This window comes from Jatropha curcas, chromosome 1, assembly GCF_041381405.1.
Source record: "Jatropha curcas cultivar XTBG-Jc1 chromosome 1, XTBG_Jcur_1.0, whole genome shotgun sequence".
Taxonomy (NCBI): domain Eukaryota; kingdom Viridiplantae; phylum Streptophyta; class Magnoliopsida; order Malpighiales; family Euphorbiaceae; genus Jatropha; species Jatropha curcas.
This window is the reverse complement of record NC_143151.1, coordinates 20,347,223-20,419,311: the sequence shown is the minus strand read 5'-3', so window position 1 is coordinate 20,419,311 and position 72,089 is coordinate 20,347,223. Positions and strand designations below refer to the sequence as shown.

Sequence of the window (72,089 nt, the reverse complement as noted above, 5' to 3'; positions counted from 1 at the left end):
GAATTCTTACAGAACCATGGGAAGAAAGAAGGATAAAGGGAAAGAAATTAAACAAGATTCCGGCTCCCCAACTAAAGCTCTTTCTGAGCACTCTGAAGACCTTAAAACCTTAAACACTAAAACCACTCCTCCTAAAGATCTTAAAAAATGGATTGAGGAACTTTCTCAATCTCCCGAAGTCATTAAAGCCCTGCAGGGTATGGCATCCTCTTCCACAGAGGACCCAGGTATGTCTTCTAAATCTAAAGCGATCGTATCCGCTCATGATACGGCTACTCTGTCTCAAACGGTAGACAGTAAAGAGTTATCAAATCCGTTGATGGCTGTGGATTTGCCAAAAATCCAATATAAATCTACTGGTAGTATACATAAATGGTTTGATAAAAATTTATTTGATTTTGAAATCGAAGTTGAGGATGGATATAATCATACCAATCCTTGGCAAATTATAAAAAACTATTATCCTGAGAATTGGTTTTTTATGCCTACAGACTTATCAAAACCTCAGGCTTATTATAATAATATATTATTAGATACTGATTCAGTAAACATCAAACATACTTTTGATAAAAATGGAATAATTTCTTATTCTTCTATAAAAATAAAACGCGTCATCCATCCTAAGGATTGGCCCGTACCTTCTTTAGTAACACCAGTAAAATTTAAAGGATTACATAAATATAATATGAGTTATAATTATTTTGATTATAAAAAAGCATGGGATACGATATTTTGTCTTCAAAATCCCACCACTACTCATTCATGGTTAATATATTTTGATCAAAATATACGCACTGATTTAAAAATCCCAAATTGGTTTAAACGATGGTGGCAATTTAAGGGAATTTCAGAGGAAATCATTCCTCATGATATCCTTTATTTGTATCAGTTCTTTAAAACCCATTATAAACCCAAACCCGAAGAAGTCCATATTCCTTCCTTGATGTATTATTGTATGACCTTCTTCACTCCATGGGTATATCAATGGTATTTTGATTATCAGTATGTTCCAGGAAGTCAAATTCCCATGATAGTAAAAAGACATAAAATAAAATGGTGGGGATCATTCAAGAATTCCACCACTGAACATAAAATTAGCCAATGGATCCGCAATAAATTATCCAGCCCATCTAAACCAGCTTTAACCTATGCCCATACATTAGCTATCCAGGATAACCCCCAGTTTGGTATCCAAAAAGCCCAATGTCAGGCCCGGTTAGCTGCAGCCAAAACACCAGAAGAATATAGATTGATCTGTCAAGAGATGTCTGAACAACTTTCAACCCGTTCAAATAAGCCCATAAAATCATCCACCAGTAAAGCCCAAAGTGCATCCTCCAGTAAATCTTCAAACACTACACACCATAAAAGCAAGGGTAAAATCATTTTACCATCATCCTCATCATCTAGTTCATCTAGTGACGAAAGTGATGATAGCGATATCATAAAAATCCGAAGCAAAGCAAGTCAAAAGCAAAAAGATAAAGGCAAGAAAGGCAAAGCTAAAGGAAAAAGAAAAGAAAAAATAAAAAGAAAAGCAAAGAAAAAGGACACGTTAACTTCTTCCTCCTCATCATGTTCCGACACATTGTAAAAGAGGCATTTGCAACAGTAAAAGTTAAGTCACCAAGTCATTTTCAAATAGTAAAAGCCAAGGCATCTCCAACAGTGAAAGCCAAAGCATCTCCAACAGTAAAGGCCAAGGCATCTTCCTCAGCCAGTGGCAGACAAGGAACTATTCATTAATAGTAAAGATTCGCCAATTTTCCTATTAAAAAGGGAGCCTCTCCCCTTGTGAAGGCATAAGTTTTAGTTTTAGTTATTACCTATAATCCCTCTCTCCTTCTGTGCTCCTAGTTCGAGTTGTAAGAGTTCAAGTTGGAGAAAGTCTAAAGTAAAATTGTTGTAAGTTTTAAATCTTGTATTTGTATTTTGTAATTAAATAAAGTTCGTATTTTATCTTAAACTGCTACGAATATAAGTCCGTGTTTACGGCACCTTTCTCTTCTCCCTCCACACTCTGACTTAATTCTGGGGATCCCAGGTTAAGGTTGCAGGAACCCTAAACCTCAATTAAAATAAATTAATTGAAATTGGTTGAGTTGATTGACAAAAATTATTTGGTAAATTGATTTTGTTTGTGATAAGTATGCTCTGTGGATGCAGCTTAGTCTGATCTTCCACATCAGAAAAATTGTTTAAATTGTATGTTGATTTTATATTTAATGAATTATATAAGTATTCATATAAATCCAATTAATCATAGCATTTTAGTTCATAGTTATAATTTATATTTAAATATTTGTGTATGTATCTATATAAATCCTAGCAATAATCTTTCTTTTCTTCATATTTATGACTTGTAAAGATTTGTTACATAAAGACTTGACTAGGATAAAGACTTGTTTGTTGTTTTGTTATAAAACTTAAAGACGTGTAAGAAGTCTTTGTTTTTGAATAAAGACTTAAAGACTTTTAGATTTAAAGATTCTTTATTATAAGACTTGACTATAAGACTTGACTATAAGTTTTAAATAAGAACTTGTTATTATTAAATTGATAATCGATCCTTATATCTTTTGTTGGTCCACAGAGCATACTTATATCAAATAACAATCAGTTTATAAGCAACAATCAAATCGCAAGAACAATTTTATATGGTTTAGGGTTCCTGCAACCTTGACCTGGGATCCCCAGAATCAAGTCAGATTGTGGAGGGAGGAGAGAAGAATGCCTTCAACAGGGCATTTAAGAAGTAGCAATTTATAAATAAAATATAAAACTTTATTTAATTACAAAATATAAATACAATTTATAAATTACAATTTACAAATCTAAATTCAAACTAGGTTTTACTTACTTGGAAGCTCTAACCTTGAATCCTTACAAAGAACGTTGGAAAGAGAGGAGAGAGATTTACTAACTAAGCTTTTAGGCTTAGGATTGCCTATAATTGGACAATGCGTTCACAAAGAGGAGAGGCTCTCTTTATATAAAATTTAGGAATCTTACTGTGTGCTTTTTACTGTTGATGAATAGTGACTTGTCTGCCACAGAATCTTTACTTTTTACTGTGGACGAATAGTGACTTGTCTGCCACAGAATCTTGACTTTTACTGTGGATGAACAGTGGGTTGTCTGCCACAGAATCTTTACTTTTACTGTTGATAATAGTAACCTGGCTTCTACTGTTGGAATAGTAGCTTGGCCTTTCCTGTGCTGAATAGTGGTTGACCTTTACTGTGTATAAATAGTCTTTGGTCTGCCATATGATCAGTTTGATGATGCGTTGTCGTTTTTACAAAAATAATGAGTTGAAGGAATTAGGTTCCTTCTGCCTTTTACAAGAAGATGAGGACAATGAGCTGTCCTTCTTTTTACTTTTCTTTTTATTATCACTTTTCTTTTCTTTTCATTTTTCTTTTATCTTTTGACTGTAATAATGGAATATCATCATGAATTGCACTATCACCATGTGAAGGTGATGATGATAATATAATTTTATCTTTTTATGCCAAATATTATTGAGACCATTTGGGCCTATTTTATTGGGCTTGACTAATATACCTATAATATACCCAGGGCGAAAAGAATGGCCAGCCCTATTCTTCGAGGATGGGTTTTATAATGACCTTTACAATGGGCCAAGGAATGATACTGGTGGATCATCCTTTAACCATAAGGATACAAATGGGTTGAAAACCATTACAGTATTTTACTAGTTAAATTGAATTGGATTTTTGGCAAATCCACAGCCATTAACGGATTTGATAACTCTTTACTGTCTACCGTTTGAGACAGAGTAGCCGTATCATAAGCGGATACGATCGCGTTTAAGTTTAGAAGTCATACCTGCGTATCTTCCGCTGAAGAAGATACTATATCATATAATATCTTTAGAAGGATTTTAGTGGATTGAGGATAAGTATCAATCCATTGTTTAATATCGCTAGAGAGGGATATTTTAGTGGTAAGGGATTTAGTAATAACCTCAATTTGCTCTGAAAGAGCTTTAATGGGTGAGTGTTTACTCCCAGTAGCTTTCCTTCTCTCCATTGTTCTTGTAAGGCTGCAAGGAAGATTTAAAGTAGGCAAGAGCAAAATATAGGAAAGTAGTTATAGATAGAGATATATAGTAAATTAAAAAATATGAATTTAAATTATGAAAATGATTTTAAGTATGATACGTGGCGTTGTTATACCAAGAGGACGACTAATTAAATAGTCCTTTGGACCAGTAGCCCGCACTTCTGGGTTTCCAGCCTATATATCAATACTGTTTACAAAAACAGTTACTGTTTAGATCGTACTTTAAAAATAAGTACTGTTTATCAAACAAGTATATACTACGGAATTTTACTAGAAATACAAAGATACTGTATAATACAAAAATATTTTATTCGGATGAACTGGTTGTTGAATCTAATTCATCAATTTGATTTTTACTTTTTGTAAATTCAGATTCTGAATTATCTGAATCAATATACAGTTTATAGATTTTATTCAAAACTTCTTTTTCCAAATTTAATGCATTTAATTTTTGATTGAATTTACAAAAGTTAGACGTATGTCCCTTCTTACCACATGTATAACATGTCAAATCGTTATGAGAAGTTTTATGATATTTTCTTTTATTAGAATCAAATTTGTCATTTTGATAAGATTTATCTTTATAATGTCGTTTAGAATTTTTATTAGGTTTATGTGATCTAGAACACTGGCCATCACATCTTGGAGGAGATGTTATGTCATAATCAAATTGTTTACAATAAGATCCTAATTCTCTTTCAGTTTTACGCATTTCATATTTTAAATTTCTTTGAAGTTTCAAATCATGACAGATTTGTAGACCTTCTTTATAAATTATACTAATTAATTGACCATATGTTAATTTCCTATAAGGTATAGGATTACCATGTTGCTGTTTAATAAAATTCCTAACTTTTTCTCCCAAAAAATAAGGTAATCCCGCCAAGAATTTTTCTTTCCAAAAATCTTGACTTGAATCTTCCCTTAACATTAATCGGGTGAGAAAGATGGTTTTATATTCTTGAAAATCACCTAATGTTCTACATTTAAGATTACTTAGTAATTCCGCATTTTTATCTTTTATGTGAGATGGATCTCCTATAAAATGTAATGAAATAGTAAGAATTAAAGATGACACTGCATCTTGTATTACATCACCATTTTCATCATATATAGGTTGCTCATCTTCATCAATTTTAATTGAATTTAGAATGTCTTCATGTTGTTTTTCAGTGAGATGATAATCCCACCATCCTTTAAGTTGGCCGGTAAAGCCAGCAATTAAGATTTCTGCTATAGTTTTATCAGATATAATTGACTGAGTTTTATAAGCATTTGCAGCCATTGTCATTTGTTGCAAAAGACTTAATATATTATATTCACTTAAACCATCTATGTTCCATTCATAGATTGTTGAAGCATTATATTTAAATTGACTGATAGTGTTCGGTTTATTAATTATACCTAAATCAGGTGCTCTATTTATTATTTCCCTATGATGATTTATTGGATTTATGTCAAATTGTTTTATATCTTCTGAGTTTTCGTCTTGTGATCCAGACTCAAAATCAGAATGTTCTTCTATAATGTTTATAGTTGGAGAAGCCTGAGGGGTGTCAGGAGCTACTAGTTGGGTAGTTGTTGAATGTATGTCAAGCTTATTTAATTGATTTTTTAATTGGTTTACAAATTCAAATTTACTAGACTGAGAAAGTTGATGACTTTTTATTGTTTCTTTACCTTTAACACTTTTATTTACAATTGGTTTTTCATTAATTAAATCTGTAGTACTTAATTTATTTTGTTTAATTAAAATTTTACAAAATTTAGATGTGTGTCCTATTTTACCACAATGATAACAAGTTATGATATTTGATTTTTTATACGAAATTTTCTTCGATTTTTTATTGCATTTACAAACTTTAGCTGTATGACCGTGTTTTCCACAAGTATAACAATTTAAATCTTTATACGATTTTTTAATTGATTTTTCCTTATGTTTTTTAGGAGATGTAGATGTTTGTGTGTGATCATTTTTACAAATTAATTGTGATTCGAGACATGTTACTGGATTTACACCTTTATCAGATTGATTTTCTTTAATTAAGTTATACCAATTAAAGAATTGTATTTCATTTTGCCTATTTAGTTTATAGTCTAAATATTCAGATTTTAATTCTTCAAAAGGATAAGTTTTGAGAATCTGCTTCATTTTAATTAAGTTTTTTATTTTAGATATTTCATTTAATAAATCTTTTTCAATATCTTTTTTAGTTAAAATATTGAGGTTTTTAGCAACTGTAGAAACATTTACTGTAGAGATCTTAAAACCATTTTTATCAGGAACAATTACTGTAGAAATCATCTTTTCATCAATAGCTTTATAATCATCCTTAGAAATTAATTCATTTCTATTAATAATCCTTTGAATTTTTGAAGATTCAAAATCATTCCATTTAAGACTATTAGCAGATCTACATAATAAAGGATCCATGTTCTAATACCAACAAGTTAGGGATCATCGCCTGGTTATACCCTTCACTGCCCAACAATCAACTCAAAAAGGGACTTACAACGGGTTCAGTAGGCATACCCAAACTTTTCCACGGTATTTCAGTCGGCTTCCTCTATCATAATAGATTTACTAACAGTGTTAAATGTTCAGGCTCTGATACCAACAAAAGCTATTAGGACCGTTTAACAAAAGAAATAGTTACTGTTTATTGTTTTTAATATGAAGAAACAGTTACTGTTTAAATCAAACAATCATACGAACATTTTTATAAGCAGTATTTCTGATGTGGAAGATCAGACTAAGCCGCATCCACAGAGCATACTTATATCAAATAACAATCAGTTTATAAGCAACAATCAAATCGCAAGAACAATTTTATATGGTTTAGGGTTCCTGCAACCTTGACCTGGGATCCCCAGAATCAAGTCAGATTGTGGAGGGAGGAGAGAAGAATGCCTTCAACAGGGCATTTAAGAAGTAGCAATTTATAAATAAAATATAAAACTTTATTTAATTACAAAATATAAATACAATTTATAAATTACAATTTACAAATCTAAATTCAAACTAGGTTTTACTTACTTGGAAGCTCTAACCTTGAATCCTTACAAAGAACGTTGGAAAGAGAGGAGAGAGATTTACTAACTAAGCTTTTAGGCTTAGGATTGCCTATAATTGGACAATGCGTTCACAAAGAGGAGATGCTCTCTTTATATAAAATTTAGGAATCTTACTGTGTGCTTTTTACTGTTGATGAATAGTGACTTGTCTGCCACAGAATCTTTACTTTTTACTGTGGACGAATAGTGACTTGTCTGCCACCGAATCTTGACTTTTACTGTGGATGAACAGTGGGTTGTCTGCCACAGAATCTTTACTTTTACTGTTGATAATAGTAACCTGGCTTCTACTGTTGGAATAGTAGCTTGGCCTTTCCTGTGCTGAATAGTGGTTGACCTTTACTGTGTATAAATAGTCTTTGGTCTGCCATATGATCAGTTTGATGATGCGTTGTCGTTTTTACAAAAATAATGAGTTGAAGGAATTAGGTTCCTTCTGCCTTTTACAAGAAGATGAGGACAATGAGCTGTCCTTCTTTTTACTTTTCTTTTTATTATCACTTTTCTTTTCTTTTCATTTTTCTTTTATCTTTTGACTGTAATAATGGAATATCATCATGAATTGCACTATCACCATGTGAAGGTGATGATGATAATATAATTTTATCTTTTTATGCCAAATATTATTGAGACCATTTGGGCCTATTTTATTGGGCTTGACTAATATACCTATAATATACCCAGGGCGAAAAGAATGGCCAGCCCTATTCTTCGAGGATGGGTTTTATAATGACCTTTACAATGGGCCAAGGAATGATACTGGTGGATCATCCTTTAACCATAAGGATACAAATGGGTTGAAAACCATTACAGTATTTTACTAGTTAAATTGAATTGGATTTTTGGCAAATCCACAGCCATTAACGGATTTGATAACTCTTTACTGTCTACCGTTTGAGACAGAGTAGCCGTATCATAAGCGGATACGATCGCGTTTAAGTTTAGAAGTCATACCTGCGTATCTTCCGCTGAAGAAGATACTATATCATATAATATCTTTAGAAGGATTTTAGTGGATTGAGGATAAGTATCAATCCATTGTTTAATATCGCTAGAGAGGGATATTTTAGTGGTAAGGGATTTAGTAATAACCTCAATTTGCTCTGAAAGAGCTTTAATGGGTGAGTGTTTACTCCCAGTAGCTTTCCTTCTCTCCATTGTTCTTGTAAGGCTGCAAGGAAGATTTAAAGTAGGCAAGAGCAAAATATAGGAAAGTAGTTATAGATAGAGATATATAGTAAATTAAAAAATATGAATTTAAATTATGAAAATGATTTTAAGTATGATACGTGGCGTTGTTATACCAAGAGGACGACTAATTAAATAGTCCTTTGGACCAGTAGCCCGCACTTCTGGGTTTCCAGCCTATATATCAATACTGTTTACAAAAACAGTTACTGTTTAGATCGTACTTTAAAAATAAGTACTGTTTATCAAACAAGTATATACTACGGAATTTTACTAGAAATACAAAGATACTGTATAATACAAAAATATTTTATTCGGATGAACTGGTTGTTGAATCTAATTCATCAATTTGATTTTTACTTTTTGTAAATTCAGATTCTGAATTATCTGAATCAATATACAGTTTATAGATTTTATTCAAAACTTCTTTTTCCAAATTTAATGCATTTAATTTTTGATTGAATTTACAAAAGTTAGACGTATGTCCCTTCTTACCACATGTATAACATGTCAAATCGTTATGAGAAGTTTTATGATATTTTCTTTTAGAATCAAATTTGTCATTTTGATAAGATTTATCTTTATAATGTCGTTTAGAATTTTTATTAGGTTTATGTGATCTAGAACACTGGCCATCACATCTTGGAGGAGATGTTATGTCATAATCAAATTGTTTACAATAAGATCCTAATTCTCTTTCAGTTTTACGCATTTCATATTTTAAATTTCTTTGAAGTTTCAAATCATGACAGATTTGTAGACCTTCTTTATAAATTATACTAATTAATTGACCATATGTTAATTTCCTATAAGGTATAGGATTACCATGTTGCTGTTTAATAAAATTCCTAACTTTTTCTCCCAAAAAATAAGGTAATCCCGCCAAGAATTTTTCTTTCCAAAAATCTTGACTTGAATCTTCCCTTAACATTAATCGGGTGAGAAAGATGGTTTTATATTCTTGAAAATCACCTAATGTTCTACATTTAAGATTACTTAGTAATTCCGCATTTTTATCTTTTATGTGAGATGGATCTCCTATAAAATGTAATGAAATAGTAAGAATTAAAGATGACACTGCATCTTGTATTACATCACCATTTTCATCATATATAGGTTGCTCATCTTCATCAATTTTAATTGAATTTAGAATGTCTTCATGTTGTTTTTCAGTGAGATGATAATCCCACCATCCTTTAAGTTGGCCGGTAAAGCCAGCAATTAAGATTTCTGCTATAGTTTTATCAGATATAATTGACTGAGTTTTATAAGCATTTGCAGCCATTGTCATTTGTTGCAAAAGACTTAATATATTATATTCACTTAAACCATCTATGTTCCATTCATAGATTGTTGAAGCATTATATTTAAATTGACTGATAGTGTTCGGTTTATTAATTATACCTAAATCAGGTGCTCTATTTATTATTTCCCTATGATGATTTATTGGATTTATGTCAAATTGTTTTATATCTTCTGAGTTTTCGTCTTGTGATCCAGACTCAAAATCAGAATGTTCTTCTATAATGTTTATAGTTGGAGAAGCCTGAGGGGTGTCAGGAGCTACTAGTTGGGTAGTTGTTGAATGTATGTCAAGCTTATTTAATTGATTTTTTAATTGGTTTACAAATTCAAATTTACTAGACTGAGAAAGTTGATGACTTTTTATTGTTTCTTTACCTTTAACACTTTTATTTACAATTGGTTTTTCATTAATTAAATCTGTAGTACTTAATTTATTTTGTTTAATTAAAATTTTACAAAATTTAGATGTGTGTCCTATTTTACCACAATGATAACAAGTTATGATATTTGATTTTTTATACGAAATTTTCTTCGATTTTTTATTGCATTTACAAACTTTAGCTGTATGACCGTGTTTTCCACAAGTATAACAATTTAAATCTTTATACGATTTTTTAATTGATTTTTCCTTATGTTTTTTAGGAGATGTAGATGTTTGTGTGTGATCATTTTTACAAATTAATTGTGATTCGAGACATGTTACTGGATTTACACCTTTATCAGATTGATTTTCTTTAATTAAGTTATACCAATTAAAGAATTGTATTTCATTTTGCCTATTTAGTTTATAGTCTAAATATTCAGATTTTAATTCTTCAAAAGGATAAGTTTTGAGAATCTGCTTCATTTTAATTAAGTTTTTTATTTTAGATATTTCATTTAATAAATCTTTTTCAATATCTTTTTTAGTTAAAATATTGAGGTTTTTAGCAACTGTAGAAACATTTACTGTAGAGATCTTAAAACCATTTTTATCAGGAACAATTACTGTAGAAATCATCTTTTCATCAATAGCTTTATAATCATCCTTAGAAATTAATTCATTTCTATTAATAATCCTTTGAATTTTTGAAGATTCAAAATCATTCCATTTAAGACTATTAGCAGATCTACATAATAAAGGATCCATGTTCTAATACCAACAAGTTAGGGATCATCGCCTGGTTATACCCTTCACTGCCCAACAATCAACTCAAAAAGGGACTTACAACGGGTTCAGTAGGCATACCCAAACTTTTCCACGGTATTTCAGTCGGCTTCCTCTATCATAATAGATTTACTAACAGTGTTAAATGTTCAGGCTCTGATACCAACAAAAGGTGTGCACATACACGACCAGTGTTGTTTTTCACAGGCACACTTAATCCGGTATAGGATCGTGACAACCTGCAGTACCTCAGAAACCACTTTTCACGCATGTTGCCTCTCGACAACTACAACCTGACTTACTGGGCCGCGTATACATGGCGCAGACACCCTGCAGGACATCCTGGAGGTAAGAGCCTATGTTTCGTCACAGTGTCACACAGTGAGAACCCTCCATGGATCTGGATGCTGGCTCAGTTAAGAAGCACCGGACTTATACCATAGTGGCTCTGATACCAACAAAAGATATAAGGATCGATTATCAATTTAATAATAACAAGTTCTTATTTAAAACTTATAGTCAAGTCTTATTGTCAAGTCTTATAATAAAGAATCTTTAAATCTAAAAGTCTTTAAGTCTTTATTCAAAAACAAAGACTTCTTACACGTCTTTAAGTTTTATAACAAAACAACAAACAAGTCTTTATCCTAGTCAAGTCTTTATGTAACAAATCTTTACAAGTCATAAATATGAAGAAAAGAAAGATTATTGCTAGGATTTATATAGATACATACACAAATATTTAAATATAAATTATAACTATGAACTAAAATGCTATGATTAATTGGATTTATATGAATACTTATATAATTCATTAAATATAAAATCAACATACAATTTAAACAATTTTTCTGATGTGGAAGATCAGACTAAGCTGCATCCACAGAGCATACTTATCACAAACAAAATCAATTTACCAAATAATTTTTGTCAATCAACTCAACCAATTTCAATTAATTTATTTTAATTGAGGTTTAGGGTTCCTGCAACCTTAACCTGGGATCCCCAGAATTAAGTCAGAGTGTGGAGGGAGAAGAGAAAGGTGCCGTAAACACGGACTTATATTCGTAGCAGTTTAAGATAAAATACGAACTTTATTTAATTACAAAATACAAATACAAGATTTAAAACTTACAACAATTTTACTTTAGACTTTCTCCAACTTGAACTCTTACAACTCGAACTAGGAGCACAGAAGGAGAGAGGGATTATAGGTAATAACTAAAACTAAAACTTATGCCTTCACAAGGGGAGAGGCTCCCTTTTTAATAGGAAAATTGGCGAATCTTTACTATTAATGAATAGTTCCTTGTCTGCCACTGGCTGAGGAAGATGCCTTGGCCTTTACTGTTGGAGATGCTTTGGCCTTTACTGTTGGAGATGCCTTGGCTTTTACTATTTGAAAATGACTTGGTGACTTAACTTTTACTGTTGCAAATGCCTCTTTTACAATGTGTCGGAACATGATGAGGAGGAAGAAGTTAACGTGTCCTTTTTCTTTGCTTTTCTTTTTATTTTTTCTTTTCTTTTTCCTTTAGCTTTGCCTTTCTTGCCTTTATCTTTTTGCTTTTGACTTGCTTTGCTTCGGATTTTTATGATATCGCTATCATCACTTTCGTCACTAGATGAACTAGATGATGAGGATGATGGTAAAATGATTTTACCCTTGCTTTTATGGTGTGTAGTGTTTGAAGATTTACTGGAGGATGCACTTTGGGCTTTACTGGTGGATGATTTTATGGGCTTATTTGAACGGGTTGAAAGTTGTTCAGACATCTCTTGACAGATCAATCTATATTCTTCTGGTGTTTTGGCTGCAGCTAACCGGGCCTGACATTGGGCTTTTTGGATACCAAACTGGGGGTTATCCTGGATAGCTAATGTATGGGCATAGGTTAAAGCTGGTTTAGATGGGCTGGATAATTTATTGCGGATCCATTGGCTAATTTTATGTTCAGTGGTGGAATTCTTGAATGATCCCCACCATTTTATTTTATGTCTTTTTACTATCATGGGAATTTGACTTCCTGGAACATACTGATAATCAAAATACCATTGATATACCCATGGAGTGAAGAAGGTCATACAATAATACATCAAGGAAGGAATATGGACTTCTTCGGGTTTGGGTTTATAATGGGTTTTAAAGAACTGATACAAATAAAGGATATCATGAGGAATGATTTCCTCTGAAATTCCCTTAAATTGCCACCATCGTTTAAACCAATTTGGGATTTTTAAATCAGTGCGTATATTTTGATCAAAATATATTAACCATGAATGAGTAGTGGTAGGATTTTGAAGACAAAATATCGTATCCCATGCTTTTTTATAATCAAAATAATTATAACTCATATTATATTTATGTAATCCTTTAAATTTTACTGGTGTTACTAAAGAAGGTACGGGCCAATCCTTAGGATGGATGACGCGTTTTATTTTTATAGAAGAATAAGAAATTATTCCATTTTTATCAAAAGTATGTTTGATGTTTACTGAATCAGTATCTAATAATATATTATTATAATAAGCCTGAGGTTTTGATAAGTCTGTAGGCATAAAAAACCAATTCTCAGGATAATAGTTTTTTATAATTTGCCAAGGATTGGTATGATTATATCCATCCTCAACTTCGATTTCAAAATCAAATAAATTTTTATCAAACCATTTATGTATACTACCAGTAGATTTATATTGGATTTTTGGCAAATCCACAGCCATCAACGGATTTGATAACTCTTTACTGTCTACCGTTTGAGACAGAGTAGCCGTATCATGAGCGGATACGATCGCTTTAGATTTAGAAGACATACCTGGGTCCTCTGTGGAAGAGGATGCCATACCCTGCAGGGCTTTAATGACTTCGGGAGATTGAGAAAGTTCCTCAATCCATTTTTTAAGATCTTTAGGAGGAGTGGTTTTAGTGTTTAAGGTTTTAAGGTCTTCAGAGTGCTCAGAAAGAGCTTTAGTTGGGGAGCCGGAATCTTGTTTAATTTCTTTCCCTTTATCCTTCTTTCTTCCCATGGTTCTGTAAGAATTCTCTAGTTAGAAAGTCTGGAATATTATTATCATTGCCTTTAATATATTCTATGTCAAATTCAAAAATACTTAAAAGTGCTTGCCATCGAGCAAAAATTTGTTTAGAGGCAAGGTTTTGGACATCTTTCTGCAGAACATCTTTTGCAGATTTACAATCAATACGAAGTAAAAATTTTTGATTTAAAAGATCAGATTGAAATTTATTTATGCAAATAACAATACTTAAAATTTCTTTTTTAATAGTAGAATAATTTAATTGAGTTGGAGTCCAATGACCTGAAGTATATTGGATGATCCTTTCTTTACCATTTACTTTTTGTTTTAAAATGCCTCCATAACCAATATTAGAAGCATCAGTTTCAACAATTTTAAAAGCATTAGGATCATGAATATATAAGTAAGGAATTTCTTTTACCAATGATTTTATCTTTTTTATTAATTGAGTATGCTGAGTTGTCCAAGGACCAGCATTTTTACAAAGTCTATTATGTAATGGTTTTATCATGCAATTTAAATTGGGATAAAAATCAATTACATAATTTAAACAACCAAGAAAACGTTGTAATTGGGGTTTATTAGTAATTTCATCAGGAAATTTTTCACCAAAAACAAGTGCTCTTTCTATAGGTTGAATCTTACCTTGTTCAATATAATGGCCTAAAAATCTAATTTTAGTTTTGAATAGATCCATCTTTGTTTTACTAAGTGCTAAACCATTTTGCCTAATTACCATACAAAAAGTTTTTAAGTGTTTAAAATGATCATCAATAGTTTGACTAAATATTAACACATCATCAATGTATACTATACAAAATTTACTATAGGGATTAAATATGTCATTCATGATCCTCTGAAATTCAGAAGGAGCATTTTTTAATCCAAAAGGCATTACATTCCATTCATATTGACCAAATGGAACTGTGAATGCTGTTTTATATCTGTCTTTAGGATCAATTTGAATCTGCCAATAACCAGATTTCATATCAAATTTACTAAAAATATTTGCATTGTATAATTTCTTTAATAGGTCTTTTTTATTAGGAATTGGATATCTGATCCATTTTAAAGCTGTATTTAATGGTTTATAATTTATTACTAGTCTTGGAACACCTCGTTCAATTTCAGCATTTTTATTGACATAAAAAGCTGCACATGACCAAGGACTTCTAGATTTACAAATTAATTTTTTATTTATTAAATCTTGAATTTCTATTTTACAATGCTCAATTAATTCAGGATTCATCTGAATTGGTCGAGCTTTAGTTTTAATAGTTTTTTCATCAAAATCTTTTTCATATGGTAAATCTACCATGTGTTGTTTACGATCCCAAAATGCACTTGGATGCTCAGCACATAGTTCTTTTTCCATTAATGTTTGGAGATTTTGAATTTTATGTTTAACAAGATCTCTGCCTAATTGAGTTTGAATTCTATTTAAATGGATATTGTTATTTAAATCTTTTATATTTTCTTCTTTTGATTTTATTAAAGAATTGATTTCTAATATTTTAACTGAATGAGCTTTTAACAAATTTAATTGTTTTGTTTTAGGTTTTTCTGTAAATTCTAATCTAGCTCGACTATTTCTTATTTTGAATTTAATACAATCTTCTTTTACTGAGTATGGTGTTATTAGGTTTATAAAAGGAGTACCTAAAATTACCATATAATTTATCTGAGGTGAAAGTAAAAATACTGTGTTTATTTCTAAGGCTTGATTTATGATTATTGCATCTGTTTTTCCTATAATTTCAAGTTTAGATTTGTTGGCTGTACTTAATTTTTCACTAGTTTTTAACCAATATCTTTTAGGAACTAGATCAGATTTTATACAGTTTAAATCTGCACCTGTGTCAAAGAGTGCAATTGCATCTATCACAAAATTATTTATTTGAATGTTTATTTTTACTAAATATTTTCGTGAAGTGATTTCTTGTAATAAATTGAGAAAATTACAATCTACATCTTCATCTAATTCATTTATTTTTAAATTATTATCTGGTTCGTCTTCTTCTGAAGAAGAACTGGAAATAAGTTGAGATTCTAATATTTTTATTTTTTTAGAATTCTGTTGAAATTGAAGTTTTAATTCATGAACTTCATTTTTTAAAGTTTTAATTTCATTGCGTAATTCTTTAGTAGATATGTCAATATTCTCTTTTTTCCCTTTATTTTTATTTAAAATAGTGGTTAAATCATAAGTATTAGGTTGAATTTTAGGAGTGATATCTGGTACTTCTTTTTCTTTATCAAAGCTTTGAATTAATTTTTTAAGAAGTTTTGCTTTAGTTTCTTGGTCTTCTATTGTATTTACTACTTGTAATAATGTACTTTGATCTTTACTAAGCATATTTATGGATTTGTCGGATGAACTGGAAAAACTTGTGGTAGTCCCTAATTCATCAATTTGATTTTCACTTTCATCAATTTGATTTTCACTTTCATCAATTTCAGATTCCGAAGAATCAGAATCAATATATAATTCATAAATTTTATTTAAAACATCATCTTCTAATTTTAATTCATGTAATATTTTATTAAATTTACAAAATTTAGATGTATGCCCTTTTTTTCCACAATTGTAACAAGTCAAATTTTTATAAGAAGTTTTAGTTGTAGATTTAGAAGGTCGTTTATCTAACCATTTGGCTCTGATACCAACAAAAGATATCTTTTGTTGGATTTAGTTGTAGATTTAGTTGTAGATTTAGGTATATATATATATATATATATATATATATATATATATATATATATATATATATATATATATATATATATATATTGATATACATTGGCTTATGAAGAATATATTAAAGGAAAAAAAATCTTACTAATTTTTTACTATTATTTAAATTATATGAAAATTATTATTGATTTATTTATTGGGATAATATTTTTAGTTCTTGAGGTTTTACAAAATTGAATTTTGAGTCATTGTAGTTTTGTCTATTAGGTATTTAGTCCCGGAGGTTATATTCCGTTCATTAAGAGATCACTCCATCCAAAATCTAGTCATTTTTCTGTTAAAAGTATGTATAAAGACAAACCCTTTCGTTTGAAGTGGAGGGAAAACTAAAGTCTCATACACACCTCATCTTCTTTCAAAAGAAATTGATTTTCTTTAAGTTTTCATGGAGGATTTCGCTTGATTCTTTGCAATTATTGTTTGGAAGCAGTAGATGTGTTAGTCTCGTTCTCCATTCTCATGAGATTAGGGGTTGTTAGAAGGATTCTAAGTAATTTTTAAAGATTTCTTCCATATTTCGTAAAGTTAGTTACTTTATTTGAAATTTTCTTTTCTCATGGTCGTTCTTTGCTTTAAGAAGAGTCGATTACACATTTTTGGTGCTCTGTTTTGATATCAATAGCGTATTTGTGATTTTAGGGTTAGTTGGGTTAGTAATTGAGTGATTGAACTGATGATATCATAAATTTCATCTCAGGAGAATATTATCATGCTTCCTCCATGGTATTTGATGCGGAACCCAAAAAAAATGAATTCCTAGAACCCCTAATCGAATGGATCGGATCAAAAATCAAGATGAATTCCCCTCTATGGCACCCCTCGTTTATGAAGAAATGGAAACACCAATAATCAAGAAAGAGAATTCGATAAACTCCACAACGAATTCATAAAAGTTTACCTCGTGCTTGATGCAATTAGAGGAAAGCAATTTCTCACAATCACTCTAAGCAAAGGGACATGCAAAGCATGAAAAATTTATGTAATTCAATTTGATCAAAAGCTAATTTGTTTACAAAGAAGACAATAGTATTTATACTAGGAACTAACATAATTAGGCTAGCCTAATACAAAAGACCCATTAACCAAAGCCCATACAAAGACAACAAAAGGCTAAACCAAATAACGCATTTCAAGAATAAAACACGTCCATCTCAAGCCCTAGCACAGCCAGGGCATGCTACTCAGCACGGGCGTGCTTCTCCTTAAACACTTGCCTCTAACAATATAAGAAGCCTAGGTGTGCCTTCAAGTTCCACACAACATTTGTTAAACGCTTGGTCATGAAGCTCTTGTGAAACTTGGTCTTGAACATATAAGGAAATGGCTGCCCCATATCGCTTAGCACGGCTCCATGTAATTGGCCCACTTGGAAGCGCCAACGGATCTCTTATGTTGTTCTCCATGCTTCCATTGATGAGTGGTGGCAAATCCGTATCATTCCCCCTTTCCTCAAAAAGATTTGTCGTCAAATTTGCATCCATGTCAAAAGGTGATAAATCAATAACATTAAAAGTAATGGAAACGCCATACTCACCTGGTAAGTCTGTCTTGTAGGCATTGTCGTTAACGAACTCCAAGGCTTGGAATGGACCATCTCCACGTACGTCAAGCTTAGTCTTCCGTTGGTTGGGAAACCTCTCCTTCCGAAAGTGCACCCAAACCCAATCTCTAGGCATAAACACTAGCTTCTTTCTTCCTTTATTCGCCTTGTCAGCATACTGTTTGTTTCTCTTTTCGATATTCGCTCGAGACTTCTCATGTAAAGACTTCACCAATTCAGCCTTTTTAGGACCATCTAAACTAGAAAGCTCATGTAAAGGTAAAGGAACAAGATCCGAAACAGTTAGTGGGTTAAATCTATAAACAAGTTCAAATGGAGTAAAACCTAAAGTAGAATGTATGCTACGGTTATATGCAAATTCAATATGGCAAACAATCTTCCCAAATTTTTAAATTTTTACCCACAATAGCACGAAGTAAAGTTCCTAAAGTTTTATTCACAACCTCAGTTTGTCCATCCGTTTGTGGGTGACAAGTAGTAGAATAAAGCAATTTAATACCTAGCTTACCCCATAAAACCCTCCAAAAATGTGAAAAGAACTTAGTATCCCTATCAGAAATGAAAGTTTGTGGTGCCCCATGTAATCGTACCACCTTTCTAAAGAATAAATCAGCAACATGAATGGTATCATCAGTTTTATGACAATGAATGAAATGAGCCATTTTGCTGAACCTATCAACCACTAAAAATATGTTGTCTCTACCACGCCTATTCCTAGGTAAACCAAGCACAAAATCCATAGAGATATCAACCCAAGGTGAACTAGGAACAGGTAAAGGCATATACAATCCATGAGGCATAGGCTTAGACTTGGCCTGTTTACAAGCAATGCAAGAATCACAAACTTTCTCTGCATCTTTACGCATATGAGGCCAATAAAAATGTTCATTCAGCATGTCATACGTCTTATGTACCCCAAAGTGTCCCATTAATCCCCCATAATGAGATTCAAGCACAAGCAAGTCACACATAGAACATTTTGGCACACAAAGTTTGTTGTCCCTAAACAAATATCTATTATGTCTATAAAATTTATCAAATGCTCCATGTTCGCATGCCAAATATACATCGCCAAAGTCAGAATCAGACACATACAAATCCTTAACATATTTAAATCCTAGTAATTTAGAACTAAGAGTAGTAATTAGAACATGTCTCCTTGACAATGCATCAGCAACAACATTTTCTTTGCTATGCTTGTATTTAATCACATAAGGGAATTGTTCAATACACTCAACCCACTTACCATGCCTCTTGTTAAGCTTACCTTGACCCTTCAAGTGCTTTAAGGCCTCGTGATCGGTATGAATGACGAACTCCTTAGGTAGTAAGTAGTGTTGCCATACGTTCAACGTTTTCACCAAGGCATACAGCTCCTTATCATAGGTTGAGTAATTGAGTTGTGCGCCATTCAACTTCTCACTAAAGTAGGCAATTGGCTTCTTCTCTTGCATCAGCACTGCTCTAATTCCTACACTAGAAGCATCACACTCAATTTCAAAAGTGTTCTCAAAATTAGGTAAAGAAAGTATAGGAGTAGATGTCAACTTCCCTTTGAGTGTGTCAAACACTTACTACTGTTCCTCTCCCCACTCAAACCTAACTTCCTTTTTGATTACCACTATGAGTGGTGCGACAATCGAAGATAAATCTTGTACAAACCATCTATAAAAGCTTGCCAACCCATGGAAACTTTGTACATCCGAAACTGATTTGGGCGTTGGCCATTCCTTAATAGTTTTCACTTTCTCCTCATCTACCTCAATACCCTACGCACTCACAACAAAACCAAGAAATGCAAGTCTATTTATACAAAATGTGTACTTTTTATGCTTACCATACAATTGGTCTGATCTTAAAGCTTGTAATACTAGCCTAACATGCTCAATATGATAATTAAGAGACTTGTTATAAACAAGTATATCATCAAAATACACAACCACAAGTTTCCCTAAGAAAGCTCTCAAAACATGGTTTATAATCCTCATAAATGTACTAGGTGCATTAGATAATCTAAAAGGCATTACTAACCACAAACCATACTTAGTTTTTAAAGCTGTTTTCCATTCATCAGCTGGTTGCATTCTAATTTTATGATAACCACTCATTAAGTCAATTTTAGTAAAGTAACTCGACCCACACAACTCATCTAACATGTCATCAAGTCTAGCGATAGGGTGTCTATGCTTTACCGTAATTTTGTTGACCGCCCTATAGTTAACGCACATTCACCATTTACCATCCTTCTTGGGTACTAAATGTACCGAAACAGCACAAGGGCTCATGCTCTCTCACACCAATCCTTTCTCCATAAGTTCATCAACTTGCCTTTGCAACTCCTTTGTCTCCATTGGATTGCTTCTGGAAAGACATCAGTGAACTCCTGTAACATAGAAACAAACACAGAAGGTAAACCATCAAGGTTAGTTTCAGTGTTAGAAAACAAAATCTCCTTGAACCTAAGAAGCAACACGGGTTGCCTCAAGGCAATAGCACACTTAACTTCTCTAGCTCTCGCATAAAAAGTGTGTTTCTTTCTCTCCCCTCTCGGTGTTTCACTCACCATTGGGCCATTAATTTGTTTGGTATCTTTTGCGACCTCTTTTTTTCCAACCTCACTCTTTACACTCGTTTTTCTCTCGAGCTCGAAGCCTCACTCCCATTATCCCTCAAAGTCGAAGCCTCTCTTTCTCTCTCAAGCATCTTCTTCTGATTTGCATACACTTCTTGAGGTGACAATGGAGCAAGAACCACCTTTTTACCCCGTGAACCAATGAGTACCGGTTGTAGAACCCATCATGTAGTACCCTTCTATCATATTGCCATTGCCTTCCCAACAATAAATGGCCTGCCTGCATTGGTACCACATCACACAAAATCTCATCTTTGTACCACCCAATAGAGAATGGCACAAGCACCTGTCGTGTCACCTTCACCTCCCTACAATCATTCAACCATTGTAATTTGTAAGGGTTAGGGTGTTTACGACATGCCAGATTCAGCTTATTCACCATACTTACACTAGCTACATTAGTGCAACTACCCCCATCAATAATAAGGATACACACTTTTCCACCAATCAAACATCTAGTGTGAAATATGTTCTCTCGCTGCTCAATACTCTCTTCCTTAACTTGCATATTCAAGGCATGTCTAAGAACTAGAGATTCTCCATGTTCAGCAAACAGCAAATTATGTGCATCCATATCCAAAATATCATTATCATCATGCAAATGTGGCATATCTTCATAATCACTACATTTAGACTCATAACTAATATTCCCATCATCCTTAGCAATCATAACCCTTTTATTAGGACATTGAGATGCAATATGCCCTTTCCCCAATCATTTAAAGCATTTAATCTCTCTAGAAGGGATTATAGGGTTAGAAGTACCTTTGTTACCCTTGAATGGAGATTGGGCAACCTCTTTACCTCTGGATGTTGATTCTATCCTTTGGGAATTATTACCTCTGACATCTCTTCTTTCACCTCCCTTGGACCATTTGGATCCCTAAGTATTATTAGAATACTTATTGGTGAACTTCGCCTTTTTTTGTCTTTCAATTTTCATTGCCATATCCACCATTTCCTCTATTGTATCATAGTGATACATCTCCAAAGCATCGGCAATCTCACTATTCAAACCTCTAAGGAACCAGGACATTGTAATTTCTTCAGCCTCCTCAATCTTGGCTCTAGCTATGCACATTTCCATTTCGTTGTAGTATACCTCCACACTTTTCCCCCCTTGCACCAATCTTGCTAATTTGTTGTGCAAGTCCCTAAAGTAATGGGCTGGGACAAATTTTTGGTGCATCAATTCCTTCATTACCTTCCATTGTGGCACAGGTCGCATTCCCTTCTTTCTTCTCTTTAACAACAGTTGTTCCCACCAGAACATAGCATATCCTTTAAACTCAACAGCTGCAAGGTGAGACTTCTTCTCCTCAGAGTAGTTATGGCACTCAAAAATTTGTTCAACCTTTCGTTCCCACTCAAGGTATTCTTCATCATTGTTGTTACCATAAAACTCTGGAATCTTCATTTTGATTAATCCCAAGTCGCATCAACTGTATTAACTTCAGGATTATCGACTTCCTCATCTTCAGGAGTTTGAAATCTAATTGGTGGAGTAGTATTTAGACCAACTCTTGTTGCATTGGAGCTTTAGGCGACTTTAATCTCCTGCAAATCCTCTCTCATATCTTAGAGGAAACTGTTATAATTTCAAAACTACCCTTGAATCGACTCCATAAAGAGATTCAATTGAGGGTCTAAATTTGACCTCCATCCTTACTAGTTTCTCTAGGCTTTCCTGTATTCATGGTTAATACTTAAAGCAAAAATCACAAAAGAAATAACGTTAAGGAAAAACATGTTGGCTCAAGGGTCGATTTGTAATCTCGGATTTTGATGATTAATACAAAAACGAATAAATTTAAAATTATGTTACTTGTGCTAATTTTATTCTTATGCAGAAATTCTTTGGAAAGAAAATCATACAAGGCAAATCCTACCTTGAGTGTGAAGATTTCGAAGACCTAGTAGCTAGGTATTTAGGAAACTTTGTAGGATAGAGAGAAAATCCATATATGAGCACAAAAATCCTTTTCTCTCTCAAAAATATTTTTTTTCGGAAAATTAGTTTTTCTTCAAAATAATTTATTTTCGAAAATATTCCTCCAAATCGAAAAGATTTATTTTCCTAAAACTAAGAGATTTCTTCTCTAATGTTTTTGGTAATAAAATCATTCACCTTTTCGGAAATATATTTTGCAAGATCTAAAGTGTTTTAAAGTTATTCTCTTACCTTAAAATTGAAGGAAAATCTCTTTCGGTTTTGGTAAGTACATCTTTCCGCAAATAGTTTCTCTCCAAAATAAATGCTGTCGAAAATCTTTTCTAAAGGAAAGTGAAAATCAGGTTTTATTCTCTTACCAAAAAGAGATAAAACAATTTTTGGTAACAAAGATTTTCACATCTTCTAAAATAAGGAAAGAAGATATTCTGATCTCTTTCCAAAAGATGACAGCTAATTTGTTTCCTATATCAAGGAACATTCACGCCTTAAACATTTGGTGAAGTAAGAGTATTTGTTTTAAGAGCACTCTCTCTCATTGAACGAATCCTTTTCTCTAAAAACCTACTCTACCCCCATTTTCTTTTCATCTCTATTCTTAACGTTTTCAATATTTGAAGTGAAAAGAATTTTTACAATTACTTTTGAAAAACAATTATGTGTTCTAATCGATCTTCTAATCTGATAAAATTGTTTTTCCTGTGCTTATATAGGCGTTTCTTTCTGTCTATTTAGAATTTGTATTCTATAGTAGATAGGCTCTTTATTTGTTAAACTTTTGTGTGTAATAGCTTAGGTTAGAAGCTATTGAGATAGAGGTTATCAAGCGACCTTCTCCATGTGTGGGATAGTAATGTCTTGAATCGAGTTTTCTGTACTCTACCAAAAACAGAAAGGGTTGAGGTTAACTAGAACCTTTGGAAAATCTAGTGGGACAAAAGGGTAGATCTAGGTTTTTGATCTATTGCCTTGTACTGTTGGTTTGTCTCTTACCCTTTAAAAGAGATAACTTAGTGGAGGATCTCAAGATGCGTCTTGGGGAGTGGATGTAGGCGAGTTAGTGCCGAACCACTATAACTCTCGGTGTTGATCTCTTTATTTCTAAAGTTTGGTTGATACTGTCTCTTTTACACTCTTGTTTAATTTTTAGAAACGCTGAAATTTTTAATAATTCAGATGTTCTAAAACGGCAATAAGTCTTATCTATTCTAAACATTAGAACTCAGGTATTCTAATAAAGTGAATATACAATGTTCTAACTGTTGTTCTATTTCCAGTATAATTCACTGTTTGGGTTTCTATTTAATGTTCTAAACTTTATGAGGATGTTCTAATCTTGATAGCTTTCCATCATAAAGTTACTCTTATTTTTGGTTAAGGCTCTGTGAAGAAGTTCTGAATTTTAATAACTATCTTTCATATAAGCTTTATATGATTCTGCAAACTTTATGAGGAAGTTCTGAGTTCGATAACTTTCCTTCATAAAGAAGCTCTGATATTGTACAAGTCAGTGTAAAGCTGTTCTAATCAATAGCTGCACTTTGCACATACTTTCTATATCTGAAATTAGAACATTGTGAGGAGATTCTAATCCATATTCTATTCTCACAAAGTTCTGTATGTTTTCCGCTGCACTTAGAATTCTAATTCATGTTTAGAATTTCTAAAATTTATTTCAGTTTTTAGAAAACCCAATTCACCCCCCCCTCTTGGGTTGTGCCATACTTATTCGGGACCCACAATCTGGTATCAGAGCCTTGGCTCTTGACTTACTGAAGCTTAACCGCTTAAGAGATAAGATCCCATGGCAACCCCACTTCCTCTTTGTTCTTTAGAAGGACAATCTGTTTCTAGACCTCCTTTGTTCAATGGCTCTAATTACTCTTACTGGAAAACTAGAATGGAGAATTTCATGAAATCAGTTAATATAAACTGCTGGAGGAATGTCATCACTGGTCCTCGTATTCCCATGAAAACTGTAGGAGATGAGCTAGTTAGAAAAACTGAAGAAGAATATACCGATGGTGACTGGAATGACATTGCTATAAATGCAAAAGCCATTAATATTCTTCATTGTGCTTTAGATGCAACTGAATATAACAAAGTGTCTGGATGTAAATCTGCAACAGAGGTATGGGAAAAACTTAAAGTAACCTATGAGGGTACAGACAGGGTAAAAGAATCCAGAATAAATATCCTTTGGAGAGAATACAAAATGTTTAGTATGAAAGAAGGAGAAACTATTGCAGAACTAAATTCTAGATTTACCAATATAGTTAATCCTTTGAGAACTCTCGGAAAGGAAATTTCAGAAGATGAGCTTGTTAAGAAAATCCTTAGAATTCTACCTAGAAAATGGGATTCCATAGGAACTGTTATGAATTACAAAGAGACTTCCGTCACTTATGATTATCTTATAGGAGCTCTTGTTTCAGAAGAAATGAAATCTTCCTTGACAATGGAAGATAAGAAAAAGAAAGGACTGGCTTTGAGGGTAGATTCTAGTGAAGAAAGTTCTTCTGATCTTAACAGTGATGGTTTAGCACTTGTTGCTAAAAGGTTTAAAAAGTTCTATCGAAAAGGTGGAAGGCCACAGAAAAAGTTTAATAAAAAGAACTTTCCATCTAAAAATAGTAACTAGCCTAAGAAAGAACCTTCTGAAGTGGTTTGTTATGAATGCAACAAACCTGGACATATCAAGCCAAATTGTCCTAAACTGAAAAAGAAGTCAACAAAAGAGAAGCTGAAGCAGGCTTTCGTAGCTGCCTGGAGTGATTCAGATGATTCTAATCCTGAAAGCCATGATGATCAAGAAGAAATTGCTAACATCTGTCTGATGGCTACTATCGACTCTGAATCTAAAGAAATCAGCACTTTGACTTCAACACAGAAAGCTGGAATCAACGAAACAAATGCAACGATCCATGAGAATGATGAAAGCACTGTAAGTATTTCTGAACCCGAATCAGAAAGTGATCTTCTAAATACTTACAATAATCTTTGCAATGAGTTTGAAAAACTTGTTAGAAAGCATAAAATTCTAAAGAAAGATTTCAGAAAATTAAAATCTGAAAGTAATCATTTAAAAGATGCTTTTTATCAAGAAGTTACATGCAAAGATCTTATTATAGAAATCAAAGATCTTAAAAGTTGTAATAATCGATTTTCTGAAAATCTGACACTTTTGAAGAAAAGTGCAAAAATCTGAATTCTGAAAATGAATCCTTGAAAACTGAGATTAGAATTCTAAAGTCAATTTCAGAATCTCTTTCTAAAGAGAAAACAAGTTCTAATAGCATTTCTAAACTGATTCGAGTTTCTAAACAGAAAAATGTTGTTTCTAATGTTGTGACTTTAGAACATCAAAGTTTCAACAAGAAGAAGAATCATAGTGCACCGTTACCACTAATCCTCCAGGACCCACTATGAGTTGGGTACCTAAATCTGCTTGATCTTTTCAGGTGTGCCTAAGGAACGAGCTGAAAACAGAGATGTGGTACATGGACAGCGCTTGCTCTAGGCATATGACTGGTGACAAAAAGAGGTTCACCAGATTAGAAAAGAAAAAGGGAGGTACGATAAGCTTTGGAGACAAAGCAAAAGGTAAGATCGTTGGTATTGGTGTGGTAGGTTCTAATCCTTCAATAGAAGATGTATCCTTAGTAGAAGGATTACATTATAACTTGTTAAGTGTGAGTCAGATCTGTGATAAAAATAGAAGAGTGATCTTTGAACCTTCTCATTGTGAAGTTCAGAATATGCATGATAATACAACCTTATTCACTGGAAAAAGGTTTGGAAATATATACCTAGTAGATCTCTCTGATATGCATAACCAGGATATATGTTTAGTTTCTATTGATAATTCTAGTTGGTTATGGCATAGAAGACTTGGACATGCAAGCATGCACCTTATTTCTAAACTGTCTAAGAAAGATTTGGTTCGTGGTTTGCCAAAGTTGAAATTTGAAAAAGATCACATTTGTGATGCTTGTCAAATGGGCAAACAAACCAGAACTTCTTTTAAATCTAAGGGCATGGTTTCTACTTCTAGACCTTTAGAATTGCTGCACCTTGATTTATTTGGTCTAATTACTCCTTCTAGTCTTGGAGGAAAATTCTATGCATGTGTTATTGTAGATGATTACTCAAGATTCACCTGGACACTCTTCCTTAGAAATAAGGATGAGTCATATGACATGTTTGTTCATCTGTGCAAGAAAATACAAAATGAGAAAGGATACAACATCATGGCAATTAGAAGTGATCATGGAGGAGAATTTGAAAATCAGAAATTCAATGCTTTTTGTAACGAGGCAGGAATCTTCCATAACTTCTCATCACCTAGAACACCTCAACAAAATGGAGTGGTGGAATGCAAGAATAGAACACTTCAAGAGATGGCCAGAACCATGCTAAGTGATTCTAAACTACCAAAGTATTTTTGGGCAGAAGCAGTCAACACTGCCTGTTATATTCTAAACAGGGCTTTGGTAAGATCTGAACTTAAAAAGACTCCATATGAGCTATACAAAGGTAAAAAACCAAATATTGGTTATTTTCATATTTTCGGGTGCAAATGCTTTATTTTAGATAACAAGAAAAATCATCTTGCTAAATTTGATGCTAAATCTTATGAAGGGATTTTTCTGGGATATTCTAATAATAGTAAAGCATATAGAGTATTTAATAAAAAGACTCTAGTTGTAGAAGAATCTATTTATGTTGTGTTTGATGAAACTGACTCTACTTCTAGAACATTAGAAAATGATGATGTTGTAGATTCTAATCCTGAGAAGCAGAATGAGCAATCAGAACAACTAGAACAGCTAGAAAGCGATCAGAACATTAATAATCAGGCTGAACCAGAATTAGAACATGAAGATCAGAACATAGTTGAAAGCCAAATGCCAGAAACAGAAAATGAAGATTCTCAATTACCAAAAGAATGGCGATTTCACAAATATCATCCCCAAGAAGACATAATGGATAATCCCTCAGAAAGGATGATGACTAGAGCTCAACTTAGAAGATATTTTGGTAATGTTGCTTTCGTTTCTCAATTAGAACCTAAAAACTTAGAAGATGCTCAAAATGATGAAAGTTGGATTCTTGCTATGCAAGAAGAGCTAAATCAATTTGAGATAAACCAAGTTTGGAAACTTGTTTCTAGACCTAAAAACCATTCTGTTATTGGAACAAAATGGGTGTTTAGAAATAAGCTTGATGAACAAGGTAATGTTGTGAGAAATAAAGCAAGATTAGTGGCTCAAGGGTACAATCAAGAAGAAGGCAATGATTTTGATGAAACCTTTGCTCCGGTTGCTAGACTTGAGGCCATTAGAATGCTTTGTGCATTTGCATGTTTTAAAAACTTCATGTTGTATCAAATGGATGTGAAAAGTGCTTTTCTAAACGGCTTTCTAAATGAAGAGGTGTATGTAGAACAACCTCCGGGCTTTGAAATTTTTGATAAACCTAATCATGTTTACAAACTTACTAAAGCTCTTTATGGTTTAAAGCAAGCTCCTAGAGCTTGGTATGAAAGATTGAGTAAGTTTCTATTAGAAAATGGTTTTTCAAGAGGAAAGGTTGATACAACACTATTTATTAAAAACAAAGCACATGATATTCTAGTTGTACAAATATATGTTGATGACATAATCTTTGGTTCTACTAACGACCTTCTTTATAAGGAATTTTCTAAGATTATGCAGGGTGAGTTCGAAATGAGTATGATGGGAGAATTAAATTTCTTCCTAGGGCTTCAAATCAAACAATGTGAGAATAGAATTTTCATTAATCAAGCAAAATATACTAGAGAGTTGTTGAAACGATTCAAAATGGAAAATGCCAAGGTATGTAGTACACCAATGAGTCCATCGTCAAAATTAGAAAAAGATGAAAAAGGCAAAGACGTGGATATCAAGCTGTTTAGAAGTATGATTGGTTCTTTGCTATATCTAACGGCAAGCAGACCAGACATACACTTTAGTGTTTGTCTATGTGCTAGATTTCAATCGTGTCCCAAAGAATCTCACTTAATTGCCGTGAAAAGAATATTAAGATATCTTTGTAGAACTTCTAATCTGGGTCTGTGGCATTCTAAAGATGATACATTTGATCTTGTTGGGTATAGTGATTCTGATTTTGCAGGAAGCAAAATAGATAGAAAAAGCACGTCTGGAACTTGTCAATTTCTCGCTAGCGCCCTTGTATCATGGTTTAGCAAGAAACAGACATCCGTTGCTCTTTCTACTGCAGAAGCAGAGTATGTTGCTGCTGGAAGTTGTGTTGCACAAGTTCTATGGATAAAACAACAGTTGGCAGACTATGGACTGAAATTAGAAACAGTGCCTATCAAATGTGACAACATAAGCGCCATCAATCTATCCAAGAATCCAATTCAGCATTCTAGAACCAAGCATATAGAATTCAGACATCACTTCATACGTGATCACGTACAAAAAGGTGATATCACGATTGAGTTCATTCCCACAGAAAAACAATTGGCAGATATCTTTACAAAACCTTTGAATGAAAGTCAATTCTGCTCAATTAGAAGAGAACTTGGTATGTTAGTTCTAAACTCGTAACTTTAGAACTCTGTAAGTATGTTCTAAACTGCTTTCTAATTTCGAGAATAGAAGATTTGCTTTGTTCTAATTTTTATTCTGTGTAAAAACTGATTTTTGTCTAAAAATGCACATTGTTCTGATATGACTTTCTAAAGTCATTTTCAGAATCTCACTTTAGACTAAAACAATTATTTTATTTTATTTTTTTTTTTGTGTGTCTTTAGTGCTTTGGCGGTTTTAGTGTTTTATTTTTGTTTTGTTTTATTTCCTTTATTTATTTTGTTTCTTGTGTCTTATTTGTCGGTTTGAATTCCATTTAAAAACTGTTCTTTATTTCCTTCTTCCGCCACTTAAGCGTCTCTATTTTGTGTTAACCGCTTAATATTCTCTTTATCTTCTCTTTGAAAACTGAAACCCTAAGTTGCTTTTGAGTTTCCGCAACAATGGCCGAATCTAGTTCAAACTCCTCATCTGACTCTCTTACCGAGCAAGAGCTTCAACTTCTAAAGAAGCTTTCAAAGAAGTATGAACAAAAAGAGATGAAGGAGAAAAAGGCAGAGGAGAAACCTAAGAAAAGAAAAGCGAAACGGGTACTTCACAAAAACAAACAGCGATAGCTCATGACAAAGGTAAGTCGGTTCTCTCAACTTATCCTATTATGCGTTCTTATGTGATAGACTGGAAGTTTTTTGGTGGTAGTGATTTTAATTTTAAGGAGCTCTTTGAGTTCCAAGGCTGGATGAGCTTTCTGTCCTTAAATGCACTTTGTTATGAGAGTTTAGTGAAGGAATTTTATGGCTCGTTGAAAGCTAGTGGAACAGAGGCAATCTCTGTGAAACTCCAGGGTGAGTTTAGAGAGTTTTCGTATGATGACCTTAGGAAAATTTTTGGTATTCCAAATGCTGGGTCTAGGGTGACCAAAATCAAAGATGTGACTAAGGTTAGCGACTATAGAAAGGAAGAGTTTGTGAGAAAAATTGTGAAGAGGTTGTCTGCAGATAAACAGGGCTCAATAGAATGCTCTAACCTAACAGAGAGCATGAAATGGTTGTACAAGATTATCGTTCATTACATCTATCCCAAGAGCGCCTCTCTAACATATGTGAATCAGGTAGAATTGTGTATAATGTGGCACATTGTTGAGAGAAAACCCCTCAACCTATGTCACATTATTTTTGATAAGCTGCAGAATAATCCCAAGAAGCTACCTTACGGGATGATTCTTACACCAGTTTTTGAATTTTTGAATATTAATTTGGATGAGCATGTTGGGAGTTTTGTTTCTAAGTTGGACAGCGGGTCCTTAAAGATGAAAGATGAGGAAGAAGAGAAAGAAAAGGAAGTAAAGGCAGAAAAGAAGGAGAAAATGAATGAAGAAAAAGAAAAAGAAAAAATTGAAAAACAAAAGAAAGTAAAAAGCGAAGCTGAAAAGAAGAAGGAAAAAGGAAAAGGGAAGTTGGAAGAAATAGTAAAAGAAGAAAGGAAATCAGAAGAGAAAGAAGAGGAAAAGAAGTCAGCAAAAAAGGCTGAAGAAGAAGAAGAAGAAGGAACACAAGAAGAGGAATTAGAAGAGGAAAGAAAAGAAGAAAAAGAAAAGGAAAGCACTGTAGAAAAAGAAGAAACAGAAAAAGAAAGTACTGTAGAGAAAGAGGAATCAGAAAGAGAAACAGGAAAGATAGAAGAGCCGGAGAAGACAGAAAAGGGGAAGAAAGTGGAAGAAGGCAGTGATACTAAAACTGAGAAGCTAGAGATTAGCGATGAAGAAAAGACCACTGAAGATAAAACAGAACAAGAGTCTGAGTTGCTATCTGCGCAAAGAAGCAGGGAAATCATGCTGGGGAGAATAGAAAAGGAACTCATAGAGGAGCACAACAAGGAAATTGATGAGGCAATACAATAGTCTCAAACTATCATTGAACAAAATTAGTCACTCATCAAAACCTTGGAGAAAATGAAGGATGTGAACACAAGGAAGCTAGCCACTCTCAGAGTGAAAGGGACAACCTACATCCCCTCCTCAGAAAAGCTAAAGAATGTGAAGCACACTGCAGGAAAGCACAGGACTCATGGAAAGAAGCCTCCACTACACCCTTCTTCTAAAAGGCCAGAGAGTCCTTCTGAGACTACTCCAGCTCAGACTTTAAGGAGTTCTAAGAGACTTAGAACTGCCTCTAAGCCTTTCTGATATGTTCTCTATATGTTGTGAACAATTTATTTTATTCTTTTTCGTAGGATTATTTGTTTTTGAACTGTTTATTTTCTTTATTTTTGTGATTTTGTCTAACCCTTTTTATATGATGACAAAAAGGGGGAGAACAGGTATTTTGGTGATATTTTGAACACTATTGGTACGTACTTGGCAACCAAAGTACTGATATATAGTGGTTATCTGTGTGCTAATATTTTCTAATTTGTATGTTTACAGATTATCTTTTTCTATATGGTCTATGTTAGTGAGCTACATGATAAGCTATGTGTTTTTAGAACTTAGCTAATTTGTATGTTTACAGATTATCTTTTTCTATATGGTCTATGTTAGTGAGCTACATGATAAGCTATGTGTTTTTAGAACTTAGATTCTTATTCTAACGACTGTTTTGCAGGTTGAACATAAGATTCTTTTTGTTCTATTTCTAAACATCAGCTTTTAGTCTTTTGCTCTGACCATATGATCTGTTTATTAGAACTTAGAATGTTTTATTTATCTCTGCTAGTTCTAATTTACATATGCTCTGATTATTAGAACTTAGAATATCTTGCCTATTTTTGCTAGTTCTAAAATCTGTTTTAAAACGGCCTCCCTAGTTCTAAATTTTCGTAAAACAGTTTTACTGCATCTATTCAGGGGGAGCAAAATACATGTTCTAATATGCTCTACTCTAAAAATCTTTTGGCATGATTAGAATTTATATGCATAAAATTCAGGGGGAGCACATGTTTTTATGCTTGCTAAATTTATTGGTTTTGTCATCATCCAAAAGGGGGAGATTGTTGGCTCAAGGGTCGATTTGTAATCTCGGATTTTGATGATTAATACAAAAACGAATAAATTTAAAATTATGTTACTTGTGCTAATTTTATTCTTATGCAGAAATTCTTTGGAAAGAAAATCATACAAGGCAAATCCTACCTTGAGTGTGAAGATTTCGAAGACCTAGTAGCTAGGTATTTAGGAAACTTTATAGGATAGAGAGAAAATCCATATATGAGCACAAAAATCCTTTTCTCTCTCAAAAAATATTTTTTTTCGGAAAATTAGTTTTTCTTCAAAATAATTTATTTTCGAAAATATTCATCCAAATCGAAAAGATTTATTTTCCTAAAACTAAAGAGATTTCTTCTCTAATGTTTTTGGTAATAAAATCATTCACCTTTTTGGAAATATATTTTGCAAGATCTAAAGTGTTTTAAAGTTATTCTCTTACCTTAAAAATGAAGGAAAATCTCTTTCGGTTTTGGTAAGTACATCTTTCCGCAAATAGTTTCTCTCCAAAATAAATGCTGTCGAAAATCTTTTCTAAAGGAAAGTGAAAATCGGGTTTTATTCTCTTACCAAAAAGAGATAAAACAATTTTTGGTAACAAAGATTTTCACATCTTCTAAAATAAGGAAAGAAGATATTCTGATCTCTTTCCAAAAGGTGACAGCTCCTTTGTTTCCTATATAAAGGAACATTCACGCCTTAAACATTTGGTGAAGTAAGAGTATTTGTTTTAAGAGCACTCTCTCTCATTGAACGAATCCTTTTCTCTCAAAACCTACTCTACCCCCATTTTCTTTTCATCTCTATTCTTAACGTTTTCAATATTTGAAGTGAAAAGAATTTTTACAATTACTTTTGAAAAACAATTCTGTGTTCTAATCGATCTTCTAATCTGATAAAATTGTTTTTCCTGTGCTTATATAGGCGTTTCTTTCTGTCTATTTAGAATTTGTATTCTATAGTAGATAGGCTCTTTATTTGTTAAACTTTTGTGTGTAATAGCTTAGGTTAGAAGCTATTGAGATAGAGGTTATCAAGCGACCTTCTCCATGTGTGGGATAGTAATGTCTTGAATCGAGTTTTCTGTACTCTACCAAAAACAGAAAGGGTTGAGGTTAACTAGAACCTTTGGAAAATCTAGTGGGACAAAAGGGTAGATCTAGGTTTTTGATCTATTGCCTTGTACTGTTGGTTTGTCTCTTACCCTTTAACAGAGATAACTTAGTGGAGGATCTCAAGATGCGTCTTGGGGAGTGGATGTAGGCGAGTTAGTGCCGAACCACTATAACTCTCGGTGTTGATCTCTTTATTTCTGAAGTTTGGTTGATACCGTCTCTTTTACACTCTTGTTTAATTTTTAGAAACGCTGAAATTGTTAATAATTCAAATGTTCTAAAACGACAATAACTCTTATCTATTCTAAACATTAGAACTCAGGTATTCTAATAAAGTAAATATACAATGTTCTAACTGTTGTTCTATTTCCAGTATAATTCACTGTTTGGGTTTCTATTTAATGTGCTAAACTTTATGAGGATGTTCTAATCTTGATAGCTTTCCATCATAAAGTTACTCTTATTTTTTGGTTAAGGCTCTGTGAAGAAGTTCTGAATTTTAATAACTATCTTTCACATAAGCTTTATATGATTCTGCAAACTTTATGAGGAAGTTCTGAGTTCGATAACTTTCCGTCATAAAGAAGCTCTGATATTGTACAAGTCAGTGTAAAGCTGTTCTAATCAATAGCTGCACTTTGCACAGACTTTCTATATCTGAAATTAGAACATTGTGAGGAGATTCTAATCCATATTCTATTCTCACAAAGTTCTGTATGTTTTCCGCTGCACTTAGAATTCTAATTCATGTTTAGAATTTCTAAAATTTATTTCAGTTTTTAGAAAACCCAATTCACCCCCCCTCTTGGGTTATGCCATACTTATTCGAGACCCACAAAACACACCCTCATGTGTTTACACTACTTTCAATTCCTCCAATTATACTTCAGAACTTCCAGGTCAACCAACCAATCTTAAAGAGCGTTTAGATCACAAGGAAATAACTCTTAACAAAGAAAAGTAAGCACAACTCTAGAAAGAAGACTAAAAAATGAGAATGGATAGTAGCACAAGAACAAAACAATGTACTGCTTGATTATCAATTAGAGTGTAGTAAACAAACAAATACACCCTAACAATATAAAACAAGCAAAGGAAGCACAAACAAGAATTAAGAAACTAGAATCAAAGAAGACGGGTACTGGATATAATAGATGAATTTAGTTCACCACAATGGAAACTAAATATGGACCTATGTAATTCTACGCAACAAAGTAAGCAATCAAAGAAAAACCCAAAAAAAAAAAAAAAAAAATCTTTTTTTAAAGGTCAGAGCCTAGCATGGGCGTGCTTGTATAGTTTGGTTCGAAAATGAGAGTCAGAGCCTAGCACAGGCGTGTTGTCCTTTATCCTCCCTTAACCCATAATTGTAACCCAATTTAGGTAGGTATAGTCTTTAACAAGGGACACATGAATAGTTTGAGTCCTAAATAGTCCCACAAAGGTGATTAATAACTTTTTAATTCTCAATAATTGCAACAATCAAATTTTTTTTAATGATTGGACAAACCTAAGGTCTTTCTCTCTCTCTCTCTCTCTCTCTCTCTTTTTTTAATTAGGCAAACCTAAGGTCTCAAATTTCCAAATTTTTTCCCTCTTTTAATTAAGAAAGCAAAACAAGAAGATTCAAGATGAAGAATTTGAATTACGAAGAAATCAAGAATAAGAAACTCAAACCCTAATACTAAGATACCAGAACATACCTTTAATCTTTGATTTGGCACTGATACCAAATGATGCGGAACCCAAAGGAAATGAATTCCTAGAACCCCTAATCGAGTGGATCGGATCAAAGATCAAGATGAATTCCCCTCTATGGCACCCCTCGTTTATGAAGAAATGGAACAACAATAATCGAGAAAGAGAATTAGATAAATGCCACAATGAATTGATAAGTTTACCTAGTTCTTGATGCAATTAGAGGAAATGAATTTCTCACAATCACTTTAAGCAAAGGGATATGCAAAGCATGAACAATTTATGTAATTCAATTTGATCAAAAGCTAATTTGTTTACAAATAAGACAATATTATATATACTAGGAACTAACATAATTGGGCTAGCCTAATACAAAAGACCCATTAACAAAAGCCCATACAAAGACAACAAAAGGCTAAACCAAATAACGCATTTCAAGAATAAAACGCGTCCATCTCAAGCCCTAGCACAACCAGGGCGTGCTTCTCCTTCAACACTTGCCTCCAACAATATAAGAAGCCTAGGTGTGCCTTCAAGTTCCACACAACACTTGTTAAACGTTTGGTCATGAAGCTCTTGTGAAACTTGGTCTTGAACATATGAGGAAATGGCTGCCCCATATCGCTTAGCACAGCTCCGTGTAATTGGCCCACTCGGAAGCAACAACGGATCTCTTATGTTATTCTCCATGCTTCCATTGATGAGTGGTGGCGGATCCGTATCAGTATTCGATCGAAGTTTTCTACCAAGGAGAATGGCGTACCATACATAATATCGATCCCGATAAAATTTCTTATGTTCTTCTGCTGCAATTGGTGTGCATGCTACACAAAGTTCAAACTGGAAATGTGGATATCATATGTGGATAGAATATGAAGATATAGAGTGATGACGGTGTCAGTTTTTTGCTGGAGCTGTTTAAGGACACCACAGTAGTCACATTACGCCTAGCTAACAGAAAATCTCCCTTCGAGTAGTTATGCCTAATGATTTTTGTGGTGAAGCTGATGACAATATTGGTCCTATGCTATTGGAGCATCATAATGAAGAAGTTTCTCAGCCTATTGTGGGTGATTTGTAACGCTAAGTGGGATCAACTGCTGATGCAGGACCTAGTCTTCTGATTTTTATGGAATCTTAGGTAGAAATGGAGGATGTTGGTGGATTAAGTCTACATAATACTGAAGTGGAAGCTGAGAATGTGGGTGGTGTTGTGGGTGAAGAAACACGAACTACTCAAGATGTAGTGACATAAAACGATGAAGTTGCGCATAATATAGGTTCCTTCATGCTAGAAATTCATGAAGAATCACAGAATGTAGATGATGGAATTGCAGAAAACCTTAGAGGTCCAGAAAACATAGTTGGTTTGAATCGATAAATTTTTGAATTAAGTGGTGGCAATGTTGATAACAGTTTAGGTGGGGAACAAAATGCAATTGGAGGGGGAGAGTAGAGGCAGTTTCTTAGAGGTTCACATGTTTGGGATAGGTCATATTGTGATGATAATCAGTTTGTTGAAATGGTGAACAAACTTAACAAAAAGAGAAGTAAAGGGAGATCTAGGGGATCAACAACTGCAACTGCACCTACAAGAAATATAAGAAATACTACACATTTTGAAGAGGTATAGAAGAAGAAATACATGTTTAGGGACAGGAATATCAATAAAATGACTCAAGTAGAAGTAGAAGAGGATGATAGAGCTTTGGAAGACAGTGATTTCGATGATGAAAACTATGTGTTTTCAGGAAGTGATGAAGATGATGATTAAATTTAAGGAGATATTGGACTAGAACTTGAGGAAATGCATGTTGAAGGTGAGGATGATATTTTAGAGGATGACTCTGATGATGCTCTCAGTGATGTTGGATGTTGATAATAAGGAATTTGTCTCAAAAAGTGAGGACGAAGATGAAGTAAGTGAAGTGATGAAGAGGAGGAGAAGGAGAAAACCAATTGATCCATTCAAGAAATCGTATGAACATATCTTTATCACACCTTAAGAGGATGTTGTTTATTTGAAGATTGGAGATATATGTCTCAATGTTGATACTTGCAGAGAAGCATTGAGGGATTATGTAGTGAGAGGTGGGTACTTGGTGAAGATGATCAAGAATGCAGTGTTAGAGTGACAGCTAAATGCAAGGTCGATGGCTGTCCCTTCAGGTTTCATGCCAGTGTTGCACCTCAATTAACTACTTTTGTTGTAAAACACTATAGATGGAGCATAATTGCGTAAGGCCCATTGGTAATATAAATCCTAATGCTAATACTAAATGCGTGAAGCAGGACCTGGCCGATCAATTGGCTACTAACCCAAACATAAGTTTTGAACTTATGCAAAGTGAACTGAGTAAAAAAATGGGGTATTGAGCTAGACTATTGGCAGTTGCACAAGGTTAGACATTTGGCAAGACAAAAGGCCGAAGGGTCTCATGAAGAGAGCTTTAACAACTTGGATCAATACATAGCAAATTTGCAAAGGTTTAATCCCAGATCTTTTGTGTAATTTGAATCAATGCCTAGGACAAATTCTGACCCTATACAGTTTAGTAGCATCTTTATTTTCTTTGAGCAATGAAATTGGGATTTTTAAAAGGGTGTAGGCCCTTCATTGGACTTGATGGAGCACACTTAAAAGGTCCTTTTGGAGGATGTTTCTTGAGTGCAGTTAGTGGAGATGGGAATAGGGGTGTTTTCCTGTTAGCTTTTGCAATTGTGCAATCTGAGTGTCTTGTAAGCTGGAATTTTTTCTTGGACTAATAATATCAATGCATTGGAGATGGAACTGAAGAGAAGCCCTGGACTATCGTGTCAAATCGACAAAAGGTGTATGTTTTAAATACATGTATCTTAAATATTTTTATCTTATATATTTGTGTGTGTTTTGCATTTCTTTAATTAAAATGCATTTCTTTAAAGTAAATATGAGATACCTTATATTGTGTATCATTTTATACTTTACTGAATTGTGTAATTACATTTCTTGGGGTTTAATAGAGGCTGTGAGATTGCACTTTCCTAGTGAACCTTAGAAATCAATTTCCTAGAGTTATGTTGAGAAAGGAATTGTGGATGGCTGAGAAAGCAACATATTCATATGAATTTAGGCAATTTATGGAAAACATTGAGAATAAACATGAAGGGAAACCAATAGCATGGTTGCTCAATATCCCCTTATCACATTGGTCCAGACATCCCTTTTGGCCAGAGGCAAAAAAAGTGATGATGTTACTAATAACATAACTGAGAGCTTTAATAGTTGGGTGGATACGTTGAGGAATAACCTATTATGACCCTCATTGATAGTATAAGAAAGAAATGTATGGTGAGGTTGCATAAGAGGTTATAAAGGGCATCTAGTTAGGAGGGGAGAATAATACCAACTTGTAGGGCAAATTTGAGTAAGATTATCAGGGAGAGCAGGCTCTGCAAGATGCTGCCAAGTAATTCAGATGAGTATGAAGTGACTGAAGGACCTGTTTCCTTTACTGTTGACTTAAATAAGAAAACTTGCACTTGTAATCGGTGGGAAATCTTTGGAGTGCCTTGCAGGCATGCTGTTGCAGTTGGCTATAAAAGAGCAAATATTGTGTGGGTCCCGTATGTGTATGGCACAACCCAAGAAGGGGGTGAATTGGGTTTTCTAAAAATATATATTTTAGAATTTAAAACAAAATATAGAATTCTAAGTGCAGCGGAAAAAATAGAAAACTTGTGGGAATAAATTATGGATTAGAACTTCCTCATAATGTTCTATAGAAAGACTATGCAAAGTGCAGCTATTAATTAGAACTACTTCACAATGTCTTATTCAATATTAGAACTTCTTTATGACGAAAAGCTATTGTATTTAGAACTTCCTCATAAAGTTTAGAAAATCATATAAGACTGTGAGAGAGACAATTACTGAAATTAGAACTGCTTCACAAAGCTTTGATCAAGTTTAGAAAACTGATTAGAAACCCAAGTAGTGAAATATACTGTAAATAGAAGAACAGTTTAGAACTTGGTATATTCACTTATCAGAATTTCAGAGTTCTAATATTCAGAGAAGATAAGACTTATTTCAGTTTTAGAACATCAAATTCATTAACACTTTTAGCATTTCTAAAATATAAACAGAAGTGTAAGTAAAGTAGCATCAAGCAAAACTTCAGAAATTAAAAAGATCAACACAGTGATTTATAGTGGTTCAGCACTAACTCACCTACATCCACTCCCTAAGACTCATCTTGAGATCCTCAACTATGTTATCTCTTTTCAAGGGTAAGAGACAAACCAATCAGTATAAGGCAATAGATCAAAACCTAGATCTACCCTTTATCCCACTAGATTTTTCACAGGTTCTAGTTAACCTCAACCCTTTCTGTTTTTGGCAGGGTACATAAACTCAATTCAAGACATTAGAATCTCTCTCACGAAGAAGGTTGCTTGATAACCTCTTTCACAATAGCTTCTAACCTAAGCTATTACACAATTGTTTATCAAATAAAGACCTGTCTACTAAAGATTACAGAATCTAAATAGACAGACAGAAATGCAAATATAAGCACAGGAAAAACAGTTTTTCAGATTAGAAAATTGTTTAGAACACAGAACTGTTTTTCAAAAGTAGTTATAAAAATTCTTTTCTCTTTAAAGATAAAAACGTGAAATGTAAATATGAAAGTAAAAATGGGGGTAGAGAGTAGATTTTGAGAGATAAAGAATGTGATCAATAGGTGAATACTCTTAAAACGAAAACTCTTTCTTTCCCATTGTTCAAAGAGTGAAAACTCTTTTTATAGAGAGATTTGTGACTCTCGCTTTTAGAAAATGGATATTTCATTTTGAAATCAGAATATTTGCTTTCCTTATTTAGAAGATACGACAATCTTAGTTACCAAAAATTTTTTTTATTCTTTTGGTAAGAAAATAGGAGACGATCTTCCTTTTAAATATGAAGATTTTCGAAAGCATTTTATTTGAGAAATGTTTTTCGAAAAGATTCTACTTACTAAAATGAAAGAATAAGATCTTCCTTCGTTTTAGGTAAGAGAATAAATTAAAATTCTTTAGATCTTCAAAGAGTATTTCCGAAAAAGAAAGCATACGATTCATTACCAAAATCGTTAGAGACATAATCTCTTTAATTTTAGGTAATTTAATCATTTCGATTTCTTTTAAAGGAATTTTGAAAACAAATTTTTGACAAAAGGATTTATTTTGAAGAAATTAATTTTCGAAAAATTTTGATGAGAGAAAAAATTACTTTTTTGTGCTTATAGATGAATTTTCTCTCTATCCTACAATTAAACCTAAAGACCTATCCACTAAGGTCTTCGGATGTCTTCACACATTATGGATTTTGTAGGACTTGCCTTGTTCGTTTGTTACTTTCCATAAGAATTCTGCATAAAATATTATTAGTACGAATAATATAATTTAAATTTATTTGTTTTGTTTTAATCATCAAAATTCTGATATTAGAACTTGAATCTTGAGCCAACATATTGAATATTATTGTCATGAATATTTTATTGTGGAGATGTATAAGAAGACATACAGTGGTGTGATTCATCCCATCATTTAATATAACATGCAGCCTAATACTCAAGCCAAAGTTTGTCCACCAAAACTTAAAAGAAAGGTAGGCAGACTAAGAGAGAGGAGAAAACGTCAAGAAGGTGAAGCTGCTCCTAGTACAGCTAAGAGGAGTTCCACTGTTAGGTGTGCTTTTTGCAAGCAGCTAGGCCACAACAAGAGGACATGTGAGAAAGCCCCTCCAGCTGCTGCAAAGGTATAAAATTCCATACAACTATTTTACTTTTTCATTTTGGTTTGAGGGTTTTTATAATCTTTCAGTTGATTTTTTTTTTTGTGATTTGTAAGGGTCAGAAGCAGACTACTTCGGTGAGAGATGGTGGTGGAAGTGGATCATGCTGTGTAGAAGGTGCTGCTGGATCAGTTCTGCAGCAAATTAGCATTTGGAATGAGTTTTTCTGTTAAGCTGTTGTAAATAATTATGCAGTAGGGTAACGAGGACTATTGACACTATTGGTTCTTGTCTTTGTGGTCATAGATATTGTTACGATGAGAATGCCAAGTAGTGCACTTACATATTTATTTTGGCAGCTGTAAATGTGGTATAAACTTGCACAATAGCTGTTTATTTTGCATTTTGGACACATACAGGTATTAGTATATTCATAGAATAGGCCTTTTTATCTTACAAGTGACACTTGGATGTTGTGTTACAAGGAACACTCAATCCTGAACATGTGGATGTTGAGTTCTTTTTGTAATACATCAACTCAGTTATTGATTGACAAAAGAAATTTCAATTTTTTACCAATATTGCATGGATTGTTATTTTTTTTTATGCATATGTTGCTTCCATATTCAATGATGTCAAATAAGAGATCACAAGTTTAGAGAAGAAAAGATTTTAAATTCCATTCCATTAATGAGGCCAACAGGTACAGTAAACCTAACTTTAACTACCATTGACAGTGCATTCAACAAAAAGGCTAACCATTACAAAACAACAGCTAATAAACCCACTACCACAACCTGACCCTATTTCGCCTTGCAAACAACAATCACTAAAATCACAAATAGCATCATTATGCCTACCATAGAGACACCAAAAATCATCTTCAATGAGCCCATCTCTACTCCTATGTGTTCCAGCCTCCATATGATCCTTTGAATCTCTATCTGCAGAAGCAAAATATCCTCCTTCATGTCATGTGGACCAGCGGGTATGCTCCTTTGCCTCACCTCATTATGGCTATTTTCCATTCTTTGGCTATAATCACTCATATCAATTTGTTTACACCATCCAAGAAATGACCTACATACATTATTGACACAGTAGTAATACAAATGGTGCTTGTTCCTTGTTGTCTCAGAAATCCTTATCCCCGCTTTCTTCCCACACTTACAATACCAATTTAATAACCTTTCCTCCCATGGATTGTCATTAGCGCTTGAAACTAACATGATTTCAGTTTTTTTAGCGGCACAAACCCTAGCTTTTGGGTTTTCAGTTTTAAGGTGAGGTTGGGATAGTTAAGGATTAAAAACACGTTTGTTTTGCTCATTAAGGGCACATTCTGTCATTTTAAATTATTCTCTCTCCTCAAATTCGTCTTTGTACATGCTTTTAATAGAAAAATCACTAGATTTTGGACAGAGGGACCTCTTAATGAGACGGAACATAACCTCCGGGACTAAATACCTAATATACAAAACTGCGAGGACTCAAAAATTAATTTTGTAAAACCTCATGGACTAAATAATTATTTTTCCTTATTTATTTAATAATTTAAACCAATTTATAATTTATGTACTTTTATTGGAATGTCAATTCATAATTCCATATGCTAAACAAATAACCTTTTGACATGAATATTTGGTTTCTTAATTATCATAATTAAAATACGCATCAACATAAATTCTTCTTTTGAGGTTGTTGAATTCATTTTATGATTTTGGGCTTAGGTTTTATGTATACATGTATAAAAGTTAAAACAAAGAGAAAGTTTAACGCGTTCTCTTTGTTGAGCATTCTATTTCTTTTTTTAAGAAATTTTAAATTTTTTCTTTATTTTTTTGTATTTTGATTGGTCATTTCAATTTATTATTTACTATAAATTATCTACATTTAAGTATTTAAGTTGTTTACTCAACTAACATTCTATTTTTCTTTTCTTAAGAAATTTTAAATTTTTTCTTTATTTTTCTATATTTTGATTGGTCATTTCAATTTATTATTTACTATAAATTATCTACATTTAAGTATTTAAGTTGTTTAGTCAACTAAAATCTAGCTACAATTAATGCTCCGTTTGTTTCCGTAAAATATCTCGCTGAAAAATATTTTCATGGAAAATACTTGAAAAAATATTTTCCAAATGACTTATTTTTCATTATTGATAAATATATTTTTAGAGTAATTTTAATATAGTTTTTCCTAAGGTTTTTTAGTAGTTTTAATTATTTTTATTAGTTTTTATTTAGTTTTATTCATGTTTTTGTTCAAAACTTCTTTGAAATATAATTTGCTTGATCTTAAGGAAATTCGTAGGATTTTAGCACAGAAAAGAGTAAAATAAGGCAAAATATCCGAGCTCTAGCATGCCCCACCCGTGCACATCAGCACGCCCGTGCTGGGTTCAAGGAAACTGAAGTACAGACTCATAGCCTAGCATGCCCCAGCCGTGCTATCTGGCATGCTCGTGCCGAAAGAGGACATCTGTAACATCCCTTCCCGGTCCACCCGTTAACCCGAATGAACCGAGCCGAGACGCTACAATCTGGTTGAACTTATATCCTGTCATGCTGATATCATCCTGTATGCTAACTATGAATATAAAACACTCCCAATTAAACTCCAAACTTCCAATATCTCCAACTAATCATCATAACACAACAACACTTTATATATATAGTCATAACTGTATAAATCCTCAATAGCATTTAATATCCAGCAATTAAGTGCATTCATGATCTATATCAAGTCTTCATGACCTAATCATACCAACTATAGTAACATATTTCATATTCAATCATTTCCTCCAAATACTTACACCACAATAATTACATGCTTCCATTATATTTCCAATCACATAAGCTCTAACAAATGTAATAATTATACATGCCATAAATCTTAATACATGCCAAAATTCTTAATTATACAACTCTCAATCTACTATGACCAAATTAGTCACTTCTGCTTTGAAAGTACTCCTCAAGTCTTCAAGTAGCAACCACGATCTTCAACCTACGCGTGATAAAAATCGACGCGCTGAGTATAAAACTCAGTGGTGCTCAATAATTCACATACTTAATAAAGTGCGATGGCAACTAACTTAAAATATAAATTTCATAAAGCATTGATCATCATAGAATCAGTAAATTTCAACATAAATGTCTCTTTATAACAACGAATAAACTTCTAATTCATAAACATCAATAATTTAGTTCTAATTATCTCATAACTCCTTTACATGAACCTGTAATCACACATTATGATACTAGCATGATCTTACCTGCTGTTCATTGTGTTGTATGGATGAGATCAATAAACATGTAAGAATACATAACAATATATGTTCATTGTCTTACTTGCTATTCATTATGCTGTATGACTTATGCACTTTTAGTCACATCATATAAGTTATGATTAATAACATCTCATGACTGTATGGCTCCTTAAAGATTCAATAAATAAACTTGTAAGCATATATAGCATTATACTTTCATGATCTTACCTGATGTTCTTTATGCTGTATGAATTCTGCAACTTTGATTAAACTCAGTGAATATCACAATGAATAAAGAAACATATAAGCACATACATATATAGAAATAAACATGTACTCACATATGGAATGTAAGCACACATATCATGATACTTTCATTTTACCTTGATAATCTTTCTTGCTGTTTAGTATACTGTATGATTCATGCAATGTTATGTCAAGATATCTGTGTGGCTCCATAAGGTTATAGTGAAACCGAAGTGATAAGAAAAACTGTATGAAACTGGATGAAACTGTATGCTTGGCTGCTATGGCCTATATAATCATATCCACTCAACGGCCTGTAGCCGGAGTACCAAACTGTATGGGGGCGCAGATCTGCTATTCTATATCGCGACATAGCCTTATCTACGTGGTTTCTACCTAACCTCAATGGAGCATATTAATGGAATGACAATAGATAAAACAAAAGCATAGTAACTGTGTCATAATTTGCATGCTTGTGTCATGTTATTTTCACATGCTTGTGTCATAAAAATTAACTGCTTCATCATTTCATAAAATTTACTGCTTACCTGTATGCTGATAGCCTCGCCAAGCGGGCAACTTTTGTCATGTTAGTTTCACACCATTTGCATGCTTGCATTTTGTGTTTATACATGTGTTCATGTTGTCTTTTTGCTTTAAAATGGTTGAAGACATACAAGTTGAGAAAAGGAATACAATTGCATAGAATTCATAACTTCATACACCATTTCACAATTGCATAGAATACAATTACAAGTTGTGTTTACCTCATTTCACATCATTTGCATGCTTGCATGTTGTTTTGATGCATGTTCTAATGTTGTCTTTTTGTTTTAAAATGATTGGAGGCATATAAGTTGAGCAAAGGAATACAATTGCATTGAAAATGAAGTTAAAAGAGCATAAAAACATAAGTCGTGAGCGCGCAAATGAAAGTCGCGAGCGCGCAAAGCACCAAAAGAGAGTCAGTGAGTTTACAGGCCAAGTCGCGAGCGCGCAAATGAAATTCGCGAGCGCGCGACGTGTTTTTCAACCTGCGCAGTCTGTACTCTTTTGGTTATATCTCTCAATTTACAACTCCGATTTGAATGATTCAAAAACCCATGTAAAGCTAACGCATAGAGGAACAAATAGCTCTTCTATGACACTTCCTAATTCCATTTTTAAATGGGGTAAAAATCAAGGTGAAGTTACTGGTAACTTTTCCAGCAAAACTTGTTTCAGCAAAAACTCAATATCTACTTCATTTATTCATTTCATCTCATGCTTTTTCACCATTTTCAGTCATCTTACTCAACATGAAACAACATATTTTCTCATTATCAACACACCACACAAATTCTCATGCAAGGAAATTAATTAAACGAAAAGAGATAGCACACCTTCACTCCAAAAAGCTTAAACTCTTCTTTTTAGCTTCCTTTTACCTTTGAGCTCACTTCTCCTATACATAAGAATTCTTATGAATCATCTAAAAATATCACCAAATGATTCAAGTATGAAATTCAAGAAGGTTTACTTACTTGGATAGAATAGAAGTTGAATTAATGCTTGAATCCCATTAAAATCTTCACTACCATTAAAAGTGATGGAGAAAGGAAAGTGGAAGAGGAAAGTAGAGGAAGAAGATGAAGATAAGGATGAAGAAATGAAAATGAATGGAACTCACGGGTACATCTCCAAAATATCATGGATTTTTATGTGAAAATTACCAAATGGTACCTCAAGTGTCAAAATGGTACAACTTAATACCTCAACTTTATATTTTAGTGCAAGCAAGTCCTAATCCTTATACTTTGATCTTTTTGTTTCCTTCAAGTAAGTCCACTTCTTCTCCTTATTTCATTCTAGCCCACTCTAGACTCTAATGGCTCGAACCGGGTTTTGGAGCAGCCCGACTCGACTCTAAGCAACGACTCGATTCAATAGAAAAATGGGACGTTACAACATCAATCCAAAGGCATGCTTGCCTGAGCACGGCCCATGCTGCATTCTATCTTGGAGACTCAGAGCATAGCATGCCCTAGTCATGCTATATGGCATGCCCGTGCCACATATTCTCCCCTACTCGTGCCCCTGAGCACGACCCGTGCTGAACCATCCTATGAATCAAGCTCCGGCACGCCAAGCCCGTGCCTCACAGCACGACCGTGCTAAAAATTAAGTGTTGTTTTGAGTCGAAAACGCTAGCCAGTCCTTACCACTTGCATGGGCCCACCTGAGATATTTTCCTAACGTGCAAATCAAGTTCTAATCCTATTTAGGCACATGAGAGATTCCTAATTGAGAAGAAATCCAAAGCCTAAACAGTTTCCTATTTCCAAAATATTTCTTATTTAATTAAGACTCTATTTCCTAAACGAAGTCAGATTTTCTCTCAAGAGGTCTATATAAAGAGGGAATGGATTCATTCAAGGGAGATATGGTTCTACCATCTTTGTTCTATTATTTTCTCTCTCTCTCTCTCTCTCAGACTTCAAGCATTCAAGATTTGTGTGATTCAAGGAAGCTGTCCACGTTATTTGTTGACTAGTTTTTATTTTTAAACTCTTAATCTTGTTTTTACTTTTCATTATTCACATTGATTATGGAATTATTTTCAAGTTCAATTGAGTTTTATTTAATTACTCTGTCGAACTAAACTCTCATATTAGGGATTTGATGTAGCTTAATTTTTGTTCCAATTTACAATATTAGATTTCTTTTTCTTTGTTCAAGGTATAATTTATTATTGAACTTAATGTTTACAGGCAGAGTTTCTCATCTGGATTGATTTATTTCATTAATCACTATCGGGAGAAGGGTTTTTGATATAAAAATGTAATAAATTACATAAGAATAATAACTTAATGCGACAACTATATAGTTTGACTCATGTGGGGCTTTCATAAGTTAATGACCTTAGGTTATGAATTCACAAAACAAACCACAAAACTTAATGATTTAATTCATGTTTGATTGCGCTATTGGAAGATAGGTAATTAGACTGGGTTAAAATAGCTAACAATACATTGGGAGAGCTTGTTAGTGATTTTAGGGTTGTTTCCCCGACTTGAACAATTAAAATTGAGTTCATGAACTAATAAAATAAATTGGATAGAATTAAGTAAAGTCAAAATCCCTAGTAGTTTTTAATCCTTGATTCTTTTAATCAAAAATTGCCTTGCTTGATTTCTTCTTATTCTCTTTTATTTATTGAAGTTAATTCTTAAATATAATTCCCCTTATTGCCGTTTAAATAATAATAGGTTAACATAATTTTGGTACTTGTTATACAATCCCTGTGGAAACGATACTCTTCTCATTTTATATTACTTGTTGTGATTTCGTACACTTGCGAAAAGCACTATCAAGTTTTTGGCGCCGTTGTCAGGAATTGGCATTACTAATATCAATACTAATTGCCCTATTATTAATTTAGATATTTATTCTTATTTTTAATTTTTCTAGAAGATTATTTCAGGTGTTTATGCAAAGAAGATCAGGTAGAACTGAGCATTGAATTTTTGATCCAGAAATTAAAAAGACTTGTCGTAGGAATAATGCTGCTAGAAGAGCACGTGAAAGCAAACCCAGACAGCAAGCAAATATGGATGATGAAGTCAACCCTGAGGGCGGACCTCAACCTCATGTCCGCACCTTGCGAGACTACATAACCCCTTCTCTCAATGGAGCTACCTCAAGTATCACTAGGCCTAGGGTGGAAGCTAACAATGTTGAGATTAAACTTGCAATTATCCTAATGCTTTCCATCTCAATTCAATATGGAGGTTTGCCCAGCGAAGATCCTAATGCCCATATCACAAATTTCCTAGAAATTTGCGATACTTTCAAACAAAATGGAGTTTCTGCGGATGCCATAAAATTAAGACTCTTTCCTTTCATTCGAAGGGATAAAGCACGTTCTTGGTTACAATCATGCCCTGCTGGAAGTTTTACAACATGGGAGGAATTAGCTCAGAAATTTTTGGCAAAATTCTTTCCATCTTCAAAGACCACAAAGTTGCGCAATGAGATAATGACATTTGTCCACCATGACCAAGAGAGTTTGTATGAAGCTTGGGAGAGATTCAAGGACTTACTTACAAAGTGCCCACATCATAGTTTGCCTAAGTGGTTATAGGTACAAACTTTTTATAATGGATTGTCTCCTAACATAAAGATTACTCTAGATGCAGTTGTAGGTGGATCTTTTGAAAGAAAAGAAATTGATGAGGCATATGACTTGATAGAAGAGATGGCAAGTAATAGCCATTATCAAAGCAACTCCAAAAGGAAGAAGACTGCAGGAGTTTATGAGATTGATGCCATTACCGCACTCAATGTCAAGGTAGACAATATGGTAAGGAAGTTGGACTTATTGACTACTAACTCGGTTAATTCTATTATGAAAGCATGTGACAGGTGTAATGGGCAACATGAGATTAGAGAATGCATGCTAGATTCTTTAAATCCACAAACTTTAGAGCAAGTAAACTATGTGATGAATCAAGGAAGGAAGAATTACCCGTATTCTAACTCTTATGATAACAGGTTGAGGAATCATCCTAATCTTTCTTATGGGAATCCAAATAATGCCTTGAATGCACCACCAGGTTTTCTGCCTCAAGAGAAAAAGACTCATGATGATCTCCTTATTGCCCTCTCTAAATCTCATATGGACTTCATGAATGAAACTCGAGAAAACAATAAAATCCAACAGGCTGCGATAAGGAACTTGGAGATTCAATTAGGACAAAACATGATGGCTTCCCGACCTAAAGGTACGTTACCTAATAATACTGAAAAGAATCCTAAAGGACAGGTACAAGCTATCACCTTGAGAAGTGGCAAACAATTGGAAGATTCAACCAGAAAGGAGGAAGAGAAGGAAGAGCAGAAAAAGATCCCCATCATTGACCTTGAAGAAAAGGAGGAAGTAAAACCTTATGTTCCACCAGTTCCATTTCCTCAAAGGTTAAAGAAAACATAAGATGACAAGAGTTTCCTCAAGTTTCTTGATGTCTTCAAAAAGCTTCAAATCAACATCCCTTTTGTTGAAGCCCTTGCTTAAATGCCCAGTTATGCAAAGTTCTTGAAGGAGATCTTGAGCAAGAAAAGGAAGATCGATGATCAAGGAACGGTAATGTTGACAGAGGAGCGTAGTGCAATCATTCAAAATAAATTGCCTCCAAATTTAAAAGATCCAAGTAGTTTTTCTATCACTTGTAATATTGGAAATCTTGATTTTGAAAAAGCTTTAGCAGATTTAGGTGCTAGCATTAATCTTATGTCTTATTAAGTTTTTAAGATGCTAGGGATGGGAGAGCTGAAACCAACAAGGATGTCTCTACAGTTGGTAGATCGATCAATCAAATATCCAAGAGGGATTGTAGAAGATGTTCTTATCAAGGTAGGTAAATTTATCTTTCCTATTGATTTTGTTATTCTTGACATTGATGAAGATAGAGAAGGATCCTTAATCCTGGGAAGACCCTTCCTTGCAACTACAAGAGCATTGATTAATGTGTGTAAAGGAAAATTAATTTTGAGTGTAGGTCAAGAGGAAGTTGTTTTTTATGTTTTTAAATCTTGTAAGCTTCCTATGGATTATAATGACTGCTTTAGGATTGATGTTATTGATGAACGTGTCAAGGACATTGACACCTTGAATGTAAAAAATAAATTGAACTCTAACAAAGGTGACATTAATAATCAAAACATTAAAGATGAGAAAGAAAGTGAAGTGCCAAAGCAAGAATTAAAAAAACTTCCATCTCATTTGAAATATGCATTCTTAGGTGGGAACAATTCTTTTCCTGTTATTATTTCTTCTCACTTAACACTTGATCTAGAGAAAAGGTTGTTGCAGGTTTTAGGAAAGTATAAAAAAGCCATAGGGTGGTCAATTGTAGATTTGCAGGGAATAAGTCCAAGTGTGTGCATGCACAAGATCTTGATGGAGGACGACTACAAACCTTCAATTGAGCATCAAAGAAGATTGAACCTAAACATGAAAGAGGTAGTCAAAGCTGAGATCATAAAGCTTTTGGATACTGGCATTATCTATCCAATTTTCGATAGCAGTTGGGTAAGTCCCGTTCAAATTGTCCTAAAGAAAAGAGGTATAACAGTTATTTCTAACAAAAATAATGAGTTAATAACTACTAGAACTGTCACATGTTTGCGTATGTGTATTGATTATAAAAAATTGAACAAAGCAACACGCAAGGATAACTTTCCTTTACCTTTTATTGATCAAATGCTTGAAAGACTTGCAGGCTACCGATACTATTGCTTTCTAGATGGTTATTCAATATATTTTCAAATACCTATAGCTCCTGAGGATCAAGAGAAAACCACTAGGAGAATGCCTTTTAGGTTGTGCAATGCTCTTATGACTTTTCAAAGGTGCATGATGTCCATATTTTCTGACATGGTTGAGAAGTTCATTGAAATATTTAAGGATGATTTTTTTGTGTTTGGTTCTTCTTTTGATTCTTGTCTCTATAACCTCTCTTTAGTAATGCAGCGATGTGAGGACACTAACCTTGTTTTGAATTGGGAAAAATGTCATTTTATGGTTAGTGAAGGTATTGTTTTAGGGCACAAAATCTTAGAAAAGGGGATTGAAGTGGATAGGGCCAATATAGAGGTAATTGAAAAGCTAGCACCTCCAAATTCAATAAAGGGAGTAAAGAGTTTTCTTGGTCATGCAACGTTCTATAGGAGATTTATCAAGGATTGCTTCAAAATCATAAAACGTCTTTGTAATTTATTAGTTAATGATATTCCTTTTGATTTTAACAAAGAGTTTTTGAATGCTTTTAACAGGTTGAAGAAAAAATTGATTTCAGCTCCTATCATTGCCACACCAGATTGGAGCCTACCTTTTGAACTCATGTGTGATGCTAGTGATCATGCTATGGGAGTTGTTCTTGGGCAGAGAAAAAAAAAGAAGTTGCATGTCATTTATTGTGCTAGCCACACATTGAATGATGCACAATTGAATTATACCACCACTGAAAAAGAGCTTCTAGCTATTGTTTTTCCTTCTGATAAATTTAGAGCGTATGTGATTGGAACTAAACAATTGTTTACACTGTTCACTTAGCTATTAAATATTTATTAGAAAAGAAAGATGCAGAGCCTAGACTATTCATTAGGTTAACTTTAAAGATGCTTTTAACTTTGTTCATCTTTGTGATCGTTGTCAAAGGTTAGGTAATATCTCTAAGAGACATGAGATGCCATTAAACAATGTCCCTGAAGTGGAGATCTTCAATGTTTAGGGCTTGGATTTCATGGGACCATTTCCATCTTCTTATTCCAACCATTACATTCTAATAGCGGTGGATTATGTCTCGAAATGGGAGGAAGTTGTTGCCCTTCCCAGCAATGATGCCAAAAGTGTGATGAACTTCATTAAGAAATATATTTTCACCCGTCATGGTACTCCTAGAGCAATAATCACAGACGGAGGTAAGTAATTTTGCAACAAGTACTTGGATTCCCTTCTTTTGAAATATGGTGTCACTCATCGTGTAGGTACCCCATATCACCCTCAAATAAGTGGACAAGTGGAAGTAACAAATAGGGAAATCAAGAAGATATTAGAGACCACAGTTGGCCAAGCAAGGAAGGACTGGTCCAAGAAACTCGATGATGCTCTTTGGGCCTACAGAACTGCATTCAAAACACCAATTGGTATGTCTCCATATCGAATGGTCTATGGTAAGGCTTGTCACCTCCCTGTTGAGTTAGAACACAAGGCATATTGGGCAACCTAGTTTCTTAACTTTAATGCTAAAGAGGTTGGTCAAAAGAGGTTGCTTCAATTGAATATGATGGATGAAATGAGGCTCCAAGCTTATGAGAATGCCAAAATCTATACAGACCGCACCAAACAGTGGCATGATAAGCATATTATTCTGAGGGATCTAAAGGTAGGCCAACAGGTATTACTCTATGACTCTAGACTCCATCTTTTTTTAGGTAAATTGAGATCTAGGTGGTTTGGCCCATTCACGATCAAGGAAATCTTTCCGCATGGAGCAGTTGAAATAGTGGATGGAAACCGGAGTTTTAAGGTCCAAAAATTAGTGTTCATAATCTTAAAAACAAATAGTTAAATCAAAAAATTATGTTAAGTTAAAAATTTAAATTAAAGCTTAAATATACTAGACTAGAAAAACAACTAAATTTATTACAAGTTACTAAATTATGATAATATTCCAACCATATTAAGCTAATAAAAACAAACAAATAAAATAATAATAAAAAATTTAAAATTTTAACTAAAATTTTCCTTCCCTCACTTAATCTAGCACATTGTCCCCAATGTGTACAAAAATAAGACCAATTCCTCAAACTTATCATAAATCATCAATGCAAGGTAAGAAAACAAAAATAAAGTGGAAAACACCTTAACACCATTGTATTGACAAATACAATAAAAGACAAGGAAACAAAGGGCATGGTTCTAATGGCTAAATTATGAAAATGAAAAAGAACAATATAACACAATAATAATAATAATAATAATATAGACATAGTTGTTAAGGAAAGAAGAAAAAAAACATTGAAATAAAAAAATAATAATAAAAATGGAAAGGAAAATTCCTATAAAAATAATTAAAAGCAAATAATTAATAAAAAAAGTGAACGTAAGTCAAAATAAAAGAGAAGGGGAAAAAAGAGTTAAAAAAAGAAAAACAAAGTGAACATACGAGAAGGAAGAAAAAAAAGAAAACATTGATGTGGGCGCGTGGTCTAAGGCATAAAAGGACAAAGAACAAAAAACATTCAAAAAAAAAAAAATCTGCAGCACTCTAGGGGGTGCTATGTAGCACGGGGGTGCTGGATAGCACGCCCTGATCGTGCTAGAGCCTGACTTTGGGAGTATTTTTCTCTAAAAACAGTACGAGGGTGCTAGACAGCACGCCCTGACTGTGCTAGAGCCTAACTCTGACACTTTCAATAAGTTTTCAAGCCTTTTTTAATCCTTCTTGACCTGCAACGTGAGTTTAAAACACCAAAATAAAAGAAAAACAATGGTTTAAAGATGGGACAAAAAAATGAAAAATACAAATAATAAAAAAAATTTCAAAGGAAAAGAAAGAAAATGATGGGTTGTCTCCGATTAGCGTTTTGTTTAAAGTCTTTAAACTCGACTTTTGAGAAGTTTATCAAATAACTGTTTTCGGCCATAGTATGTATCATGTAATATCACACATGGGTTTTGGTTGAAAATGCTCTTAAGATTGGCTAGTTTGAGAAAATTTATGCTCGTCTTATCAACAACTTCTCACTTTAAATGATGAAATTGGGGAAAAAACTATATTAGATCATGGAGAACATAATTTATTGAAGGTGGTATCGTTGGAAAGAAAGGATCTTCTGGTGGTGTATATATAAAGATCATTCATGAGCTCAAATCAATAGTCTCAATTATTTCTTCATCCACTAATATTGCTTTCAGCTTGTTTTCACTTAAACTCTCACCCAAAGTTCCTTCCAACTGTACCGCGCCTTTTTCATGGTCATTAATAATCATGTCTGGAAACACGAAAGTGAGATTTAATCCATCTTCAAAGTAGTTGCATTTTTCACATGTAGGCTTTACTTCTTCTAAAGGTGCAATTTCCTACGAAGTTTCCTCAGAATTCACCTTGCACTCATCATCTTGATATCCATTAATTGCCATGGTTATCAATTCCGCTGCTTCTACCTCCAAATTCTTTATTGCCGCTTGTTGGATATTAAAACTCTCGCGAGTTTCATTCATAAATTCAATATGAGATTTAGTATGGGCAGCAATCAAATCCTCCAAATTCTTTTGCATTTCTTCCTAATACTCAAAATTTGGAGGATATTGGCGATTCCAACCCTGCAGTGAAGGATTCCAATGCCAACGGTGGTCAAAATCTGCCATATCATTTAACATGTAAAATACATCTTCATAGCTACTTTCCGGAAGATGAATGCTAGTTGCCGAAAATCCATTATCCACCCAACTTCTTGTTTCTTCATCTAATCCAAAGAAGAATATGTAAGTGAGATATTTATTTGTAAAAATATGATAAAGAAATCTCTCCAACAATTCATTAAATCTTGCTCAAGCGGCATAAAATGGCTCTGAATGTTGTTGAATAAAACCTGCGACTACTTGTTGATGAAACATCTCAAAATGCTTCACAAGAAAATAATGAAAGTAAAAATCAATAAAAACAAAGAAAAAAAAACTACAAATAATATAAACAAATAATTCAATAAATAATAAAAAAATTAAAATAAAAAATGTCTAAATTAATAATAGGTTAATTGGTATTGATATTGGTAACGCCAATCCCCGACAACGGCGCCAAAAACTTGATAATGATTTTCGCAAGTGTACGAAATCGCAACAAGTAATATAGAATGAGTAGAGTATCGTGTCCACATGAATTGTATAACAAGTATCAAAATTATGTTAACCTACTATTATTTAAAGGGCAATAAGCGGAGTTATTTTAAGAAATTAAATTCAACAAGTAAAAGAGAATAAAAAGAAATCAATAAAAGCAATTTTGATTAAAAGAAATCAAGGTTTAAAGGCTACTAGTGATTTTAACTTCACTTAATTCTATCTAATTTATTTTATTAGTTCATTAATCAATTTTAATTGTTCAAGTAGGGAAAACAACCCTAAAATTACTAACAAGCTCTCCCGATGTATTGTTAGCTATTTTAACCCTGTCTAATTACCTATCTTCCAATAGTGCAATCAAACATGAATTAAATCATTAAGTTTTATGGTTTGTTTTGTGAATTCATAACCTAAGGTCATTAACTTATGAAAACCCCCCATGAACCAAACCATATAACTTCCGCATTAAGTTGTTATTCTCATATAATTTATTACCTTTTTCATACCAAGAACCCTTCTCCCGATAGTGATTAATGAAATAAATCAATCCAGGGGAGAACTCTGCCTGGAAACATTAAGTTTAATAATAAATTATGCTTTGAACAAAGAAAAACAAATCTAATATTATAAATTGAAAAAAGAAATTAAGCTATATCAAATCCCTAGTATAAGAGTTTAATTCGACATAGTAATTAAATAAAACTTAATAATACTTGACAAAAATTCGATAATCAATCAGAATAATAAAAGAATAAAACAAGATTAAGAGTTTAGAGATAAAACTAGTCAACAATTAATTCTGAACGGCTTCCTTGAATCTTTGCACAAATCTTGAACTCTTGAAGTCTTGGACATAGAGAGAAAATAATAGAACAAAAATTATCCAAACTAGAGAGAGAGAGAGAACTATGTAGAAAATAATAGAACAAGAGATGAATACAATGAATGGCTCTTTTGTCTATATCTAGTCTCTTTATTTATATAGACTTTCTGGAATATCTTCGTGTTCGTTTAAGAAAGCGAATCTCTATTGAGGAAGAAATCTTTTGGAGATAGGAAATTGTTTAGACTTTGTATTTCTTTCCAATTAAGACTCTCCCAGTACCTAAATAGGATTTAAGCTGGTTTCCTATAAAAATCCTACAAAATTCCTCAAGATCAAGTGAAATATGATTCAAGGAAGCTTTACACAAAAACATAAATAAAACTAAATAAAAACTAATTAAATAATTAAAAATACTAAAAATCCTAATAAAAATTATATTAAAAATACTATAAAAATAACACCTATCAGAAAATTCAATAAAATACTTTCTGCAATTTTATAATTTGAAGTTTTTAATAGGTCAAAGTAAAAATTGAAGGTGCTACAAGGTTTTTTACGTAAAGTACATAAGTTAATTTATGCATTAGGCAATTCAAATGCTGGTAATCAGTTCATTTTAAAATGTTCAACAAAATCAAAATAAAAAATTATAGTACAAAATATAAGCCTGCAACTGGACCTACGCCTCCAAATGAACCAACCACTTTAAGTAGGCCCATACCTTAGCTTGAACCCACCCAAAGTTTGCCTGCAGTTGGAATTGCCGCTTAGCACGAGCCGAGCTCTAGCAATGGTGGAAACCTTCTATTAATAAAGAGCAAGTAGAGCATCATTCCCACAAAGATTATATACCAAGTACTAAAATTGTATTAACCTACTATTATCTAAACGATAATAAGGAAAATTATTTTAAGAGATTAAATTAAAGGAAATAAAAGAGAATAAAAAGAAATCAAGCAAGACAATTTGATGAAATGGAAATCAAGGATTAAAAACTACTAGGGATTTTGATTTCACTTAATTCTATCCAATTTATTTTATTAGTTTGATATTCAATTTTAATTGTTCAAGTAGGGGATACAACTGTAAAATCACTAACAAGCTCTCCCGAGATATTGTTAGCTATTTTAACCCGGTCAAATTACCTATTTTTCAATAGTGCAATCAAACATGAATTAAATTATTAAGTTTTATGGTTTGCTTATGAATTCATAACCTAAGGTCGTTAACTTATGAAAACCTCCATGAGTCAAACCATATAGCTTCCGCATCAAGTTATTATTCTCATGTAATTTATTACCTTTTTCGTATCAAAAACCCTTCTCCCGATAGTGATTAATGAAATAAATCAATCCAGGAGAGAAACTCTGCCTGGAAGCATTAAGTTTAATAATAAATTATACTTTGAATAAAGAAAAGCAAATATGATATTATAAATTGAAATCGAAATTAAGCTAAATTAAATCCCTAGTATGAGAATTTAGTTCAACATAGTAATTAAATAAAACTCAATTAAACTTGTAAATAATCTCATAAAGAATAATAAACAAAAAGAGAGCTTAGAAATAAAAATTAGTCAACGATAGGCTTGAACAGCTTTCTTGAATCTTGATGCCAACTTGAATGCTTGAAGTCTTGAAGAGAAAAAAATATGTAGAAAATATTAGAACAAGAGATGGAATATACAATGAATGGATCCTATTGACTATGACTAATCTCTCTATTTATATAGACTTTCTGGAATAGTTTCGTGTTCGTTTAGGAAAGTGAATCTTTATTGAGTAAGAAATCTTTTGGAGATACGAAACTGTTTAAGCTATGTATTTTTTCCCAATTAGGACTCTCCCAGCGTCTAAATAGTATTTAAAATTGATTGGTACATCAGAAAAGCATCTCATGCGGGTCCATGCAAGCGGTATGGGCTGGAACTGACATTCTCAGCACAATGCAAAATCTGGTCTTCAGCAGGGGCGTGCTATCTGGCACGGTTTGGGTACAGTCTTTTTTGCATTTTTGGCTGATTTTCTATAAAAAGTCCTACAAAATTTCTCAAGATCAAGTGAAATATGATTGAAGGAAGCTTTGAACAAAAACATAAATAAAACTAAATAAAAACTAATTAAATTAATTAAAAATACTAAAAATTCTAATAAAAACTATAGTAAAAATACTATAAAAATAACACATATCAAAGTGCACGGGCTGTACAAGTAATATAGCGAAAAAAAATTGTCGAATCCACAGGGATTAGGGAATAGATTACTAATTTTTATGCTTAATAATTATCAGGAAGACTGTAAAAATTGTATATAAAATCACATGCATTTTACTTGTTATCATCAGCATACGCTGCCTTCACTTTATGGTAATGAAAAAAAATAAATTTATGAGGGATGGTATCATAAACTAGAATATGGAAAAATTGTATATGATAACAGAGCTCCAAATCAGTATGATCCTGCAAGTGGTTCTGGAAGTAGTGGGTGTTGTAAACGAAACCATGAAAATGGTAATTCATGCACTACGGTATGAGTTGGTTATTCTTTAGTCTTAATAGAGCTACAAAATTTTTTCTATTTAAAACAATATATAATTTTGTTTTGAGTATTCATGCACTACTATGGGAGTTGTATATTTAAATCAGGATGTATTGTGAGGTCATGCATACACTTGCCACTAAGTTACACTTTATTGTGCACAAAAGATATAAATTTACTTGTTCATATTGAATTCTAAATGTCGCATTGAATTAACAGTCAACTGAGTTGAATGATTAGTAATTGAAATCAAAAACTAATTGTCGAATGATTACTGAGTGATATATGATATCATTTTATAATTGTAATAGCAATTTCGTATTTTCATCTAATAAATAAAGGTTTTTGAACATATCTAAAAAGAATTTTTTTTTCTCATTACAGCTCTAAAGATAAAAAGCTTACAATTTGAGACAAACACAAACTGTTTATTAATTTAACTCGGAAAAATAAACTAATCTTATTTTATTGTTATTCAACTTGCTATGTTGCATACATTTTGCGAGAAAAATCGCGAGAAAAATAATCAATCTACGGTAAATAATAAGTAAACCATCAGTCAAATGGCTAAAGCAACAGCAAATTGGTGTTTTTATTTTACAAGCCCATATGATCATATTGATTTGATGATATAAATAAGTTCAGTTTAAACTTAGCGCGAAACCTAGACTTCAATTAGAGCGAGGAGTGAGTGATTCTATTCATTTTATAATGTGTAATTAACTTTTTGATAACTAAGATAAGATGGATTTGCTCTAGTCTAGGAATATTCATAAATGAAAAGGATTAATATTAAAAATCACATAATCTATATCATGGTTTTTTTTTTATAGGCAAGTATAAATGTTATTAAAAGGTAGAGAAGGGTATTTGCACGCACAAGGAAAATACAAGAAAGCTGAAATAACCTACAAGACAAAAGGCAACTATAAATCAGCCAAAATACATGCTCCAAGCAAACATTAAGAAAGCAAGACAAGCAACTAAGCAGTGGACCAACTTGAACACTGCATCGCCAATAACTCAGAAACCAAGAACCAGGCGAAGCAACAGAAATAATCTGTAACTGCAGCGGAAATAAGCGCAGCGCACCGCCAATCAAAACACATCTTATATATCATGGTTTAATTTATAAGATTTTATGGAAACTAGCTTTTACCAATTCATTTTTAAGATTTTCAAAAAAAATAATAAGAGAAACAAAATCATAAATCAAAACTAAATTTCATTCACTTCAAATTTTAGACAATAGCTACGTTGCTGGCTAACATCTCCCTATCTCAAAATTTATTAGCACTGCTACTAATTACCTAACTAAAACTAATTTGAATTGGAAAAGAAATTACATCATCCCCAATCATGATAGTGTGCCCTCCTGATGGCAGAACACTATAAGCATTATAGTCTATGATCTGCAGACTTTGACAAACATTAAACTCAAAGCTAACCTTCTGGCTACTTTTAGCTTTAACAAAAACCCTCTTAAAGCCAATCACTTGCTTAATATTTGCCCCTACAATTCCTTCCGGAGGCTTGGAGTAAACAATCATAACTTCGCTTCCATCTCTGGATCCAACATTTTTCACTTCAACATCAAACTGAAAACTTTCCTTACAGGATAAGTGATTAGTTCGGACTGATGGACATGGAGGCGCGAAGGTGTCTTCTTTGTAGTTCAAGCTATGGCAATGTTGGAACTTGTTTAGTTTTATATTAACTGATGTTGTTGGAGGTGGTAACTTATAAGTGAAGTTAGTGTAGCTGAGTCCATACCCAAATGGGTAAACTGTAGAGCCATTAAAGAATTTGTAAGTTCGACCTGGATAGCTTAGTTCATCATTTGGCCTCAATTGTAGAGACGTCATTGGCAGTTGATCAACATAATCAGCTTGATGCCAAGTAAGTGGTAGTCTTCCTCCTAAACCCAAAAAAACAAGGATAAAAAATTACAAAAGTTATAAAAAACTGAAATTTCTTAATCAAAAAATACTAGCCAGTCAATTACCAGGATTGTATTTTCCAAAAACAACATCTGCAATGGCCCGACCACCTTCTTCTCCAGGATATCCAGCCCACAAAATGGCTTTGATATTGTCATTGTTTTTAGCGAAAGTGATATCTATCCCTCCTGCTGACATGATTACGAGAACAACTGGACCTTTGGCAGCATTCGCAACATTGTTGATAAGTTCAGTTTGGTAACCAGGAAGGAGGAGATCCTCCCGATCTCTTGTTTCGGCTTCAACAGACAAGTCAATACCTGCTACTATTACAGTAGCATCAGCTTCCTGTGCAACTTTCATTGCTGGGAATACCAATTTGTCATCCCTACAAGCAACGTCGACGCATCCAATTGCATAACTCACTTCTGCGTATGTCGAAAACCCATCAATGGGAGCGATATATCGGCATGGAATTCCTGTAATAATCAAAATGTTTATCAGTTTGGAGCATGTGGTTGGCACAAAGGTTTGTAGTTGACCCAATAGGGGTTGAAAAGAGGGAATCAACCAAAACAAAACAAAACCTCAAGATCAGATGTTAAAAATATGTACCTGCATAATTTCCAATCATAACCGTGGTAGCGTTAGCATGAGGACCGACAACAGCTAAGGTTTTGATCGTATCAGACTCCAAGGGCAAAGTATGATCATTATTTTTCAGGAGGACAATTCCTTCCCTCGCTGCTTGTGCTGCTAATTCAATGTGTTGTGCGGAACACACGTCTTTGATGCCAAGAGATTGAAATTGAGGGATTCCATCAAAGAACCCTACTCTCAAAAGCACCACATAGAGATATTTCAGTGACCTGTCTATGTCTTCTTCCCCGACCTTTCCTTGCTTTACTGAAGCTTCAGTGTTTTCGGTGTAGTATTTTCCACAATCCAGATCCAAGCCTGCTTTAAGTGTTCTTGCAACTGCATCCTCCTTAGTGTCACCAAGAAATTTATGGCGTTCAACCATAACTTGGATGGAATCACAATCTGAGACTATATATCTGTCACAAAAACAATAAAATCGTAGTCAGTTGTATTAGTTATTGAATAAAGAAATTAAATTAATTCAAGCTCATCATATCTTCTTTACCCATGAAGATTCCAGTCTCCTCTGATGGTTTGATTTAGGAGTTTCGGATCAGCACAAGCAGGTATGCCATTAACACGATTGAAAGAGCACATAATACTGCTCACGTCCCCTTCTCTAATACACATCTCGAAAGGTCGATTAAAGGTTTCTACCATATCTTGTTCATTCACCTGAATGCATTCAGTTATAACTTTAATTAATTGTCACTAAGATGATTTTGAATTTTGGAAAAAAACGAACAAAGGTTTTTCTTCAAGAAAATTACTCTAGCATCAAAGATATAGCGTTCAATGTTCTTCCAATTTTCAAGATCATAGGCAGTAAAGTGCTTGCAACATGAGGAAACTTTAAGAGGTCTAGAGTCTGGATCCGGGTGATTTTCAGTCCCCTCAACGTCCTGTAAGCCTCTTACAAAATTAGAAGCATATCTACCTACAATGAAAGGATCTTCTCCAGGTGTTTCAATGACTCTTCCCCATCGAGGATCCCTTACTACATTAATAACGGGACTCCAGAAAGTTAATCCGGCCCGACCTAAATTGTACATTGCCCTTGCTTCCGTCGAAACAACCTGCATTAGTTAAATATTTACATTAATAGCTAACGTATGTATGAGACTTTTAATGCTAGGAACAGCAACAAAACTAATTACCTGACCAATAGTTTTCCATAAAGACTCGTTAAAAGCAGCTGTTGTGAGTATTACAGTAGGGAAGCTAGTTGCACCAGGAACAACTTCGTCAAAGAAAGTTCCTGGGCCCGTCTTGGACACACCATGCAGGGCTTCAGACCACCAATTATATTTAGGTAACCCTAACCTAGGCACACCATAAGCCTCATGTCCAAGCTGTTGAACCTTTTCTTGCAATGTCATCTGGTTTACCAAGTCTCTAGCCCTAGCATCATAGGGAAGGGACTTGTCGCAGAAGGCAAAATTTGCCATGTCCAATCCAAGGGCAGCATACCTAGAAGGGTCACAGACATATGTGAAGTTAGTCCCAGTAATGGAAACATCATCTTTGCCTAATGTGGTGGCATCTAATGGCTTTTTCAGTCCATTTCTAGCTGCTGCAGTAGAAATGGCAAAGAAAACAACACATAAAAGATTGATAATAAGAATAGAACTTAAGCTTTCAGCCATGGCCTTTTTAGATTTTGCAGAGGTGCTTATGGCTCTAAAACTGGTTATGTTATTTATAGGCAATTCTTGATTTTTGTTTTCACAGTTGGTTTTCAAAATCTTTTGAAACTTTCTAAGCTAGCTGTTGAGGTAAGATTCATGTATATTTTCAGTTAAGATTATATTTGTTGTCTTTTTATTCAAAAAAAAAAAGATTGATTATTTAGTGTTTATCCAATTATACCATTCCTGATAAAAGGAAAAATCTTCATCTGTTCTTGTTTGGAAAATCTTTTTCTTACAAATTTATCCACTAATATGATTTGGAAACGAAAAATTCTTTAATCTTTTGCTTTATTTTTTTAGTGAAAATCTTTTTTATTGATAGAGAGAATTTAATAAAAATCTTTTGTTCTCTTTCCTTAAGATAGAAATAAATTATCCAAGAACATTATTCCCAAAATGAAAAAAATATATATATTTTAAAGTAAAGTTTATTGAAATTGGTACGGTCAGACATACGAGACAAGTAAATAGCCTATATAAATAAGTGTTTAGTTTTACTTATTGTATAGATAGCATAGTAAATACGTGTGATTGTTTTTATTTATTTATTTATTTATTTAGGGATTACTAATAATCTGATAAATCTTTTCTTTCTATTTGATTTTTTCTAAGTTTTTTTTTTTTGCCACACCCTATGTAAGTGGAACACATAATAATTGATTTAATATTATGTATCATATATTATATTCTGAGAATAACTTTTTGCTTTATTATAGTATCCATCGTATGTAATTTTTTTCAAATGAGACAAGTAACTACCCTATACATGTTTTTTATTTGTTGGTTTTACAAATTGTATAGATGGCATAATAAATCCTTGCTACTTTTTTTCGCTTTAATGAAATCTTTTATAGAAATTATATTGGCGAATTAATTAGAAACACGGTTACCGATCAGGGTAGCGTCAAGGAATCATGACTCAAGGAACCTACTTGATTTGAGTTTCTCAATTTGTTGATGAAATATTAAGGAATTTGACCTGATTTATGATAAATATTTCTAACTCTTTTTTCAACTTTTTATTTTTTGTAAATCTTCACAAGAATTTATTTATTTATTGATTCATTTTGTTCTTGCATGTAAGTATTTTTATTATGAATTCTATTTATTAAAGAAAGAAGAAGAAGAAAAGTAATTCGTATATATTTCCAATTAGCTAGTATGTCTTTGGAGAAAAAAATGACTAATTATTTGCATCCGCAATTTGTTGAGTTCATTTTATACATTATATTCTCTTTTGATGTGAATGGCGTTTTATCACCTTCAGAGTGATTGTGGTTTGTAATTTGATATTAGTTTAAGATGGTTATTGTGTTTGATTTTTTTTTTTCAGTCTAATAACCGTTAATTTACTCCTTGAAAAATATAATATTGTCCAAACAGATTAATAGTTTAATGGTATTTGATCGTGAAAGTATTAAGGACAATGGCATGTCTATCAGGACCTGCTTGATTTAAATTTTCTTTTACCAATCTAGTTGTTTTAATCTTATTTGAAATAATTGCTTACTTTTTTTATTTTTAGAGTTAAATAATATTAATCGTTACATTTCCAAATGAGTGTTGTTTTTTTAGCTCGGCACATGGATTAAGGAATGCAATTACTAGTCTAAATTTTACAAAAATTAGTTTCTAAAATGTCTATTCTCCCATCCAATTAAATTAATGAAGTAATTGAGGGATAAATAAATTATGAGTAGAATACAAAACTAATAAAGGTAGATTAGGAAACAAAAAATTAAGGGAAAATTATAATCGTACCCTTGTATTTTATATATATATATAAAAAAGAAGAACTTCATTACTCTTGTATTTTTAAAAATAAACTACTATACTATTGTATTTAAAAAAAAAAAAAAAAGGCTTGAAGCTCGGGAAGCGATATTGATAACAGATTCATTACTGATCTAGCAAGGGGACCTCTACCGGTTGCTAATGCCTAATCTAGCTACTTTGTAAATGGTTATAAGTTTCACACTGAGGGTTATGGGGCAAGCAGAAAGATAATGAATAGTGGTGTTTGCATAAAGGGATCAAACTACAGCGACGAGTCAAATGATTTTTATGGCAAATTGATTGAGGTTTTGGAGTTAGAATATCCATCCCTATCAATCAAGTGCACAATCTTATTCAAATGTGAATGGTTTGATCCTACGCCAAATGTTGGCATGAAGGTTCATCCTAAGTACAATCTTGTGGATATTAATCAAAGAAGTAGATATATGACGTGCGAACATTTTGTGTTGGTGATGCAAGCTATGCAGGTGTACTATGTCCCATATCCATCATTGAAATGAGATCATTACGATTGGATGGCAATATGTAAAATCAAGCCTAGAGCAGTTGTTCATGCAGTTGAAACCAAACAATCTGCTTTACTCACAATATCTTATCCATTTCAAGAAGTTGCGGTTGATACGCAACCGATGCAAGTTGTTTAAGATGTAACGGATAGACTGGATGATGAAAGCGGAACTTATGTTGAAATAGGATCATTAGATGATGAAGAGGAAGAAGATCAAATCATCATGGGTACCTTAAAAGACGATGAATAAAGAAGAGGAAGAAGAAGAAGAAGCAGAGGAAATAGATGATGATGAAGACAGAAATACTTAATGCATTATGTATTATGGATAATAAGTTAATAGATGTATATATAATATTATTAACGAAGAATTTTAATGTTATTCACACTCTTTATACATATTTACCACATGCTCTACAATTCATATAATTGTATACATACATATGTAGATTCAGTTATCTTTAATATAGATGGCTAGAGGCAGGACGGTTGATTCAGACACATCTGGCAGTGGTCCGCGTAGAGGTCGTGGCCGAGGACGCAGTACACGTGGACGAGAAGGGACTATCCCTCCTTCCTCTTTAGGTACGTCTGGGGCTTCATCCTTTGCTCAGCCTCCCGTGCCACCATCACTTCCTTCTGTTCCTTCCTCTTTTGCCCCAATTCCTAGACCAGTAGAGTCTTCACCAGCTTCATAGTCACTTACTGTACCAGGTAATCATAAATGTCATAAACTGTCATTTTAGTTATATATTAATTATTTATCTGTATTGATAGCATTTGTCACTTCTTTTGCAGCTTTATCAGAGCCACGTAACAAGCTCAGTTTGGTAGCAGGACAGTAAGTACTTATTTACTTTTTCCTTTGTGCTTGGTTTTGTTCAGATTTTGATGCTTTCGTCTACTTATATTTCACTTATGTTTTTTTTTTTCTCAGCATATATCCATCCTCTCAAGCATCAAGGCAAAATATGAGGATAATCAAGCTACATCCGGATAAAGATAGATACACATGGGATGTCATACCACAAGAGGCGAAAGACTTTTATTGGGAAGAGTTTCAGTTATGATTTGGTTTAAGTTATATCTTTATTCAATGTTTACAATTAATCAAGCTACCTCTCTTTATTAAAATTTTATTTTCCATTTTTACGGAAGCATTTTGTTTGGGAAGAGGCTATTACGGCTATGCTAAAAGTGGCCTGGGAAAATTATGCGCTCTAGGATATGCTGACTTCACCTATAGGATGCGAAAAAGCAGTGAGAAGCAGCAAAGTGTGTCTCAAGAGATATGGGAGAGCTGGCAAAAGGCTTGGGAGGATCCTACATTTATGAGAAAGCGTGAGATATTTGCACAAAACAGGCGTAGTGAGACTGGCGGTGATGGAGCAGGACCTTCTCGACAAACAGGCGGATCAATATTTGCTATAGAGACATCTCGATTATTAGTGAGTCAACTAGTCATAGTTACAAAATTGATGTTTAATGAAATGACACCATATTAATATATCATGCATAAAAATCCATTACAGGCTAAAAAATATGGTCGTGAGCCTACACCGATGGAGGTGTTTACTTACACTCACACAAAGGACCACGATGGAAATACGTTTGTCGACAGACGTGCGTTGGGTGTCAATGTAAGTAACAATGAAGAATATTTACATTTACCTTCTAGTCGTCTCTTACGTGTACAAGTTTAATATAATGAAGCTTACAACTGCATTGATTAATTAATTTATTGTTTTCAGAAAACTACAGTACAGCTCGCGAGCGTTCTCAGGCTGCATCTGAAGCTAAGTCAAGAATTGATGAGTTAGCAATTTATCTGGAGGCCATATAGGGCGAAAAGAAGAGAAAATTATAAGGCATCGGGTCTCAGGAATCACAGTTTTACTGTGGCTCAGCATTGTGCACTTCTGCAACCACCTCAGGACCACAACCCGACCACAATGCCGAGGAGATTACTGCATTACAGGCTCGTGTTGATGAGCAGGAGAGACAGCTGGTAGAGCTTAGAGCGCATGTCATGCGAATGTCCGATCAGCCTAGTGCTGGTACTTCTTCCTTTGATCCTCCACCTACTACAGATCAAGATGTTTCTATAGCTTTGCATCAGCCACTGCCGTCTCCTCTTGATCACGATACTGCAGACGATACCATGGTCACTCCTACCGACACTACGGCACATTCAGCAAATACTCCTCCAAGCGCTACGACACTGGATCGTGCAGATGACCAACCTCGTAGATTTGATTTTGGACCTTTTTAGCTTTTTATGATTTTTTAGATTTTGTATAGTACATTACATTAACACTTACATTTTTACATTGTTATTGTGTTAAGATCTTGATGATGATGCTTTAGATTGTGATATATATATATATATATATATATATATATATATATATATATATATATATATATATATATATATATATATATTTATATTTATAAATGCCGGTATTGACAGGTGGAAAAAATTATGGTTTTTAATATTATTAAAATTTTTTTTCTGTAATTAAATTTTGCGATGGATTTGCAACTGAGCTGCAATCAAAATTATAACCATTAAATTTAAAATTGCAACAGATCACCGACCAATCGCTTTCAAAATTTGTGACCTCTATTCATAATTGCGATCGACACAATCTACGACTAATTTGCAAAAGGATTTGCAGAAGGAATACACGACGAAAATTAGCGATCGATATTTATAGTTTTGCGACTGATTTTTCAGTCGCTAATTTAGACCGCTTAGTAATTCGGTAGCAAAATTTTTTGCGACGGGCACTTAGGTCGCTGATTGAACAAATCGGTCGCAAATTAGCGAATTTTTTGTAGTGTCGTGAGGCTAACAATGTAGCTGATGCTCTTACGAATTCTGTACTTTCTAGTAGAGGGGTCCATGTGGTGTATCATCTCTTTGCTTGATAGAGGCTGATAGTTGTGGGGCCATATGACCTAAACAAGTTATTTAATTGTCTTTGTAGTTTCTGGGTTTTATTCCCTCCATTCTATTAAAAGAAAATCTTAAATGCAAAAAAAAAAAAATTCAATTAAAATGCATACAATTATATAATATATATTTAATAATGTAAAAAGAAAATAACTTAAGAAATTCCTTTACTTGAATTGCACTTAATGTGTAATAGAAATTAAATAATTAACTTGTGGCAATAAAAATCAATTAAAATGCAAAATATGACATTAGTAGACATCTAGTAATGAAAAAAAAAAAAATTAAATTCCTCAACTCAATTGGCTTTTAATATGCAACAAAAAGCAAATAATATATTGATAATACTCTAAGATAATGTCAAGTCAAGCTTCCATGCTTTAGAAATCATATATCTATATTTATATAAATATATAATTTCTAAGGCTTAAATGCTAATGTGGCGACATATTAGAATATGAAACTGATAACGTGACATTTTATTTTCTCATTATAATTAATAGTTTTTACATTTAATAAAAATTATTTTTTTTTGAAATAATGGAGTTACAAACTAATAAATTTAATGGATGATTTCATCGTAGTTAGTAATTTTTATACTTAGTAAATACTGAATTTTTTATTAAATAGTCTTTTTCTATCAAAAAACTAATGGAGTTAAAATAGACTCATAATTAATAAAAATGAATTAAACAATGTACTTACATTAACAAATAGAATTAAAATATTAATTTCAAATTAATAAAATTTTATTTCATTAAAATTATATTCTTATAGCTCATCTAATTTGAATATATGAGAATTTTAAAGAGAAAAAAATAATTAATTAATCGGTTGAATTACAATAATTTACTTATAATGATTAATTGTGCTAATTCTTATTTCAGTTCATGAGAATTAAAAAAAAAAGCTTATAATTTTACTTTGTATTTTTAATTAAAAATAAATAAGTAAATTATTTAAATTAAACCAACACAAATATAAATTACAATAATTTTCTTGAAAATTACATTCAGTTTAATTTAAAAAAATATATAAAATTATATAGCTTGCACCTTGCGGGTACATGACTAGTTTATATTTATATTGAAAGAGAAATCTATACAAATTCCATATGAGTAGAAAAAAACTGAAGGGAATAAATTATTAAAAAAACTGAAGAATATCAATCTACACAAATTTCACATCTGTAGAAAAAAGAAAATGAAAAGATTAAATATTAATGATATATATATATATATATATATATATATATATATATATATATATATATATATATATTAATGAAAAACTACAATTATTTTTTTAAAAAAAAGAAAGAAAACGAAAGGTTTTTTAAATATTAATTATAATATTCAATGTGAGATTTGCCTGGTGAGTCAAGCTAGCACCTCGCTTCGTGTGAATATTACAATATTACCATTTTATATGGAATTAGAAATCTTGACTAGGCATGTATATATACTCTTCATGGTATATAAAGTGTAAGATTCAAATGCATAAATATATCCTTGTATTTTATGAAAAAAATTTTATGGTACCAAACTATGCTAGTGACGTATTGTGCCCTTCAAGTTATAAATTTTGCTAACATTATATCCTTTTCTATACTAGCAATAATATATATATATATATATATATATATATATATATATATATATATATATATATATATTGGTTGACCATGTTGTTGTAACAGAGGTTTATCAATTATATATATATTTAGATCTCTTTTGTATACAGATCTATATATATATATATATATATATATATATATATATATATATATATATATATATATATACCAACAAATTAAAATACTATGATTTAATGGATTTATATGAATACTTATATAATGCATTAAGTATGATACACAAGCAATACTAATATACAACATACAATTTACAATTAATACAAATTTCTGATGTGGAAGATCAGACCAAGCTGCATCCACAGAGCATACTTATACAACATACAAATCACAAATAAATTTAATATTTATCAATCAACTCAACCAATTTTAATTGATTATATTTTAATTAAGGTTGAGGGTTCCTGCAACCTTAGCCTGGGATCCCCAGAACTAAGTCAGAGTGTGGAGGGAGAAGAGAATGAAGCCTTTAACAGGGCTTTAAGAAGTAGCAATTTATATTTACTAAAAATAAATTACAAAATATAATAATAAAATTTATAATATTGAAATTTAAACTTACAAGAGTTTTAAGACTTTCAACACTTGAATCCTTTACAATCGAACTGGGAAAGGAGGAATATGGTTTTGGGAGAGAATATCTACGCCTATGTTGAATTATATGCTATTATATGCGATTATATGCGATGCCTTCACAAGGGGAAAAGGCTCCCTTAAATAAAATTTTTTGGAATCTTTACTATTTACTTTTACTGTTGGTGAACAGTAGTCTCTGTCGAAGAATCTCTACTGTTTGCTTTTACTGTTGGAACAGTAGTCTCTGTCGGAGAATCTCTACTGTTTGCTTTTACTGTTGGAACATTAGTCTCTGTCGGAGAATCTCTACTGTTTGCTTACTGTGCCAAGTTGACCTTTACTGTTGGCGAGTGGACCTTTACTGCTGCTGAGTGGATCTTTACTGTTGCTGAGTGGACTTTTACTGTATTTGAATTCTGGCGTTTTTACAAAGATTGAAGGAATAAGGTTCCTTCTGCCTGTTTATAATGATTCAGAACAAGATGAGGACGATGATGTGTCCTTCTTTTTCTTTTTTAGCTTTTCTTTTCTTTTTATTTTTTCTTTCTGTTTTAACTTCTTTTTTCTTTCTCTTTCTTTTTTACCTGCTTTACTTTGGATTTTTATGATATCGCTGTCATCACTTTCATCACTAGATGAACTAGATGATGAGGATGATGGTAAAACAATTTTACCCTTGTGTTTATGGTGTGTAGTGTTTGAAGATTTACTGGAGGATGCACTTTGGGCTTTACTGGTGGATGGATTTATGGGCTGTTTTGAACTGGTTGAGAGTTGTTCAAACATCTCTTGACAGATCAATTTATATTCTTCTGGTGTTTTGGCTGCAGCTAACCGGGCCTGACATTGGGCTTTTTGGATACCAAACTGGGGGTTATCCTGAATAGCTAATGTATGGGCATAGGTTAAAGCTGGTTTAGATGGGCTGGATAATTTATTGCGGATCCATTGACTAATTTTATGTTCAGTGGTGGAATTCTTGAATGATCCCCACCATTTTATTTTATGTCTTTTTATTATCATGGGAATTTGGCTTCCCGGAACATACTGATAATCAAAATACCATTGATATACCCATGGAGTGAAGAAGGTCATACAATAATACATCAAAGAAGGAATATGAACTTCTTCAGGTTTAGGTTTATAATGGGTTTTAAAGAACTGGTACAAATAATGGATATCAGGAGGAATGATTTCCTCGGAAATTCCTTTAAATTGCCACCATCGTTTAAACCAATTTGGGAATTTTAAATCAGTGCGTATATTTTGATCAAAATATATTAACCATGAATGAGTAGTGGTGGGATTTTGAAGACAAAATATCTTATCCCACGCTTCTTTATAATCAAAATAATTATAACTCATATTATATTTATGTAATCCTTTAAATCTTACTGGCGTTGCTAAAGAAGATACGGGCCAATCCTTAGGATGGATGACGCGTTTTATTTTTATAGAAGAATAGAAAATTATTCCATTTTTATCAAAAGTACGTTTGATGTTTACTGAATCAGTATCTAATAATATATTATTATAATATGCCTGAGGTTTTGACAAGTCTGTTGGCATAAAAAACCAATTCTCAGGATAATAATTTTTTATAATTTGCCAAGGATTGGTATGATTATACCCATCCTCAACTTCGATTTCAAAATCAAATAAATTTTTATCAAACCATTTATGTATATTATTAGTAGATTTATATTGGATTTTTGGCAAATCCACAGCCATCAACGGATTTGATAACTCTTTATTGTCTACCATTTGAGACAGAGTAGCCGTATCATGAGCGGATACGATCGCTTTAGATTTAGAAGACATACCTGGGTCCTCTGTGGAAGAGGATGCCATACCCTGCAGTGCTTTGATTACTTCAGGAGATTGAGGTTCCTCAATCCATTTGTTAAGGTCTTTAGGAGAAGTGGTTTTAGTGTTTAAGGTTTTACTAAGATCTTCAGAGTGCTCAGAAAGAGCTTTAGTTGGGGAGCCGGAATCTTGTTTAATTTCTTTCCCTTTATCCTTCTTTCTTCCCATTGTTCTATAAGAATTCTCTAGTTAGAAAGTCTGGAATATTATTATCATTACCTTTAATATACTCTATGTCAAATTCAAAAATACTTAAAAGCGCTTGCCATCTAGCAAAAATTTGTTTAGAGGCAAGGTTTTGGACATCTTTCTGCAAAA

General features: G+C 32.9%; 2 protein-coding genes and 1 non-coding gene across 3 annotated transcripts; all 3 read right to left on the bottom strand.

Annotated features, from left to right (window-relative positions):
• Window positions 1–19,727: 19,727 nt before the first annotated feature.
• On the bottom strand, window positions 19,728–22,202 carry LOC149499117 (uncharacterized). The gene is made up of 4 exons (XM_089721993.1): window positions 21,732–22,202; window positions 20,935–21,443; window positions 20,034–20,166; window positions 19,728–19,922 (listed from the first exon to the last, which is right to left on the bottom strand). The coding sequence occupies exons 1-4, from the start codon at window positions 22,200–22,202 to the stop codon at window positions 19,728–19,730; spliced, it is 1,308 nt and encodes a 435-aa protein (XP_089578119.1).
• Window positions 22,203–48,391: 26,189 nt separating this feature from the next.
• On the bottom strand, window positions 48,392–48,498 carry LOC119370684 (small nucleolar RNA R71). Its single transcript, XR_005178245.2, has one exon. It is a non-coding gene; the product is annotated as a small nucleolar RNA R71 (small nucleolar RNA).
• A 10,851-nt stretch (window positions 48,499–59,349) lies between these two features.
• Window positions 59,350–62,405, bottom strand: LOC149499116 (putative beta-D-xylosidase 5). Its single transcript, XM_089715655.1, has 6 exons — window positions 61,881–62,405; window positions 61,494–61,799; window positions 61,229–61,398; window positions 60,697–61,139; window positions 60,147–60,560; window positions 59,350–60,059 (listed from the first exon to the last, which is right to left on the bottom strand). Exons 1-6 carry the CDS (start codon window positions 62,367–62,369, stop codon window positions 59,452–59,454), a joined length of 2,430 nt encoding a protein of 809 aa, XP_089571781.1. The 5' UTR covers window positions 62,370–62,405; the 3' UTR covers window positions 59,350–59,451.
• Between the last annotated feature and the right edge of the window lie 9,684 nt (window positions 62,406–72,089).

Coding starts and splice junctions, on each gene's coding strand:
- LOC149499117 (XM_089721993.1), bottom strand. CDS start 22,202: ATGAAGATTCCAGAGTTTTATGGTAACAACAATGATGAAGAATACCTT. Junction 20,167..20,934: donor CATGATGGGTTCTACAACCG/GTACTCATTGGT, acceptor AATGCCTTTTAG/ATTATCTAATGCACCTAGTA. Junction 19,923..20,033: donor TTAATTATCATATTGAGCAT/GTTAGGCTAGTA, acceptor GTGAGTGCGTAG/GGTATTGAGGTAGATGAGGA.
- LOC149499116 (XM_089715655.1), bottom strand. CDS start 62,369: ATGGCTGAAAGCTTAAGTTCTATTCTTATTATCAATCTTTTATGTGTT. Junction 61,399..61,493: donor GCTATATCTTTGATGCTAGA/GTAATTTTCTTG, acceptor GAATGCATTCAG/GTGAATGAACAAGATATGGT. Junction 60,060..60,146: donor TTTTGGAAAATACAATCCTG/GTAATTGACTGG, acceptor TTTTGGGTTTAG/GAGGAAGACTACCACTTACT.